We start from the raw sequence: 72,089 nt of genomic DNA, 5'->3' as shown, positions 1-72,089 counted from the left end.
AGGATCCTCAGATCCCAGTCACTAAATTTACTGGGTTTCATTTGCCAATGTGAATAACGCTGTTTCTTGAAGAAACAGTGTTATTCACATTGGCAAATGAAACCCAGTCTCAGAACAGAGGTCATGGCCTGAAGCTGAGAGGGGACACGGCCAGGACGAACGTCAGAAAGTTCTGCTTCACACAGCGAGTGGTGAACGCCTGGAACTCTCTCCCGAAAGAGCTGGTGGAGGAAACCACCATTTTAGGATTTAAGGGAAAATTGGACGCACATCTTCTTGCAGAAGACATTGAGGGATACGAGTGACCAGTGTATTCGCCAGGGTGTGCCTGGCTGAGCCTCCGCATGTGCGGATCGCCGGACTAGATGGACCCCAGGTCTGATCCGGTGCAGGCATTTCTTATGTTCTTATGTACTCTCTATTTCGTCCCTTCGCATTCTGAGCATAACCCGTCCAACAAATTTTGCAGTTACTGCACTGACTGTTTGGACCGCCTTATCCAGAGACCTTCGTAACGAAAATTCTCTGGACAAATTTAAAAGAAAACTGAAAACATTCTTCTTTAAAGATGCTTTCAATCCTTAAATCTTTCTTGCTCTGTTCACAGATTCCGCCAAGTTCTGATTTGCCAGATGAGTTATCCGTTCCCTCTTGTATTTGCTTCTTCGTTGAACTGCCTTACTATGCTAATGGATTTCTACCCCTTTATCATTTTGTTTATGTGGGTCCTGTTAGTCTTTTGTCTATTCCCCATAATTTTTAATATCATGTTAGTTGACATGTTTTATATTGTAAACCGAGTCAAAAATAGGTGAGGTGAGGATAATTGTACAAACAAAATTTTCAGGGCTGAGAAGTCAAAGCAAATATATATAACACAGAATGCTATTGAAGCATTGGAAAATTCGGCATCTTGCCACGAAGCTATTTCTTAAATTTATGAATTATCTTCCTGTCTACATCACCCTGCTTTTCTTTAGCATTGGAATTTTTTCCATTTCTTCCCTCTGGGTTCCTTGAAAAAGACCACGAAACATGGCCCATGTCGGGACCTCCTAACAAATTTAAGTTAAGTAGGATTTCTTTATCCTTCCTGCCATTGAAACAGATATTTCAGAAGAACACCTTATTTTCAACACTTAATAGCCATACACAGTGATGGGACAGTAGGTTCGGCTATAGGAGCTTTGGCTCTTGGTCGGACTACACATATTCTGAGTGTATGCCTAAGTGTCCTTCACAGTAATTGAATTTTTTTCTAAAAATATGTTTATATTGTAAACCGCCTAGAAGAATGATAGGCGGTTTATCACATTTTTAATAAACTTGAAACTTTACTAGACCTGTATGGATGATCACCTGTAAAGCGTTGTAAGTTTGTAATGTCCACATTCCCCTCCATATTCATGGGTTCAGAACTCGTGACTTCGGTTATTCACAGTTTTCATCTGGGTGACCCACCCCTGTCTCCTGGACCTCTCCATTATACTTAATTTTTAAAACCTGGTAGTCTAGCAGTGAAGCAGGCAGGGCCGGATTTTCCTATAGGCTAACTAGGCTTCAGCCTAGGGCCTCAAGATCAAGAGGGGTCTACATTCAAATTGTTAGCAAAATTAAAATTACACTATTCTAAAAACAGTGAACACTAAAACACTGAACCGAAAATAAGGAGAAATTCTACGCTTCGGGATCAGAACCGGCTCCGGCCACAACGGGGCACCGACTTGGCTTCTCCCTTTCTTTTTCTCGCCCTGGGAGGAGGATCAGGGAGGGAAAGATGTCAGTCCGGAAACAGCTGGGCAAAGCCCCGCCCCGCGGGGAGAGAGGCAAAACGTGGATCCGTCAGGACAGGGCAGCCCAGACTGGCATTGGGGGGGGGGGGGTTTCAATGGAAGGGGGATGGGAGGCAGGCAGACTGGCATCGGAGGGGGGGTAAGGGGGGTTTAATGGAAGGCAGGCAGGCAGGATGGCATGGGGGGGTGAGGTGAGGAAGGACGCACTGAGGCACTAAGGACATAGGAAGGGGTAATGTTGTGTGTTATGTTTGATTAGTTATTGTTACAAGTACTATATATGGTGCTGAGAATAAATGTCCAAATAAGTGTTCTCGACTTTTTTTTATTTATTATCCGTGTCACATTTTTTATAAAGGTTAGTACCAATAACAACATGTTCCATTTAACATATTGATATATATCACAGTAATGATGTATTTTATTATCTCTCATGTAATTTACAAACTTAAAAATGGGAGGTGAAAGGGCCTCATAAGTGGAATAGCCTAGGCCTAGGGCCTCTTTTCATCTAAATCCGGCCCTGGAAGCAGGGCAGGAGTGATCTTCCTACGCTCCTGTCCTGTGCAGAATTGGGAACAAAAATGACTGCCGTGAGTTCCCATGGTCTTATGGGAACTCACAGCAGCCATTTTTGTTCCCGGCTCTGTGTGGGACAAGAGCGTAGGAAGATTGCTTCTGCCCCGCTTCTCCACTAGACCACCAGGCTTTAAAAAGTAAGTATAGTGGGGAGGTTTGGGAGGTGGGAGAGAGGTGGGGGTAGGTCAGAGTCAGCCCTAAAGTTATTCACAATTTTTCCATATTTGTGGGTCAGCTCGGCCCCTAACCCCTGTGAATATGGAGGGAGAAGTGTACTGATGTTTTGTAAATGTATGTATGTGATTTATGTGGTTAGAAAATAAATAAATAATAAACCATAAGATGTTGTTTATATTATTTGCCCAGCACTGCATAAATATGATACTCGTGTCACCACAGTACAAATGAAAAACCCAATATGTGCACATTAGAACATTCAAATAATATGTAGGATGCTAACACGGTTTGTACAATACAGTACAACGAAACATCTGACCCAGTAAGGCATTTCTTTCTTATGTTCTTATAAGAACATAAGAACAATCAAATTTTGATTTCACTTTCCTGAAGAAATTAAACCAAGACTACTAAATATAAACTGAGCAACGGCACTTCATAACTGATTAAAGATCAAAGGTGTTAAAATGTTTCTCTAATCTGGCCTTTGAAGGGTTAACCACACAAGGACGAGCTCACCTTTTCCAGTGTGTTCTTAGATACTTTCAGTTCATAAAAATGTTTAAGAAAGTAAGATTTCTGGTAAGAGTCTGGGGCAAGATGAGTAGAAATGTCAAATTTATACCTGTCATAAATAGCATTTTCCTATGACATTCATTTATTTACAGCTATATGCTTTCGCATATCTGTTAGCCGAGGAAGATATGGACTTATAGATAGATGGTTGTTAATGAATCCTGATGTTCCTGCCATCCATACATTTATCGAAAAATATATCATGCATCCGTGGTAAAGATGCAGCAATACATCTTTTCTCAGTTGCCAAAAGACATTTTTCTTCCAGCTGGAGGACTGCATGAAAAGTTTCACCCAGAAACTGACTCCAAAGCATTTTCCCTGATAATTGCCATAAACTCGGATAAATGAGTCGCTCGGATAGTGAGCTTGTCCTTCAGCTACATGTTCTGACTGGATTGCATAAATTGAATATGGTTTGTGGTTTCTTTGTACTTCGATATACTGTTATCAATAAACATGTCAGAACGGGTTTACAAACAATATAAAAATTTAAAAGAAAGGAAAGGAACTCGAATATTGATTAGTTAAAAGTACCTAAACATCCCAAGTACAGTAACCATACTATCAATAAATTATCAAACAATAAGTGGCCATTTAACCACACTGTGGTAAAACATGGCCTTAGAGTGCTCTTACATGGTTCATTTCTGTACGCTAAGGCCTTTAAAAAAAATTTTTTTAATGGCCAAATTTCTGCCTTTTTCTATTAATGCAAACAGATGTGAACTAATGTGCACCCAGGTGATTATAACACACACCTTCTCAACCACTCTTGCTAGGACCTTAGCAAGAGTGGTTGAACCAAAAACAGACATGGTGGGGGCAGAATTAAGTTCGTGTTGATGCGGGTTATCTGAGGTAGCATGGTGAAACGCATCAGAACCCATTGAACCCCTGCATTAAAAGCTAAGTCTGTTTTGAAGTTAAGCATTTAAAAAGACAAAGTATTTTAAAAAGATTTTTAAAAAGTGAGAGAGTATCATACTTAAAGATACTACAGGGACGAGTGCAATGATTGAAAACTGAGCCGTATCAGTAGTGGGCTAAAATTTTGCTTCACCCAGGGGTCTCATAAGCTAAAAACAGTTCTCTGAGCACTGAGAAGTGTTAGAAGGTGTGTGTTATAATCACCTGTGTGCAAATTAGTTCATATCTGTTTGCAGTTTAGTTTAGTGCCCTTGGGGCAATTAATTATTCCTGAATATATATTTGGGTTTTTCTATTAATGGCCATGAATTAATTTTCCAACCAAACCCAAAGTCCAATGGGGAAACCCCATGAGAAAACATCCACTGAAAAAAGTAGGGCTGATTCATATTCCGCGAGAGCCGTCACACTCACATTACCCCTCTCCTCCAGTCACTTCATTGGCTCTCCATCCATTTCCGAATACAGTTCAAACTCCTCTTACTGTGCACTCACCCTGTAGTCCTATGTTTCCTCAACTCCCATGAACTCCGTTATGTCCCTCTTATCTCCTTACCCTTCTCCTCTGTTGCCAACTCCAGACTCTGTCCCTCCTTTCATGCTGCACCATATGCCTGGAACAGGCTGCTAGAGTCAATATGCCATACTCCGTCTCTTGCAATATTCAAATCCAAGCTAAAAGCCCACTTTTGGGAAACTGCTTTTAACTCATAACTCCCACCCACTGTCAGATACCTATAGGCATTATGTCATTCCTTCTACCAAAAACTCCCCAACCCTGATATGTCCTGTCTGTCCAAATTAGATTGTAAGCTCTTCTGAGCAGGGACCGTCTAATGAATGTTAAACGTACAGCACTGCATACACCTTTCAGCGCTATAGAAATGATAAATAGTAGTAGAATAGCCAGGTGACACATTTATTGCACAAATCTACAAAAAACAAATATATACAAGAGACCCATTACTTGAAACTTTGGGTCTGTCCAGAGGATGAGTGGTAGATTTATGACTTTTTGATAATGCATAAATGGTCAGAACTATGGGAGCCTCTGCGATTAAGACATCTTTCTTTTTGGTGGTAAGCCAGCCTGCTGAAGACACAGTATAGGATAGACTATCTCAGAAATTTTATTTTTTAAATCAGTATCTCTCAAACTGTGTGCCCTGAAGAGGTTCCAGGTGTGCCACGAGAGATTGCGGAATTTTACTTTATTTTTAAAAATTCCCTTCATAAGTATACACTAGAATAGATGGCACGTATGCAACAGTCTGTCAATGTTATGAGCGTCTGTGTGCATAAGAATACAACTGCCCAGACAAGTATCATTCTTTGACGTGATTGGTCCTTGAATACTAACGGCAAGTTAATTTTAGTTTTCTTTTTTAATGGAGTAGTTATCCTAACTTGAGCAACAAAGCAATCAAGGCTTTTTTTACCGTTTGGATCTTATCTTTGCAAAATTGGATTTTCAGCTCTAAAAGAAATTAAATTGAAAAAAAGAGAATGACTGCAGATGGTGGGTGATGAAATGCGTGTTTGCTTGTCCACTATCGAACCATATTTTGAGTTAACTTGCACTCAAAAACAAGCACATCCGTCATGTTGATTAGCAATTCTATTTTATCTACTTTGGTTTCACCATTGTTACAATTGCCCATACATAGCTTAAAGAACCTGAAATAAATAAACCAAACTAAACTTTGAATTTATAGACTGGGTCATCTTCATATAGGGCTCCTTTTACAAAGGTGCGCTAGTGTTTTTAGCGCATGCACCGGATTAGCATGTGCTATATAGCGCGCACTAGCCAAAAAACTACTGCGGTAGCGGCTAGGGCACGCTATTCCGTACGTTAAGGCCCTAACATGCCTTCTTAAAAGGAGCCCATAATAAAGCTCGACTTGGATGTGCTTTTGCAGGCTGTTCATAGGCTGCCTACCTTTCAAAAATATACCACCTTTTGGGAGCAACAGTATAAGTTGGTCTTCCGTTTGTACATTTCTCCTAAAAAGGCTTATTTATCACAATTGCGTGAGAATGCTGCCTGTCTTCGTTGTCAGGCTCCAGAAGCGGGCTTGGGACACATGTTTTGGACTTGCCCTAATGTTCAAGATTTTTGGACTGCTATTTTTGTTTTATGGAGAGCATTTGGAAAATTACCATTCGTCGCTCCCCTTTGCTCTTATTTGGAGTTGTTCCCCACTATTTCCCTCGTACAAGGGGAGGTTGCAGCTTTCCTTCTATGTGGTCCTGTTTCTGCAGAAACCTAGCCACTTAAAAGTATCCACCCCTGGAATACCCCCAACATAGTCAGCTTTGTTTTTGGTGCTAACTACAATATTAATGAAAATTAAAAATATAAGCCCAGTAGCCCGTTCTCACGGTGACCAATCCAGGTCCCTAGCACCTGGCCAAAACCCTAGGAGTAGTAATATTCCATGCTACCGATCCAGGCTTCCCCCATGTCTTTTTCAATAACAGATTATGGGCTTTTTCTCCAGGAACTTGTTCAAACCTTCCTTAAAACCAGCTACGCTATCCGTTCTTACCACAACCTCTTGCAATGCATTCCAGAGCTTAACTATTCTCTGAGTGAAAAAAAATTCCTCCTATTGGTTTTAAAAGTATTTCACTGTAACTTCATCGAGTGTCTCCAAGTCTTTGTAATTTTTGACAGAGTGAATATTAGTGGCTAGCCCCAACCAAGTGATTTAGCCAGTCAGTGGGTGCGAGGGGAGGTCCACCGATGGATCAAAAACTGGCTGGCAGACAGGAAGCAGAGGGTTGGTGTAAAGGGCCACTACTCGGACTGGCAAGGGGTCACGAGCGGGGTTCCTCAAGGGTCAGTGCTGGGACCGCTCCTGTTTAACATATTCATTGATGACCTGGAGGCGGGAACAAAATGTGAGGTCATCAAATTCGCAGATGACACCAAACTATTCAGCAAGGTTGAAACCACGGTAGATTGCGAGGATCTCCAAAGGGATCTTACGACACTGGAAGAATGGGCGAAAAAGTGGCAAATGAGCTTCAACGTAGGGAAATGCAAGGTCATGCATATAGGGAGAAGGAACCCGATGTTCACTTACAAAATGGGGGGATCAATGCTAAGGGTCAGTAAGCTGGAAAGAGTCCTGGGAGTGATGGTAGACACGACATTGAAGGCGTCGGCACAGTGCGCCACAGCCTCGAGGAAAGCAAACCAAATGTTAGGTATCATTAAGAAGGGTATCTCGACCAGAACGAAGGAAGTCATCCTGCCACTGTACCGGGCTATGGTGCGCCCGCATCTTGAATACTGTGTACAGTACTGGTCACCGTACCTCAAAAAGGACATGGCAATGCTTGAGGGAGTCCAGAGAAGAGCAACTAAACTGATTAAGGGTATGGAAAACCTTACATACACTGACAGACTGAAGAAGCTGGGGCTGTTCTCCCTGGAAAAGCGGAGACTCAGAGGAGATATGATAGAGACCTTCAAGATCCTGAGGGGCATCGAAAAGGTTGACAAGGACAGATTTTTCAATTTGAAAGAAACCACAAGAACAAGGGGACACTCGATGAAATTGAAGGGGGACAGGTTTAGAACAAACGCAAGGAAATTCTTTTTCACACAGAGGGTGGTGGATACATGGAACACCCTTCCAGAGGCCGTGATAGTAAATAGCACAGTACATGGTTTCAAGGAAGACCTGGATAGGTTCCTGGAGGAAAAAGGGATTGAGGGGTACAGATAAGAGCAGTGGAAGGTTTAGAGATAAGTGTAGAGGTAGGTATAAAATTAGTCAGGGACCGCTGCTCAGGCAATATGCCTGATGGGCCGCCGCGTGAGCGGACCGCTGGGTGGGATGGACCTCTGGTCTGCCCCGGCGGAGGCGACTACTTATGTACTTATATACTTAAATCGCTTTGAAAATTGGGCCCCTAGTCTTTATGACGTGCAACTTATGACTGCATCTTTAAGCCTCTCATTCTTTTGTCATGCAGTCTCATATACACCAAGAATGGTTTATAAAATGCAGTTGGTAATACACTGAAAGGATTTGTATAATCCAGAAGTCATAATGGAACAATATTGCAGTGCCTTCAATGAGCCCGGATATTGGCTTAGACAAAACTCAGGCTTTGCCCATTTTTCCTGAGTTGTCTCTAATATGCCTTCCCTAAGCCATCTTCTAATTTTATAATACCCAAAGTGAGTTACAGTGTGGCAGAGAACCATACATTGCTTTGGGAATACATTTTGCTTCCAGGAATGCAGTTGATAAATGTGTGAAATAAAACACATTCATACATATGTGTGATGTCTCTACGGCGCTGTGGACAGAGCGAGCAGAGCTGTTATCCAGTCTGTAGTTTTAGAAGGATGAGCAAAAGCTAAATGAAGGGCCCAAACTTATTTTTTCTTTGACACAAAGGGAGGGATTCAGTAAATGTTAGGCACCGAAAAGATTGGCGCTAAACTAGTAGTCTGTTAAGGGTGATTAATGCTGAGCACCCTTGAGAGAATATTCAGGGCTAGATTTAGAAAATGGCTGCTGCTCAATCCTATTCTATACTGGGCAGTCAAAGATGAGCGCCCGTTAGGGAACAGCATTAGGGGGAAATTCCATAAGGATAGGCTGGAGTGAGCTTCGAAGGCAACTCCAGTTGTTGGAACCTAAGAACAGTACCGGGTGGACTTCTAAGGTCTAAGGCCCAGGAATAACATAGAAAAAAGACAATTTAATCAAGAGATTGTAAAGCACGTAATTATAAGGCGGACTGGATGGACCGTTTGGGTCTTTATCTGCTGTCATTTACTATGGGCTCCTTTTACGAAGGCGAGTTAGGGCCCTAATGCGTAGAATAGTGCATGCTAAAATGCCACGTGCGCTAGCCACTACCGCCTCCTTTTGAACAGGTGGTAGATTTTCGACTAGCGTGCACCATAGCGCGCGCTAATCTGATGCATGCGCTAAAGCCACTAGCGCACCTTCGTAAAAGGAGCCCTATATTACTATGGGGGTCCTTTTATTAAAGTATGCTAACTGATTTAGTATGTGTTGAAGATTAGCACGTGCTAAATGGTAAGATAGAAACATAGAAACATAGAAAATGGTGGCAGAAAAGGGCCAAAGCCCATCGAGTCTGCCCCTGCCAAGTATCCGCCCCCCCTGAATTTACTCCCTCAAAGATCCCACGTGAGCATCCCATTTTCTCTTAAAATTCGTCACGTTTCTGGCCTCAATCACCTGCAGTGGGAGTCTGTTTCACTGATCCACCACTCTTTCGGTGAAGAAGTACTTTCTGGAGTCGCTATGAAACTTCCCTCCCCTGATTTTCAGTGGATGCCTCTAGGAATATAGTGGATGTTTTAGCATTTAGCGCACGCTAATCTTTAGTGGTAAAAAAGTGTTTCCTGACATTATGGAAATTAAAGACCATCAAAAAATACTTCGACCCATTGTCATTTAGATTACTAGTGCAATCATTAGTACTTTCTATCCTGGATTATTGCAATATCATTTATATGGGATATACCCAAAATAACAGTGAGGAAATTTAGAATTGTCCAGAACACAGCGGTCCGCCTGATATTTGGATTGAAAAAAAGCGACCATGTTGGCCCCTACTACAGACTGCTGCACTGGCTGCCAGTCGAGGCACAAATAATATTCAAGTTCTCTTGCATATGCTTCAAGCTTGTCTGGGGACTAACTCCTACTTACTTGCTATCTCACAGTCCCATAAGACAAACCAGAAACTGCAATCTATTTGCATATCCAAGCATTACCGGCTGTAATTACAAAACCTTTCTGGACAGAACTTTTATGTACCAAGCAAACGAACAACAACACTGGCTAGACAACTACATTAATGGAGCTAGACTGACCTACGTCGCTTTTAGACAAGTCATAAAAACTGCCTTATCCGACAAACATATCACCTAAAACATGAACTACTCCAAACACCACTTCCAATTCTTTTTTTCCTAATATGCCCCCTCTGAAATTCTAAACAAACTGTATATTGTAATACGCTGCATTTTTAAGATTCTATATAATTCGCTGTCTATCTACATGTTGTAACTCGCTGATTGTCCAGCTCTCTTTGTTGTGAACCGCCTAGAAGTCGCACGATTATGGCGGTATAAAAGAATAAAGTTATTATTAAATCGGTTAGCACACCTTAATAAAAGGCATAGGTAGGCACCTCTAACAGAATCATGCCTACATTGTAAGCCTGGAAAACTCTGGCCTACATTAGAGATGCCTAGAAAGCAGAAATCAAAAGCAGAAAACCTGTGAGGGAATCTGTGGGACAGTTGGATGATCAAGGAGTAAAAAGTGCGCTCAGACATGATAAGGCCATAATGGAGAAACTGAGGTCCTCTTTTACTAAGGTGCGCTAACCGATTACCGTGCTAAATACTAACGCATGCATGTTAGTCTATGGACGCGTTAGCGTTTAGCGAGGGGGTGAATGAATTCTTTGCTTCGGTCTTTATTTTATTTAAAAACTTATACCCCGCTTAAATCTAAGTGGTTCACAAAATACATTATTAAAGTGAGCAGCTTTCAAGAAAAGGCCTCTATAAATAGTCATTTTTAACACCTTTTTAAATCTCTGAATGCCAGAGAGCATCCTAAGTGAACATAAGAACATAAGAATTGCCGCTGCTGGGTCAGACCAGTGGTCCATCATGCCCAGCAGTCCGCTTACGTGGTGGCCCTCTGGTCAAAGACCAGCCCCCTAACTGAGACTAGTCCTACCACTGTACGTGCTTGTTCAGCAGGAACTTGTCTAACTTTGTCTTGAATCCCTGGAGGGTGTTTTCCCCTATGACAGACTCCGGAAGACCGTTCCAGTTTTCCACCACTCTCTGGGTGAAGAAGAACTTCCTTATGTTTGTACGCAATCTATCCCCTTTCAACTTTAGAGAGTGCTCTCTCATTCGCCCTACCTGTCAGATTATTCAACAGTAGTACCCTTGCCACTGACATTACTGAAGCCCTCAATTTTGCATAATGTACGTTTGTCGGCCCTTCACTAACTACCCGCAGTGTCCCCTCTGACCTCAGAGCTCGACCTGGTTGATATACTTCCACCACCTGAGTCATATACCAGGGGATATGAAAATGTATCACTTTGAAAATCAAGAAAAGAACTTTATAAACCATCAAATATTTCACTGGTAAGCAATGAAGTAATTTCAGTAAAGGTGAAATGTGATCGAATCTGCTCCTTCCACAGATCAACCAAGTTGCTGCATTTTGAACAACATGCAAAGCTTTACATCTGGCAGCTGTCCACAAATACAATGCATTACAGTAATCTAATCATTGAATGATAATAGTTTGCGCAATGATCCTAAAATCATAATGTGGCAACATTACTTTTAATCTACTAAACCCTTGCATCTGGAAGAAAGCAGACCTGATCACAGCCAACACCTGTGCCTGAATACTCAAGGTAGTATCACCCCCAGTACCTTAAGTTGCTTATATATTGGAATTCTCATATTATTGATTTTAAGATTTTTTCAAGTTTATTGTAAATGTGATTGAACGCCACCTAGGCCTAGATTCTGTATAGGATGTCCAGTCTCACAAGCTGCCTAAGCGGCTTTTGAGAATCGCACACGGGCATCCTATAGAGAATCATGCCTAAGCCTGCCTAATGACCCTTCTCTAACCGATGTCCATGTTATAGGTGCCGGCTAGAGAATCGGGTTGCCATTGAGCTTATCATAGCAAGGGATCTTCCTTCCATGATAAGTATAGCGCCAACCCTACCCCACCCCCAATCCCTCCTTCCGGAACCATCCCCCCATACATTGCTGGCAGGAGGGATGTCCAATCCCTCCTGCAGGAACCGCCCCACCCCCAGAACAATCGCAGCAGGAAGGATGCCCAGTCCCTCCTGCTGACACCCATTGTGAACCCCCCAACCATTATGGCAGGAGAGATGCCCAATCTCTCCTGTCAATACCTGCTGCAACTCCCCCAAATGATCGCAGCAGGAGGGATGCCCAGTCCTTCCTTCCCAGCACCCCAAACCCACCCCCAAATGATTGTGGCAGAAGGGATGCCCAGCCCCTCCTGCTTGGCACCCCTGACCCACCACTCCAAACAATTGCGGCAGGTGAGATGCCCAATTTCTCCTGCTGACACCCGCAAAACCCCCCGAACGATTGCCCAATTTCTCCTGCCGACACCTCCACCCCCCTGAAAATTTGGTCCCACCCTCACCCAGATCCTCCACCCCATCAGGACCCCCTAACCTCACCCGGAGCTTCCCAACCACACCAGGCCCCCCCAAGCCCTCCCTAACCTGCTTTAGTTGGCCGGCTGACAGGTCCGCCTTCGCAGGAATGGCAGGCCTGCCATTTCCCGGTGCATCTTGGGATGCACCGGGGAGGAGCCTAAGCACCTGATTGGTCCAGGCGCTTAAGGCCCCTCCGGTAGGAGAGGCTTTAGGCACTTGGGCCAACCGGAATCTAGGATGTACTGAGAGTGGTCTAAGATTCCGTTTGGCCAGATCCCTTTAGTCCACCCCCCATAGGAGGGGCTTAGGGGATCTCGCTTTAAAATCATCAGTTAGATCACCCTAAGTCCTGTTCTTTTTCCTTTGTGCACAAAAGTACTTCACCCCTATACTGTACCACTCTCTTGTTTATTTCCAACTCAAATGCATAACCTTGCATTTTTATAGCCTTAAATCTTAGCTGTCAAATTCTAGAACATTATTCCAGCTTTGCTAGATCCCTCCTCATTGTATCGACACTTTCAGGGATGTCTACCCTATTACAGATTTTGGTATCATTCACAAAGAGGCAAACCTTACCAGACGGCTTTTCTGAAACATTGCTTGCAAAAATTTCAAAAGAACCCAACCAAGAACCAATCCTTGTTTCACAATGGTAAAATCTCTCTCCTCCAAATGAGCTCTATTTACCATTGCCCTTTGTTGCTGTCCACTGACTCTCCTGTCTTTAAATGACGTTCCTTTTTCTAGTCTCCTCAGTCTTTCTTATTGTCTTTGGTAAACTGCATGGATCTGTTGGACAGTTAACTGTAGTATATCAAGTTTAGTTAATAAACATAAATCATATTAATGCACACCTAAAACATGCTTTCTACCTAGAAATGTATTTATTTTTGAATTTAACCCAAGTCTCTGCTTCCCAAACTTGCAAGAAAAAGTTGACTCAGGTTCAGTTTAATGAACCAGGTTTTTATAATTTGCTTAAACATTAGTTTGAATTCTTTGGGGCTATACATTTTCAAGACACGATGTCTGCTGTAATTTGCTGAGATGACCTTAAGGTTTGTATTGGCAGGCGTATTATTGTGTTTATCTTAGGTGGATGAAAAACAGGGCTGCTTTTCAGCTTACAGCACAAAACAGCGAGCTCTCAAGAGCATAGTTTAATTATAATTATGTGCTAAATTGTTACACTCAAAGTCTGAGGTATAATGCAATGAACTTTACAGTCCAATAGCTTTGTTGAATATAGGAGAAAACAATTTAGCCTGTTAGCTGGAAACAAGATTAACTGGCGCAATAGTGTGCAAATTAATGGAAACTCTAATCAAACGCCAATTGGATACGATCCTGAACGAAAATCTACGGGATCCCCGTCAACATGGATTTACTAAGGGGAGATCCTGCCAATCCAACCTGATCAGCTTCTTTGGGGAGCTGGATGTTGGGGAGTCCCTGGACATCGTATACCTGGATTTCAGTAAAGCATTCGATAGCGTACCACACCGCAGGTTGCTGAGCAAGATGATTTCTATAGGATTGGGCGACACATTGACGAAATGGGTTGGGAACTGGCTTGGAGGTAGGCTTCAGAGGGTAGTGGTGAACGGCACCCCCTCCAAAATGACGGAGGTAATCAGTGGAGTGCCGCAGGGCTTGGTCCTGGGCCCGATCCTATTCAACATCTTTATAAGAGACTTGGCAGAAGGGCTGCGAGGTAAAATAACATTATTCGCCGATGACGCCAAACTAAGCAATGTAGTGGGCAAAAGCACAACAGACATAAATTCAATGTCCGACAACATGATGCACGACCTACTCCTACTGGAGCGCTGGTCTAGGTCCTGGCAACTCAGCTTCAATGCCAAAAAATGCAAAATCATGCACCTGGGCAGCCAAAATCCATGCAAGACTTACAAGTTCAAGTTCAAGTTCAATTTTATTTGATAAATCACCTATAAACAGAGTTTTCTAAGCAATGTACAGTTTAAAACATCTAATGAGTGAACAAACAGTCATAAAACAAATTTTAACACATTTTAAAAACAATAATATATATATAACAAATATTATTAAAACTTAAGAGGTTCATGACTAACTAGATACACTAGGAAAGAGAGGGCAAAGTTACAATTTTCTTAATCTAAGAAGGAAGAGTCAAAAAGGGTAAAAAACATTTAAGGATGGGGCAAAAAAGCAACAAATAATTAGATCATTAGTTAATAAAAGCATCATTGAATAAAAAGGATTTTAAGAGTTTTTTAAATGAGATGAGGTCCTTTTCTTTTCTAATATAGAGTGGCAGAGCGTTCCAAGTTTCAGGAGCTAAAACGGAAAACATCTCATTTCTTCTTGTACCCACTATTTTCAAAGAGGGGACCGACAATAGTTCTTGAGATAGTGACCGAAGAGATCGGAGAGAATGATGAGGAATAATCATTCTGGAAATGAATTGTGGTTCATTAAATAACTGAGCTTTAAAGACTAAGAGTGCTATTTTAAAGGTGATTCGGTGATTAATAGGCAACCAATGGGATTTAATCAGTAAAGGAGTTACAAGGTCGTATTTTTTTGCTTTATGGATTAATTTTATTGCGGTGTTTTGAATTATTTGAAGTCTCTTCTTTTCTTTTTGTGGTACATTGAACAGTAAAGAGTTGCAGTAGTCTAGTTTTGAAATTATCATAGAATGAATAAGTATGTTAATAGATTTTGGCTCTAAAAATGAGGAAATGGATCGTATGAGACGGAGTTTGTAGAAGCAGGATTTAACAATTTGGTTAATGTGATTATGAAAATTTAGGTCGGTGTCAAGAATCACGCCTAAAATTTTTAAGGTGAGATTTTTACACCCTTAATGGCGAGATCCTAACAAGAACTGAAGCAGAACGAGACTTAGGGGTGATAGTCAGTAGAGAATGACACGGGGAGCGATCCCCGCAGGGAGCGGCGGCGTGGCTGCGGTTTGGCTGCGGGTTATGGAGACTCCAAAGCCAGATCGCCGCAGACACGGGGACAAAAGTTTTCACTCCCCGCAAAAACGGTGAAAAGATTTGTCCCCGCAGGCCAATGTACCCCCTTCTAGGAACCGCTATTTACCTGTGTTTCACCGTGTTCGTGACCGGGTGTTTGATGTCTCCGCCATGTTGTCTGTCTCCTCCAACTCTCGATCCAACTTGCACGTTGCCGCATTGACTCCGCCCCCCAATATACTGGCTCCTCATTTGTCAGATCAAAGTAGGGGACCAATCGCTACTGCCGCACATGATATTTAATGGCTTGTAGTGCAGCAGTAGCGATTGTGATTTCGGAGCCGAGCAGAGGATTTGGATTTCGCAGCTTCTTGAAAACCTGAAAACTTCGTCGGTTACAAGCTGAGGTAAGGAAAGGAATGTTTGTGTTAAAAAAAAAAACCAGCTCCGTGCTGAGGTCTGGCTGAGCTACTCTTTCCAATAGCATACACATTCTCATGCTGAAATTTTCATTTGCTCTGATGCAGGTGAGATTATTTGCTTTTAGGGTTTCTTTTACTAAGCCACATTAGAGGTTTCTAGTAGGACCAGCTCCGTGCTGAAGTCTGGCTGGGCTACTCTTGCAGCACTGAGCTGGTTCTTTTTTTTTAATCAGAGTGCAAAGCGAATAAGATTATTTTATTTCCAACCCCTTTGCATGTAAGACTGTGTAGTTTTATGTCTGTGCATTGCTAGCCCCAGGGGTGGTGGAAGATTAGTGATTGAAAAATTGTATGAAAAATAAATATTTTAAATTTAGTGATAAAAATGTGTCAGTTTTGAGAATTTATATCAGTCTATTTTTCTATAGTTGTTTCAGAGGTGACATTGCATATTTTTGTCATCTGTCTAGACCTCTTCGAAAAATGAAACAAATATTAATTAATTTTTAAAGTTTTAAAGAATGTTTCCTTTATACGTAAATAAAGAAAAGTATATAAAATCGTACCCGTTTGAGGCTTTTATGTATGCAGCGGTGACGGTGACGGGGCGGTGAATGGGGTTGCAGTGGCGGTGACGGGGCGGTAAATGGGGTGGCAGTGGCGGTGACGGGGCGGTGAAGGGAATGGCGGTGACGGGGCGGTGCAGAGGATGGTGAGACGGGGACGGGGCGGTGACGGGGACCAATTTTTTCACCGTGTCATTCTCTAATAGTCAGTGAGAACATGAAGACTGCCAATCAAGTGGAGCAAGCTTCATCCAAGGCAAGGCAAATCATAAGTTGCATACGCAGGAGTTTCGTCAGCCGTAAGCCTGAAGTCATTATGTCATTGTATAGATCCATGGTGAGGCCAAACCTGGAATACTGTGTGCAATTCTGGAGGCCACATTACCGTAAGGATGTGCTGAGACTGGAGTCGGTCCAGAGAATGGCCACCCGGATGGTCTCGGGACTCAAGGATCTCCCGTATGAGGAACGGCTGGATAAGTTGCAGCTGTACTCACTCGAGGAACACAGAGAGAGGGGTGACATGATCGAGACATTCAAGTATCTCATGGGCCGCATCGAGGTGGAAGAAGATGTCTTCTTTTTCAAGGGTCCCACGGCAACAAGGGGGCATCCGTGGAAAATCAGGGGCGGGAAACTGCACGGGGACACCAGGAAATTCTTTTTCACTGAAAGGGTGGTTGATCGCTGGAATAGTCTTCCACTTCAGGTTATTGAGGCCAGCAGCATGCCTGATTTTAAGGCCAAATGGGAGAGACACGTGGGATCTATTCACAGAGAAAGGTAGGGGAGGGTCATTGGGGTGGGCAGATTAGATGGGCCGTGGCCCTTATCTGCCGTCTATTTCTATGTTTCTATGTTTCTATATCAGGCAGGGAGATATGGTATGTTTCCTAGTGGAAAGTAATGGGGAATCTGTTTCTAATGGGTCCTTTTACTAAGGCGCGCTAGAGCGTCTTAATGCACGCTAAATGCTAATGCATGCAAACGCGTCCATTATATCCTATGGATGCGTTAGCACATCTTAGCATTTAGCGTGTGCTAAGACGCGCTAGCTCGCCTTAGTAAAAGGACCCCTTAATCTAAATATTAATTTAACAGGCTGAATTTTCTACTGACTTGACCCCAGAATTTATAGATTATCTGGAAGTTAATGTTATTTTATTCTTTTTTTAGTTGGGAGATGAATTTTGGGGTTGTGTGTTTTGGAGGGCTTTGAAGGGAACCTTTCCTATCTGTTTTATGGAGTTTCAAGTTCAAGTTCAAGTTTCAAGTTTATTTATTCTTGATGAATCGCCTATTTAAATTGCTAGGCGATGTACAATAAAATAACATGTATTAATAAATGAAACAAGTACAATATTAATGGTGACATAAAAACAAATTTGTTAGTTAAAATTTAACACACTTAACAAACTGGGTGTAAACATAAGTTTAAAATAATTTGTGGGTAAAACATACAAGACATGTGTGGTTAAGAGGGGGAATAGTTACAATTTTGATAGAAGAGAAGAAAAAACATAAAAGGGAAAAACAAAAGGTGGGTTATAATGGCTGTTTTAAAAAAAATAAAAAAAATAAAAAAAATAGAAAACTCGGTAATGGATAAAAGATAATCAATTTTTATTTGTCCTAAGATCCATATGCATCTTTAAAGAGAAAGGTTTTTAACATTTTTTTAAACAGTTAGGTCTTTTAGTTCTCTAATATATTGTGGTAAAAGATTCCAAGTTCCTTTTCAGTATGTGATTCTTCTAGGCCCAGAAAAACATAGGAGAGTCAAATCCACAGAAACAACACTCAGACACGAAGGAGTGGATAAGTCCAAAAAAAGACTGGTGAACTCTAAGTATTCCACGAAATCCTTTATTCCTTTAATACAACATATGTCGACTCAACATGTTTCGGCCCAATTGCCTGCCTCAGGAGTCTCATAGGTCTCTGTATGAATCAAAAAGACTTCCAATGATCAGTTAAGCATCACATGATTCATGCTGCAGAAAAACGCCACCACTTGTGAACTACATACAGCAAAAAAGTTTTGGACTTATTCACTCCTTCATGTCTGATTCTTCTAGGTCCAACTTCCATTTCTGTCTTTGCTCTTCCCCATATCCAGCATCCCTCTGATCTTTCCCTTCCACCTTCCCCCCATGTCCAGCATATCCCATAATCTCCCATTCCTCCTCCCCATGTCCAGCATCTGCTCAAATCTTTCCTTCCACCTTTCCCATATCATGCATCTCCCTCTTCTCCCCTTCTATCTCCTCAATGTCCAGCATTTCACCATCCTCTCCTTCCACCTCCTCATACCCAGTGTCTCCCTCAATTTTCCTTTCTACCTCTATGTCCAGGATCTCCCTTTCTACTTCCCCATTCATCATCTCCCCTCAAATTCCTTACTACTTCACCACTGTTACTAGAACCCTCAGACCTGAAGCAGAAACAGAAAGAGAAAAATGGAAGCGCAGAGCCTCCGAACCCATGGTCATGCTCTGCTTTTTTTGGTCATCCAATTTGGCATTTTATGTCAGAGGGGACAGGACAAGTAGACACCGAACATTCACATGGGCTCTAAGGTCTAACACTGCTAAGCTCTTCATGCTGCTCTCTATCATGTAGAAGCAGAAAGAAAGTCCTGTAAAACATTTGAGGTGTGGCGATGGTTTAAAGAGCTTGAGGATCCATATAATACAGTACAGGTACCTTTGGAAGGCAAAGAAGGAAATTAGTAGAGGAAAATTAATGGGTCATCTTACCAATAGTGGCATACTTCATCATTTGCAGAAACAATGCCCTTTTGAGATAGACTAGCCTATCCTTTTGAGATAGCAGGTTGAGAACTCCACCCAGCAGTGAAAGTACAAGTGTCAAGCAAGCTACAGAAAAGAAAAATAGATTTTACCCACTGAGGCAGGTCCAAAACTTAGCTAAGCAGACAAAGATGGAGGACAGGGAGAGGTGTTTGACATCACTGTTTTGGGACAAATGGCAAGCAACATCAAAACTAATGATGTGATACATTGGGAAATGATTGTTCTAGAAGACTAATCCACGCTGCTGGTTAAGAACATGGGATTTGAAAGGTTACCAAATCTCTTGGTCCCAAATTACTAAGAGTTAGATTCTCAATGTGGTACTTTAAGTTAGGCGGAAATAGTTGCGGCGGCCTAACATAATTGGTTTAATTGGGTTTAAGTGGAGTGATAATTGGTTGTGCCGTTGAAACTCAATTAAATACTCATTAAATAAAAAAGTCCCTGCAACCATTTTGAGAGGAGCCGGCTTCACTACCATTGGATTGTAAGAAGCAAGGAGACATTTGAAGATGGCATATATCCCCTAAAGTAGCCCTTTCCAGGCGAAACAGAAAGCCTTTTCTGTCGGGATTAGGAGTTGAAAGCCTCTTTTGAAATTTCACACCTTCAGATGAGTGTATTCCTTCCTTAATTGTGATTTTGTGCTCCATGCCTCCAAAAACTACTTACATAAGTGAAACTGAGCTGTAGCCCTCGCTATTAATTTAGTTAAGTTTGGGATTCTGGTCTTCAGTGTTTGACACAAATAATACATGGAATTTTGTGTTCACAGCTGTCATTATACTTTAAAAAAAAGTTTTTGAAAAAAATACGACTCTGTATGAATGGAAATGAGTGATTTATCTACTGATTTATATGTATGCGGAGTTTTTTTATAAACCCGTGATGAGGGCTGGGTACTTGTGTAGTCCCAACCTCCCACAATTGAGGTTTATTTTTCTCCGTTTTATTATGATTTTTCATACAGTTTATGTTATGTCAGCACCTTTTGTATATATGGCCTGAATGTTTCCCTGCTATTAACTACATTCTACAATACGTATTTAACATATATTTATTAACTAGGCAATGCTGGCAATGATTCACGATGGACCCTAGGCACCAGAAATGTAAGCCTGTGAAACCCTGGCCTACATTTCCGGAGTCTAGGGTCCTTGCTAGGTACCAGTATACCTGATTCTATAAGCAGCACCTGTCGGTGATTGACACTTAGAAGATGCCGTGTATAGAATCAGCTCCTAAGTGCCTTCAAGAACAACTTGTAGTAGGCAGGTGATCCCCCAGCCTGTAACATCTGTGCCATGCCTGCTTGTAGGAAGAGCAGGCCAAGGCAGAGGGGATTAGTGTGCAATTCACCAACATCTGGAGTAGTCAGAATACTAAAAATGTCTCTCTCCCTGACAATGCTTGGTGGTTCCTGGTTGAGGCACCTGGTGGAGGTGTTGGAGAATCAAAGTATATCTGAATTCAAGGAAGCTTGGGACAAGTGCGTTGGATCTTTAAGGGAGAGGATGGGATAGTAGATGGCATGGTTAGGCAGACTAGATAGTCACTGAAACACACTTTCACACGAAAAAAACAAACAAATGGTGTCATGTGTAAAATGTAAACAGTGCTGCTTTGGTTACAGGGAGAAAGTTCAGATTGAACTCGAGGAAAAAGCCTCAGACAGGAGCCCTCCCACCGCCACAATGGTGGATAAGGGTGGTAGGGTGGTAACCTCACTGGCAAAAACCTCTGTTGTACTCCCAATTGTAAATAACTATAAGCAGGGCTGTTTATGCTTGATAGAAGAAAAAACTTTCTACTTATCTCAATTGACCGGTACACCGACGATGGCCAGCGTTTCACTAACTTGCTGCCTCAGGGTGTATTAAAAGTCCGATCAAAAACTAGAACCAGAAAAGAAAATTACATCAATAACTGGACTTAAAGCATAACTTCAAAATCATTTTCAGAAGCCACAATGACATACCTTTAAGTAGGACGCCGCAACGTCTCATTCGATCAAAAAAGATCAAAAAGATGGCTGCACCATGACTGTACCGGGTTATAACCTCCCGGGGAATGACGTCAAAACCCCGGAAGTGGCTGTGTAGTAGAACAGCTGACAAAACAGCTGACTCAAAAGAGACGCGGTTCAACAAACTTTATGTGTTAAATATTCATACTTGAAACCGCTCTCAAAAAATAAATAAAAATAATAATAAAGGGAGACTGACAACAGAAAAAATGAACTTTCAGAAAATTTCAGAAAATATCGAAATATATAAGAATCAGAAGAAAATGTTCCATTCTAATTTTTGATTGAGTCCATCAGGTTCTTCACTATTTAATTTATAGATCCAAGCTTGCTCAGCCCGTAAAAGTCGTTCTTGTCTATCGGAGCAATCATCCATGATGTGATCAATCACACAGCATTGTAAATCTATAAAATTGTGATTATGTTCCAAACAATGTGTAACCATGGGAGCTTGAAGTCGATTGTTCCGAATGCAACTTTTGTGCTCAGTGACCCGTGTTCTAAAAGGACGAGTTGTCTGTCCTACATAAAGTTTCGGACAAGGGCAAATGAAAACATAAACCACAAACATTGAATTGCATGAAGTGTTGTGTTTGAGCTCAAATGATTGTCCTGAGCTTGGATGCACAAATATGTCCTTAAGTTCACGCGTGATTAAGCAAGTGGAACATTTGCCACATTTGAAATGGCCCACGGGTTTATCTCTGGCTGTGACCAAAGCAGCACTGTTTACATTTTACACATGACACCATTTGTTTGTTTTTTTCGTGTGAAAGTGTGTTTCAGTATATATTGATTTTTCACAAATTCGAGTACTTGTGCTATATATTTAGGCAGACTAGATAGGCCATATGGTTTTTATCTGCCTTTATTTATCTATCCCCCTGTTTTACTAAGGTGCGCTAACTGATTAGTGCGCGCTAATTGAATTAGTGCGCGCTAAAAGCTAACGCATCCATAGACTAACTTGCACGCGTTAGCGTTTAGTGTGCACTAAATTGATTAGTGCGCGCTAATCGGTTAGCGCACCTTAATAAAACAGGGCCTATGTTTCTAAGAGACTGAACAGTAATGCTTTATTGTAGTTTGTATTTGTTTTTCTTGAGACTAAGGACTTTTTCTAGTTGGCTACTTATACTCATTATTGCATCAAGATTATATTCCTTTCTTCAGCATTAAGCATTTTCTTGTATGCATTGTTGTTAACGATTATTATTAAATGGACAGATTTATTAGGATGAAACTCCACCAATAAACTATATCACTCTGAAAGAGAGGAATATAATTTATAAAGAAATATTAATATGGGAAAGAAGCTCGCTTGATTAAAACTTAGCTCTCTATAATAATAATAATGTATAAAAAGACCGAGATTCAAAGCATTTGCCATCAAACTAGAATTGTATTTCTTACAGAGCAGAATTCATTACAAAATCAAGTAGGTAGAGCCAGTAGCAAGGAAAAATTGTACCAAACAAGACAAAAATTTTGGTAAAGCAGAATTATTACTTTACTCACAAATGCTGGTAGAAAAGTCCGTCACCGCATGGCCTAGTTGGAGAGCTAAGCTCATGGTCTATAGGAGAGATGTTGCAGCTTGAGAACCCAGTCTTAGCTGAGGATAATGGCTGGAAAAGGCAATAGGAAAACCACCCCACTAATGGTCTCCCAAGCGATGGCCCCTTGGGTAGAGAGGATTACCTTTACATTCCTGAATAGTTTGGTATTTTCTTCTTTCTGGTATTATTATCTTGCATCTCTAGAGGTTTATTTCTAACTTTAATTCATGTGCTGTTTGGGATATGACTTCTTTATGCTGAATGTATTTCCCCTTGTAGAAGTGCTGTGATTTGTGTTGGCCTAGTTTGCAGCGTGCAGCCTTTCCGAGTTTTCATGTCATTTTCTTCTTTTTTTTATTTGCCATTGAAGATTGTGTCTCATTAGCTTTTACTTTCAATTAGCTGTGTGCAGGCAAGGAGGTTTCATTTTCTTCTGGTATAGTATTCATTACCATTTTGTTTCAAGTTTTTTGTTCCTTTTTGTTTTGTTTCATTGTATGTTGTACTACTTCACTTCATCAAACACTAGATAAAATAGGGACTGTCAGGAAATCTTGTATGCACAAATTGATTAGTGTGTGCTAAATTAGCAGGCACTGACCTTTTTGAAGGCATCGAAATGAAACAAGAAAATCAGTGTCCCTGCTTCAAGTTCAAAGCTAACCTGGTAACCACACTCTACTGCACTCCAGATGAAAAATCTTTATACGTCTGAAATTTTATAGTCACACAAAGAATGCAGTCTTGTTCTATACCTCTCTTTTTAATGTTTTCTACAGACTGGATCTTTATAACTTATAAAGACTTGAAATATTTACTCAATATTACAGACAAGTTTTCAAGTGTACAGTATAATGATATTATTAAACAAAGCTATAGAAATTTGTGGAAAAAAAAATCTGGACAATATACATGCAAATTAAAAGCCTCTTGATTCAAGAAAAAATCTTCTTCATAGCATCTGTTGAAAACACCTCTACCTGGTTAGAGGCTTCAGGCCATCTTGGAATCTGCGATCAGGCATTAGTGTCTTTTACTGTTTCAGATCACAACCTTTTGATACTAGAATTGAGAAGAACAATCGGATTCAATAAATAAACTGACAGGACTACAGATCCAAATTATGCATAGCTAGGGGCCATAAGATAATGAATCTTACCCCCTCTTTTACTAAGGTACACTAATCGAATTAGCGCAAGCTAAACGCTAATGCGTCCATGCACATGTTGGTAAAAGAGGGACCTAGTGTATTTATCATCATAGTTTACCAACCAAAGACTTTCTAACACTGGGATAGGCATGTGGGATCTCTCAGAGTGAGAAAGAGATAATAATAATAATAATAACTTTATTTTTCTATACCGCCATAGTCAGGCGACTTCTAGGCGGTTAACATGGTAAGAAGTCTGGACATTCAGTGAATTACAAGAGGTCTTAATGCAATACAATAATTCTGCATACAATACAATACAATGAGTCAGAATACAGTACAATACAATACAATACAATGAGTCTAAATACAATACAATACAATGAGTCTAAGTACAATACCATACAATGAGTCTAAATATTTTACAATAATCTAAATGGGAAACTTACGTTCTACTTGGAGTTCTATGGGTTATGAATACCTGAATACTTTAGTATTAACATAATAATTGGAGTTCTATGGGTAGCGAATACTTAATACGTGGAAGGGAGCTTCTTGAGAGAAAGAAAGGTGATTACAGGGGGGAAGTTCTAGAGAGGGAGGGGACTGTTTTAGTCAATGAATTTGGCGAAAAGGGCGGTTTTGATCGATTTTCGGAATGCACTGTATGTCATATAGTGGTTACTGTGGATGGGCAGACTAGATAGGCCATTTGGCTTTTATCTGCCGTCATGTTTCTGTTTCTATGAACTGAAATGGAATAAGACTGGAGACTGATACTGTGTAACTCAGGTCTTAGAACTCATTTTAAGAAGCATAACATTCTTTATATGCTTCAATATGGAATACAATAATTATCTCCATTGTCCCCTGGGGCCTATATACACAAGAATTAACATGCATATTCAACAGCTGTCACAGAAGAGGCATGGAATAGGTAAGGAATGGGCAGGGATTTCACCTTAAACATTTAACTTGGAGGTTATAATTGTTCATTAACTGCTAATATGCATATATTGAAAGAGGTATAGCTGTTTCAAAGATCAGTCGTGCCATTAAAATACAGATGCTGTAATTTCTGTTCAGTAACTGCATGCCTGCCTTCTCAAGATGCTGGGCTCGAGAGTTAACACAGAAATTCTGCAATTATCATGTATTAATTTTAGCTATTGCCATGGGTTAACTGCAAAACCTTAGCAAAGGATAGTAATTAGGAGCTTTAATATAAAAATACAGGCAATAAACAATGCATTAGTCTCCAACAAACCTGTCTGCATTTCTTACCCCCCCACCAAAAAAAAAACAAACAAACCCAAGTCATTATCATACAATGTAATTATATGCTTTATCGCAGCATGAATTCCAGAGTTTAATTACACATAAACTACCTCTTAGTTTAAATCTACTACTTAGTAGCTTCATTGCATGCCCCCTAGTTCCAGTATTTTTAGAAAAGGTAGACAAGCGATTCATATCTACCCATTCCACTCTGCTCAGTATTTTGCATAGCACATTAGGGAATGAATTTCTATTTCTATTTCTCTGGTATTATACTGAAAACAAGTTCTTGGGGTTTCCAGTTCAGTTTTTGCCTGCACATTTCTGTTTCAAAAATGTAGTCATTTGTTCTGTATTTGGTGAGGCTCTGTTTATATTTTGCGTTTATGACCAAGGTGAGATATTTTATGAGCATATAGTTTTGCTGTAGAGATTTACAGCAGTCTGGTATGTTCTAGGAACTGGTGCAATATTTGCAATACTGCATTTTCACAAACTCTGTGATCATCTGCAGGGTATACAACAATTGTGGGAGCAATTCGTCAAGTGTCACCCCACCCCTTAGTTCCAAAAAGGTATCCAAACTGACCAGATGACCACTGGAGGGGTTAAATTATGAAACCCCCCCCCCCACACACACACACACACATGCTCCCCCCCCAGTGGTTACTGACTCCTTTCCATTCCCTAAATCTGAATGAAACAGCAAATACTGTACCTGTCTAGGAAATCCTAGTAGAGTTTCACACAGGTGTCTTAAGCAGCCTGATGGTTGGGTTAGTGAGCCATAGAGAGGAGGACCCAGGCCCATAAGCCACTCTAACCAATAAATTTATGGTGGAAAATATGAGCCCACCAAAATCCTACTATACTGTCATATAGGTCCAACTGCAGCCATAAGAGCTATTGGGGTGGGTATAGTAGGTTTTGGGGGAGTTTCGGACAGTTCACTATATATTAGAAGGAGGTTATGTTGAGAAGTACTCTGGCACCCTTTATGTGAAGTTCACAACATTACCCTCTAAGGTGCCCCACTGCTTTATTGGCATGTCTATGTGGCCAGTCCATTACAATTCTGGCCCCTCCCATGTCTAAATAGTCTAGATTAGGATGTTTTGAACTTGGATGTTTTTGTGGTCAAAAATGGCGAATAAAGTTGGCCATCCTAAAGTTGGAGGTCTTGGTGGCCAAGATGTCTAACTAGGTGATTTTCAAAGAAAAATTTTGGACATCTTGCAGTGTTGCTGGTTTTGGAAATGAACATTTGTCCATCTCTGACTTTGGACGTCTTGTGGGAAACATCCAAAGTCGGAATTAGACGTCATCTCGAAAATGCTGACATGACATCATGTCGGTGCTTCTTTCTACTATAATCCTTCTGTCTCTTACTATTCTGATTTGATTATGGAGCTCCTTCCCATGCTCCTGATTTTCACCTTGTGTGAAATGAAAGACAGTATAATTACAAATCAACGTAAACATCAACATTTCAAATGTTAGGCGAGATCAGTACCTGGTTCAGGCTTTAAACATCTCTTGTCACACAAGGAGCAGCACTTCAGATCTTCAGAGCAATCTTTATCGCTGTCACATCTGGTGTGCTCTTCACATTTCTCAGTTGTTGTGGGACACCTGCCAGGCTTCTCTGGAAAAGAAAGTTCAGATTATAGTATTCAGCTCAGAATCATATAAAACTATCCTCCTTTACTAATATTCAATTATTTATTTTATTTATTTAAAAAAAAAATCTATAACTCGCTGCATCCAAAGTTCTGCGCAGGTTACATAATAGGTACAGTGAAGGGTTCATTTAAGAAGGTTAGTTATAGAAGGCAACCATAATTGTTCAACCTCTCTGCTCTGCACATAAAGGGCTCCTTTTACGAAGGCGCGTTCGGGCCTTAACGCGCGGGAAAGTGCATGCTAAGATGCCGTGTGCACTAGCCGCTACCGCCTCCTCTTGAGCAGGCGGTAGTTTTTTGGCTAGCGCGCGCTAATCCGGTGCGTGCGATTAAAAACGCAAGCGCACCTTCATAAAAGGAGCCCATAATATACCTTTAAGTGAAACCTTTTTCAACAAAATCAAGTGAAAAGCACCTCTAGAGTACACTTGATCACTATATGTTCCTTCTTTTTCTTATGAATGTGAATTCATTGAGGAGTGAGGTGGAGGGTATGAACATTATAAACATTCTCTTCCTCTCTGGCATGTTCTGAAATTCAGTAATATGGTACTATGGTGCAGAGTAATGCACATGGAGGGGCAAAATCGAAAGTGCGCCTAAGTCTGAGGTTGCGATAAAAACGCAAGCGCACCTTCATAAAAGGAGCCCATAATATACCTTTAAGTGAAACCTTTTTCAACAAAATCAAGTGAAAAGCACCTCTAGAGTACACTTGATCACTATATGTTCCTTCTTTTTCTTATGAATGTGAATTCATTGAGGAGTGAGGTGGAGGGTATGAACATTATAAACATTCTCTTCCTCTCTGGCATGTTCTGAAATTCAGTAATATGGTACTATGGTGCAGAGTAATGCACATGGAGGGGCAAAATCGAAAGTGCGCCTAAGTCTGAGGTTGCGATAAAAACGCAAGCGCACCTTCATAAAAGGAGCCCATAATATACCTTTAAGTGAAACCTTTTTCAACAAAATCAAGTGAAAAGCACCTCTAGAGTACACTTGATCACTATATGTTCCTTCTTTTTCTTATGAAAGTCTGAGGTTGGATGTTTTGTGCAAGACGTCCACAAGTCCAGCAGGAAAAATGTCCATCTATCTTTTATTTTTGAAAATGAGCTAGGTATTAGCTTTGGTCCTTAGGATGTCTACCTTTTCTGCCCATTTTCAAAAATAAAACAAGTCCATGTGAAAAATGTACAACAGCAAGTTTTGTAGATGTACCCACCAACTGCCTTGTCTGATCGCGGCAGAGGAATTCCCCCATCAGCTAAGCCGGTTTCAGGGATTCCTGGTGGCTCAACTGATGGGCTTTCCCCCTGCCAGGATAAGCTGAGCTCTCCCCCTGACATCCCCCTGTCATCCCGGACCTCACCCAACATCCTCTGACATCCCCCCCCCCAACATTCCAGGGCCCCCTCACTAGCCCACCCACCAGTGGGATGCAATGGGAGGGGCCGAAGGCCCTGATTGGCAGGCTTAGGCTGGTTTTAGAATGTTTTTAAAGTTTTGATTAAGAGTCCCATAGTACATGCCTGCAGCAGAAAACTGAAATAGAATAAAAAAAATTAAGGGGGGGGGAAGGAGTTATCAAGGTATGATAAAAGGTGATCTTTTTGCTTCATCTTGATTTACCACTGGTAAAAGAGTAATACTGCTTATGAACTACTTTGCAAGCAGTGTTATTCCAGCAGCCCAGGAGCATCAGGCTGCAAAGCTATGGCCCGATGCTTTTTGACCAGCACAGCATCCCACCCTTGGGTTACCACCCACTTGCTCATTACCCCTAGATCAAGAACAGGCCCTGCCCATCCCATCCCATCCCCCAAAAGGTACAAGCCTCCCCCTCCCCACAGGGCCCAGTTGCATCCTTAGCATTTGCATGTTTTACATCTTATTACTCTGTAATCCATGACAATATAAACACTATAGTAAGTTGGATCAAGCTACATTAGAGCACTTTAAGTCACATTAAGGGACAAATCATTGATATCCCTAATGTCTGCGGCGTAGTGAGGGTGAGTGCTGCTTGGGGTAGTGGCACCCTTCTCCCGCCCTGTTCTCCGCCCCCGCTCCTTCCTGACCCCACCTGCCACACATGCACCCCCCTCCCTTCCCCCCGTAAATTTTCCCCGTGCAAGCAGTGTGACGAATGGGCTGCTTGCGTCATGTCAGCTGCTCCCTCTGATGTCACTCCCTAGGTGCGGGACCCTGAGATGATGTCAGAGAGAGCTGACACTGACGCGGACAGCAAGTTCATGCCAAGAAAATTAAAGAGAGAATGGAAGAGAAGGAGTGCACATGCATGACCGGGGGGGGGGGGGAACAGGAAGGAGTAGGGAGTGGAGAGGAGGACTGATGTCAGCGCCTCCACCAAGACGGTGCCCGGGGTTGACTGCCCCCCCTCCCGGACCCCTTTACGTCGCCACTGCCTAACGCAGCTTGATACCTTTTCTTTAAATTGCAAAAAGGGTGATAGAAAGCAGGCTCTGTGTCACCTATACCATAAAGAAAGGATTCAGCAAAGGAAGATCTTGCTTGACAAACTTACTGCACTTCTTCAACATAGCTGCCTTTCACCTTCCTATGCTCTGACATCTTTTTTCTATCCCCTCCTTCCCTTCCCTCCTACCACGGTATGGCATTTCTCTCTCCTTCTTCCCTTTTCTGGCATCTATCTCTCCTTTCTTTCTTTCCCCTTCCCATGATCTAGTATAATTCTCTTCTCCTTCCCACAGTCTAGCATATCTCTCTGCCTTTCTTCCCTTCCCTCCTACCCATGGTTTGGCATCTCACTCTCCTTCCCTCTCCCTCTTCCTTCCCCTTTCAGTGGTCAGACATCTCTCCCTTTCCCCTTTTCCCATGGTCTATCTCTCTCTCCTCAGTCAGGTATCTCTCCCCTCCTTCCCTTCCTCCTTCCCCTTACTATGGTTTGGCATCTTCCTTAACTTCCCCCTTCCCCTTGTCCATCTCCTTGCTTCCCATGGTCTGCTATCTCTCTCTTCTCCTCACAGTCTGGCACATCTCTTTCCCCTCCTTCTCTTTCACCCCTAATCTGCATCTCTCTTTCTCTCTCTCTCTCTCACCTTTCCTTCCCCCTCCTGTGAGCTGGCATTGCTGTCCTCCCCTTCCCTTTCCTTCATTTTTCCCACAGAGGTCTGGCGTCTTCTTACCCTTTCCTCCATATCTCCACAGCCCAGCATCTCTGAAGTACCCTCTCTCTGGCACTTCTTAATCCTTTTTTTTCTTGCACTCTTCAGGCCGCAGGCGGCATGAGTGAAGTAAACACGTTGCCTTCAGTGGCCCGTAATCTTTCCCTTTGCTATAATTTCCTACCACTGGGACAGGAAGCTGTAGCAAATGGAAAGCTTCCGGGGCTGCCAAATGAGGCATGTTTACTTCACTCACACTGCCTGTGACCCGAAGAGTGCAGACCTAGAAAAAAAAAAAAGGGTAACAAAGTGCCAGATCCTAACAGGGGGGGGGGGAGGAGTAAATTCTGGACAGGCTCTGCGGGCCACCCCAGAGGTCTCGGAGGGTTGCCAATGACTCGCAGGCCTTGCAATGAAGACCACTGAGTTTATAGAATATGGCCCTCTATGCCCAAACTTGCATGTCTAACACGGGGCGGTCATACGGAATCTGGCTGTACAGATTTTGCATTACGCATGTGTTAGAAAACTGTGTGTTAAACAATTACTGCACTGATCCTACTATTAGTGGCTCAGTTTCTCTCTATATCCTCTCATATTTTGGGTGATCTTTTTAAAATAGAATTGTATATAGTAAAAATAAATAAATAATATCAATTCAAGGAGAAGAGGAGACATGAGAAAATAGAATTTTGCTGAGAGGATGGTTGCTTGATATATTCAACTCAACAAAATGTACCTAATCTTCTAAAACTATTACTATTACTACTATCACTTTTATAGCGCTAAGAGGTATGTACTAATCACCTTTATAGCGCTAGATGTATAGATAAACCGTTAGAGATAGCCCCTGCTCATAAGAACATAAGAATGGCCTTACTAGGTCAGACCAATGGTCCATCAAGCCCAGTAACCCATTCTCATGGTGGCCAATTCAGGTCACTAGTACCTGGCCAAAACCCAAGGAATAGGAATATTCCATGCTACCGATCCAGGGCAAGCAGTGGCTTCCCCCATGTCTTTCTCAATAACAGACTATGGACTTTTCCTCCAGGAAATTGTCCAAACCTTCTTTAAAACCAGCTACGCTATCCGGTCATACCCTCAGCAGAGGGTACAACCTATTCAAGACAAACAAGAACAGAATTATCTGATTAGTGGTCTGTACAGCACTGTTAACTGGATAGTAGTACTGATCGTGGCTGATTCTGGATATTCAGTGCTAACTTGCGACTGGTATCCAGGTACTAGAGATGAATATCTGGGCTTTCTTTAATCACTGGTGATTGGAGTTTAAAAAATGCCAACTGTTGTGAGATGAATGTAAGAGGTAATATTTGCAACGACTTCTGAAAAACATTCATTGTGGATTCCCTAAAAATAAAATATATTTTGTCACCACCACTATAGCCCAGGGCTGGGCTCTATAGCAATCCCAGTGGTTAACATAAACAGAACACCAGCGTGCGACCCGGCATGGAGTCACCCTGCAGGACTGGATTCTCAGCAGTAATCAAAATTAAAGCCAAAAAAAATAAAGTTCCAACAATTGTAGTGGATTATAGAAATAGTTCTTTTTACTCAATCCTTCATGCAGGTAAGTAATTCATTAAACTTTCACAACATTGGTCAGGATTTTACACAGCATTAAAGGAATACTGTCAAAAATGGCAAGAACATAAAACAGTCCAAAATAAAGTCCAAAACTTTTTTACTCCTGATAAAGTCCCAATTGCTCTTGAGACCACAGCTCTCCACAGAGCTAGCACTGCCTGCTCCAAAGCAGGTAATTCAGTAAATCAAGAATGCAGTTCAGGATAATAGTTTCCCCAATTCTCAGTCCTTAAGAAAAATGAGGAAAGCCTCTGGCAACATTTATGACTGCCAGGAAAGGAGAGTGTACAGGTTTTGTCAAAATACTGCCACAGAAATGGCTTTCAAAATCCCACCCAGAGTGAAAACAAAACCTCTCCCCACACACTCCTAGCTTTCTCAAAAAAACAACATCCAAGAAAAACAAAACCCAGCAAACAAACAGTTCAAAAAAAATCCAAACTCACAGTTTGTAGCTTGAGGCCGTCCACCTGCATAGGCTCAGGATAATTAGCTTCACAACCTGCACAAGCTTCTTGACATTCCATAGGCTCTCCATTCAAGAGTTGCAAGTCTTCATCTTGTCCAGCCTCTGTCAGCTCCATAGGCATCGGGTTGTTGCTCCTGTTTGGCCCAGGTGGATTTTTAGGGAGGCAAGGCCTGAACTTCCTCCCTAACCGGCCTGCTGGCTTGAATGCCACTGCTGGCTTACATACCCTAGGGGCGTGGCCTGATCTGACGGAGTCAGCAGAAGTCCAGGGGCCTCTTGAGCTCCCCCGGTGGTGATTCGAAGCAAGCTTCCTCCTCAGATGAATCCAGCTCCCTCTGGTGGTCAATGGCATTATCTCCTGAAACATAATCTTGGGAGATCTGGGAATTTCCCTTCCGTGTTTTTGTTCTTACTTTTTTCCCTGGCTTAACTGGGACCTTGGCAGGCCCCGTGTCTGATTGGTCACAATTTGTATCTAAGAACATAAGCATCGTCTCTGGCGAGTCAGACCATAGGTCCATCATGCCCAGCAGTCCGCTCCCATGGCGGCCCCTCAGGTCAAAGACCTGTTAGTGATCTTTTTCTTAAAACATTTGACCTTGTATAGTATCCCTCTAACCATACCCCTCAATCCCCCTTTCCTTCAGGAACTCGTCCAATCCCATTTTGAAACCCAAAATCGTCCTCTGCTCAACCACCTCCTCTGGAAGCGCGTTCCAGGTGTCCACCGCCCTCTGAGTGAAGAAGAACTTCCTAGCATTTGTTCTGAATCTGTCTCCCTTCAATTTCTTTGAATGCCCTCTTGTTATTGTTGCCCCCACCAGTCTGAAGAATCTGTCCCTCTCTACCTTCTCTATACCCTTCATGATCTTGTAAGTTTCTATCATGTCCCCTCTAAGTCTCCGCTTTTCCAGGGAAAAGAGCCCCAGCTTCTCCAGTCTCTCAACATACGAAAGGTTTTCCATGCCCTGTATCATTTTTGTTGCTCTTCTCTGAACCCTCTCGAGTATCGCCATATCCTTCTTAAGGTACGGCGACCAGTATTGGATGCAGTACTCCAGAGCAGGGAATTCTTGCTTTAAGGGTTGTCAATGCCTTAGCCTTAATCTAATGCTCAAAATAAGCAAACAAATTATGTGTAAAATTTAGACATTGCATTAATTGTCATTACCTTTAACTGCTGGCAAACAATCAAATGTTGCACCACGAGGGCAGCACTTAGTGGGTTTTTTACAGTCATTATCGGATTTACATTTAGGATTCTTGATGGCCAATGCTGGTGGTAAGTCATTGGAAGGGCAAAATCCTGGTCTCTCTGTAATACAAAAACCACATATTATACACGTGTTCATGTTAGAGAGAGGTGAACAAAATTGGACTAAACCAGAACCCCTGATTTAGAGGGTAGAGCGAGACAAACAGTTGAACAGAGACAAGCTGAAATCTAAACGAAAAAAACCAAGAGGTCCACAAACTATTTGTGGGTTAATACCTATTTCCTTGAAATTTAGCTAAGTGATGCAAGTGAGCTATTAGCTCATTTAAATTCTTGGTTAAACCTCGTGTGAATTTCTCATGCATTGCCACAGCCAGGAACCTTGCATGCTCCTGGCTGTGACAAGAATAAGAGTTTTTAAAAGTGTCCCTATGCATGGCAGTATGACAAAATAAAAGGCCTACCAGTCTGAATTGGAGGTCCCCCTGGACCCTCTCTATTAGGGGAACCTCAACTGCCTGAAGATCCATTTGGCCAGAGGTTCCCTTCCCATCTTTTCAAAGCCCCACCCCTTTACAATATAACCCTGGCCCAGTCTGCCTCTTTTCCTTCCTCCCCCCCACTAAATGTTTTCAAACCTAAACAACTTTGGTTAATCTGATTAGTCTTTTCTGTTGATCATTTTGCAGTTGTAAATGATGGCAGATAAAGGCCAGCATTGCCCAGAAAAGCAGCTATGGTTCTCTACCTGTGATTCCATGAAATGTATGGAAATTCTTCTTTACGGAGAGGGTGGTGGATGCCTGGAATGCGCTCCTGAGAAAGGTGATGGAGAGGAAAAAAGTGACAGAATTCAGAAAAGCGTGGGATGAGCATAGAATCAGAATCAGAAAATAATAGTAAATATTGAATAACTAAAGCCAGTACTGGGCAGACTTGCACGGTCTATGTCTGTATATGACCGTTTGGGGGAGGATGGGCTGGGGAGGGCTTCAATGGCTGGGAGGGTGTAGATGGGACTGGAGTGAGCTTTGATGGAGACTTCAGTAGTTGGAACCTAAGAACAGTACCGGGCAGAGCTTTGGATTCTTGCTCAGAAATAGCTAAGAAGAAGAAGAACCCCCCCCCCCCCAAAACAAACTTAGATTGAATCAGGTTGGGCAGACTAGATGGACCATTCGGGTATTTATCTGCTGTCATCTACTATGTTACTATGTATGTTAGGTAGCCTTCACTCAACTAGAATCTCCCTAGTCATTCAGTCTGGATATTTCTAACGTGATTTAAATGTGCAGGTTGATACTTCTACTTGAATACGCTCAGTTTGTAAAACAGGTACTTAAATCTGAGCCCACAGAAATATATAGGTTTCAAAAGTAAATTTGCATCAGATTGAAAACAAATTGAAGAAAGTTCCCCCCTTCCCCCAAACAGTGGACGTGTGAAATCTGTTGCTAGAGGATGTAGTCAAGATGACCAATATAGCAGGATTCACAGGAGGTTTGGACAAGTTCTTGAAGAAAAGTTCCTAAAAAATTATTAAGAAAGAAACAATGCACTTATTACATATATAAAAAAGTGTATCTGATGTTGCGCTTCCATTAGATAAAACATGGTTGTTAAGACTTTTCTTTAAAAATAGACAAAAAGTTTTTCTTGGTTGTAAAATACAGATGTTCCCTGATCTTACAAGGGAGACACAGAAGCGCCGCTGTGAATTTCTTCTTTTGAAACCTGGGGTTACATCTTTGGGGGCTACCTTTTATTTGAGACACCCGTGTAAATGTATTGTATGTTACTGTTCTGTTAAGTATGTGTTCTTTGAACCATCTCAATTGACAACCTTTGTGGCAATGTCTCGTCCGGATAGAGGACTATCTTGAACCCTATATGATAAATATGAGATCTCACTTTCAGTGCTATAGCGTCTAGCATCTTGCTATAATATATTTTATTTTTCCTTGTTTTTGCTATTTTTTCGCTGCTTCTAAAACTTGGATCTAGAGAGAGGACTTGAGCACAAATAGTTAAATAATGTTTTCTTTATTGGATGTATAATTAATTATATGTTACTATTATTATTGCTTTCTATACAAGTGTTATGCTTGAATTTTAAATTGAAAATCAATAAAGATTTAATTATAAAAAAAAGTTTATCTGAATAATAAACCATCTACTTGAAGAGTGTGCTATTCAGCTAATAAACTCTTTAGATATGTAATAGTTATACTGTTTCTTCTCTAGACTATATTTGCTTCTATCCTTTGCCACAAAAGTAATTAGCCAGGTAGACTTGAGAGAACCATTGCTAAACCCTAGAAATGAGCTATGAGAAAAGATCTACTTTTTTGGATCTTCAAAGTTCTCATGTCATAAACTGGCCACTGTCGAAATAAGATCCTGGGCTAAATGGATCTTAGTCTGACCCACCATGAGGTACTTCCCTATACCTGCATTAGGGAAGTACCTCATATCCCTGAAAGCAGCTCACTCTAGTTACTGCCATAGGCGCCAACATTTTAGAACAAATGACCCCTCTGTGGAGACAAGGAAGGAGCTTGCTCATTACGGGAGGTCATTAGGCAACCACTGCACCCACAAAGCTACCGAAATAGGCATGAGATAAATCTAAAATCCTGTCCCTTAAGAGTGGGACTGAAAAGTTTCATTTGTTTTCCAATCAGAGGGATGGGGAGAGAAGGCACCAGGGATGGAGAACTTCAATATTTTATTGAAAAAGAACTGGAATTTCTTTTGAATTATAAGGTATGATAGTAGAGGAGAAAGTAGGGTGGCTTCAATTTGTTTTAATTCTACTATATGCCACATTGAACCAATTACTTGTTTTTGTTGGTCTGCATAAGAAAGATTAAATTACTGAATTTAGTGACTGTATTTGTCACTGAATTACTTGGGATGCAAACTTTTCTAGTAATTATGGGGGGGGGGGGGGGGGGGGTTTGCTGAAAAGTTCTCAGCTCAATCAACCAACTTCCTAAATTCTGAGGGTTATTTTCCACTGCAGCTGAAAAGAGTGTTACCTTATTTTGTTAAGTGCCAATTTTGCAGAAATGGAATTCTGTGTTTTGACATTGTTTCAGACCATTGACTGAACCATATCCACATCATTCTCTTCTTGGTTGGGCTGAGAAATTTTAAGCACCCCTCGTAATGTGAAGAGTTTCAGTGTCTGGTAACCAGAGCTGAGATTGTGATGTCATAATGCCTCATTCCACCAATAAGAGCCAACCTCATCAAGTGATGTCACAATGGCTTGATTGTCCTATACTTGTCTCACTTTTATTACTCCCACCCATCAATTTAAATGAAACTTACTCCCTTTGATTTCCTCTTACATCCATGTATGAGGGGATGCTGAAAAGTTCTTAGTCCAACCAACCAATTTCCTAAATTCTGAGCGTTATTTTGTTACTGTACCTGGAAAGAGTGTTACCTTATTTTGTTAAGAGCCAATTTGCAGAAACAAAATTCTATGTTTTGACATCGTTTCAGATCACTGATTGAACCATATCCACGTCATTCACTTCTTGGCTGGGCTTTGAACTTTCAGCACCCCCTCATACATGGATGTAAGAGGAAATCAAAGGGAGTAAGTTTCATTTAAATTGATGGGTGGGAGTGGTTTAATTCCATTTCACTTAATATTGTGGGAATCTATATATTCATTTTAGTGTTATTTATTTCATTTAAAAAATTTATATACCATCTATAACTAGGAGGTTTACAAAATACAAACATAAACCTTAGGAATAAACATCACAAAGCAAAATCTTAAAAATAATAACTTTTATAATAAACCCACTGTGCCACTGAGAATCTTGGACAATTATGTTATGAATAATATGCATTCTATGCTTGATGTATTTTTTTTTTAATATAGTGCTTGTGTACTAGGCATATCATGTTGCTACATTGGTAGGACATTAAAGGCTCCTTTTACAAAGGTGCGCTAGGGCCTTAACGCGCACAATAGCGCGTGTTAAATTCCCGAGCGCGCTAGCCACTACCGCCTCCTTTTTAAGAGGTGGTAGATTTTTGTCTATAGCACACGGTAATTTTGTGCGTGCGCTAAAAACCCTAGCGCACCCTCGTAAAAGGAACCCCAAATGATTAACGTATATACTAAAAACAGGAGTTCCAAGTTAGTATGTGTTTCTAGTGTACTTTTAATATATTGGCCAAAGTGAGAAACAATGAACAAATAAAATAAATAGGAAGGTGACATCAAAAGAATCATGAGCTGCTCATAAACATGAAGAGGACATTTCTGAGAAGGTAATACACTTCTCCCTCCGTATTCGCGGTTTCAGCAATCGCGGTTTCAATTATTCCCGCTTTTTAGTTTGCTGGCTCCTCCCCCCCAAATTGCATCAGCTTGCAAAGAGAAATCGCTGATTCCAAGCATTTACAAAGAAAATCGATGACTCCCAGCACTTTCTTCACCGTGTTTTCCCTCTACTTCAGGAATAGGCGAGGTCTCCCACCATGTAATTTGCGGTTTCACCATATTCACGATGGTTTTTAATAGAAAACATATGAAAAAGTTATTCGCGGTTTTTCTGTATTTGTGGGTCTGTTAATCCCCTATCACAGCGAATACAGAGGGAGAAGTGGATATAGAGAAACTGAAAAGAGACAATCTTTTCTGAAAGGAGGCAGCCATTTCTGACTTTTTGACTTGCTGATACACAAGACTACAATACAGCGCTTTAGGAAGGAAGACCGCAAAACTTTATCAAGCCTTTAAACACATTTTCATGTAATAGTTGCATCAGTATTGCAAGGTATGAAAGCAAAAGCTTGTCTATTAGAAAAGATCCTGGTTGATACTGTTCAATTGCTCAGACACTCTGTGGTAAGATTTTGACTGATGTAATGTAATGTAATGTAATTTATTTCTTATATACCGCTACATCCGTTAGGTTCTAAGCGGTTTACAGAAAATATACATTAAGATTAGAAATAAGAAAGGTACTTGAAAAATTCCCTTACTGTCCCGAAGGCTCACAATCTAACTAAAGTACCTGGAGGGTAATAGAGAAGTGAAAAGTAGAGTTAGAGGAAAAATAAAAATAAAATAAACATTTTAACAAGACAGCATTGATCTAAATACTTTGGAAGGTAGAAGAGAGGAGAGAAAGGAATAGAAGCATGATGAAGTGATGAAGTGGAGCAAGTAAGTTTAGGAGGAGCGATTGACGTTTCCAGAAAGGGCTTCTTCAGGGAAGAGACTTGGCCGACAGTCCCAGGATGCCTATGTCTCCTCCCCTGAGATGTTCTCCCATCCATGCATTCCCTCCCAGACACACTGGGTACCACCTCAATGGCTATTAGATAAATTATAACCAGCGAGTGTTAAACCACTTTAAAAAAAAATATCTTTTAGCACATAAAACGATTGTCCATATTATAGATCATAGTAACATAGTAAATGAGGGCAGATAAAGACCATAATGGTCCATCCAGTCTGCCCAACTGTTCACTCTCTATAAATTAATGATTTAATTTAAATTGTTCTTTTTCTTAGATAATTCTGGGTCAGAAACCCAGAGTTCTGCCCGGTACTGTGCTTAGATTCCATCTACTGGAGTCTCCGTCAAAGCTCACTCCAGCCCATCTAAACCATCTTAGCTGTCAAAGTCCTCCCCAACCCAGGCTCAACTGAATGGCCATATACGGGACGCAGACCGTGCAATGGCCCAGTACTGGCCATTGTTCTTCAATACAGTGGCGTGGTAATGGAACGAGATATATGGGGTGGTGGCACCCCTCCCCTGCCCTCTTCACCCTCCTGCTCCTTTCCCACCCACCACTACCGCATGCACCCCTTCCGTACTTCGTACCTCTTTTAACTTCCCCGGCATGAGCAGCATCACTAACTCGCTGTCAGTGTTGGCTTTCCCTCTGACATCACTTCCTGGGCTCAAAAGTCACATCAGGACTCAAAAGTGACATGACATGACATAAGTGAGATAAGACGTCTGCAGATAATAAGTGAGATAAGACGTCTGTAAATAATTCAAAATACATCTGTTAAAATTATTTTCAATGCCCAAAAATTCTGATCAGAGCACACTGGCTTCCGATTGAACACCGCATCACCTACAAAATCATGTTGATGACGTTTAAAACTAGACAAAGAGGGCTTCCTGAATTCATTAATAGACTTCTTATACCCTACTCCATTAACCTTGCTCTCCGATCATCCAATCAAAACTTACTTGCAATCCCATCATTAAGTCATGTCAACTTCATGAGAAATAATATCTTTTCAGTTACTGCCCCATCGCTCTAGAACTCAGCACCAAATTATTTACGTGAGATTACTACTTTAGATAACTTTAAGTCTGGTTTAAAAACTATACTTTTTAAAGATGCATTTGCAATATAACCGTCCTTCTAAGGATGTTTAAACCCTTTATTATCTAGTATCCATGGCTAGTTTAGCCATTTGGGTTTTTACTTTCTGTTTCCCTTTTTTGTTCTTTCCTATTATTGATTTTAGTTCTTCTCCTTCCTCACGTGCCAGTTTGTTTCGTATTGGTTAGTCACGTCAGTCATGATAGTTCGTCTCTTGATGTTTCTCTGATGTTAATTTGTTCCCTGCATTTTGTGTTTTTATCTTTTTACTATGTAAAGCCGCCTTCATTACAGATAAGGCAGGTTAACAAATTTTAATACATTTGAAACTATTAAATTTATAGATATAGCTGCGTTTGCTTCCGCTTTACCAGACTTAGGGGGGTAGTTACTATGGTGCTTTAAAGCAATAATACATGTTATTTGACTCTTAATGCATATTGAACAGCAATAACATACTTTTCATTATCATAACACTAGTTTAGGTTACCAGGGGAAACATAATGGAAGCAGGTGAACACTACAAGCGGTGTTATTTCAGGAAAAGTAATGCTTAAAGCTGGCATTATTTTTGCTGTCTGAAAACAATGGGCCACTAATTTGTGCCTTGATGCTCATGGGTATAGAAAAAATATATACTGTAGTTCATAAAGGATAAAAGTTTAACAAAGTGAATTGCGTAAAAGCAACTCAAAAATAAACTATGCCAACTAAATTACTAATTTAGTGAGAAGACCTCAGTGTAGATTGAAAAGCCAGATAAACGCGTGGAGGGGCATAATCAAAAAAAGCTTCTAAGTCCCCTTTTGGCCTAAGTCCTTAAAACGTTCAACCCAGAAGCAGGGAAAGTGTCCATAACCAAAACAAACGTCCTTGTTTTGATTATGGCCTTCCTTTGCCTAAACGCCCAAACACCACTACGTCTAAAAGTACACCCACACGACGTGTACACTTTTTAGCCATAATGAAACAAAAAAACGCCTAAGCCCCAAACGTCCAACAGAATGGCTTTTTGGCGAAGGAGGAGCCAGGCCTTCGCCTAAAATCTGGATTCTGTAACCGGTGTCTGTCAAAAACAACACCGGTTACAGAATCCCCCCCCCCCCCACAACGATCCAGGCCCTCCTGCCCAAGCCCTCCTGCCATGTCAAACCGCCAAACCCCCCCCCCCCCCCCCGACGACATCGGGGCAAGGGGAGGAGAGATAGGGCATCTTTTCTGCTGCGGGTCGCGGCAGTTCGGGTAGAGGAATGATGGCATCGCGGTAGGGGAGATGAGGCATCTCTCCTGCCGCAATGGTTGCGGTAGGTCGGTTGCCGGGCTGTTGAACTGATCGCGCCAGCGGCCATCAGCTCAGCGGCCCCTTTTTCGGCACTTAGACCTGGTTTGACTACGTCTAAGTCAAAAAGGTCTAAGTGCCGACTAGGCAACCTGTAACTGTTTTGGTTATACCTGTTGTACGCCTAGGTGTAGGTCAGCCCACCTCCCGCCCACTGCCCGCCCTTTCCCCTCCTCTAAACACACCTCTTTTCTCTCTGTGCGTTTAGTGGCAGGGGAAAGGCCTAAGCTGTTTTTAGATACGTCTAAAAACCAGCTTTGGTTATGGGTACTTGGACGATCAGGCTTTTTGATCGTCCAAATAGCCATTTAGGACACTTTTTAGACGTTTTATTTTTTTGATTATTACCCCCAAGGTGTTTAATACTTCAACCTGCGATTGAACAAAAGTTCCATACACTACACCATCATAGCGTCTTCCGTTGTACTCATAATGTGAACAGTGTAAACGCACATAAATGATAAGAAGTGCAAAATGCGCAATCCACTTTGAAAAACACACACACGCTACACAGTCCTACCAAAATCATGGAAGGAACTTAGCTCCATGAGAAGCACAGGAATCAAAGCCGTGAAGCTTCCAAAGAGGGCCAGCTGGTTGTTTCAGTTCATGTTATAGTCCGTCTACAAAAGGCAATGTTGGTTCAACTGAGCGTCAGTTTCGGAAACAATCCTTCATCATGAACTTCCTCATGCTGAAATAGAGCCAGACAACTGAATAAGTTGTTTTTTGGCATTGTTCAGTCATCTGGCTCTATTTCAGCATGAGGTATCTGATGAAGGATGATTGCTTAAGTATAATTGTAAGTTGAAAGTGCTTATGTCGATGTATTATATGTTATATTTCCATGTATATAATTAATAATAATAATAATAATAATAATTTATTTTTCTTGTATACCGCCCGACCAGTAATTCTGGGCGGTTCACAACAGGAGAATACTGAGACATGTCAGCACATGGTAGTTTCATAGAACACACTATCTACGTACAATCTAAAATTATATAATAAAAGTAATACAATTGTTAAAAACATTCAAGTGCAATGTTAAAAATTATTAAAAAATTAAAACTTACTATGACAATAAGAATAGAACGAAAATACCTCATTTAAATATATCAAAATTAACATTCTTATTTGTCAAATAAATAGGTCTTTAATGATTTCCTAAATGTGAAGTAAGAATTAGATTGAACAATCCTCGGACTTAGCCAGGAGTTCATCTTCCCAGCTTGATACTCCAAAGTCCTGTCTAAAAAGGTCTTAAAACGACAGGCCTTTGGAGTAGGGAAGATGAACGTTCCAGAATTTCTAGTTCCTTTTGTTGAGTAAGAAAGTTTCAGATAGGGGGACACATATGAGGGAGATAATCCATAAAGCACCTTATAACAAATGCATCCAAATGCACTATTAAAGTATGAAAATCAATATAGATTTTTTTAAATTTTTTTTTTAAAGGAAGGCAAAGGATTACTGATTTTTTTCAACAATCATTTGCTTACATTTATGTGTATCATGTCTGGTTGTTTTATTTTATGCTTGCTTCACATGTAACTGCTTAGGATTGTAAGGATGAGTGAAATATTAATTTAATAACTATAAATATAATATAAATGTAATAAATGAAATGCCTGAAGATGAAGTTGTTCTGTTTTGGGGTGCATTTCACAGCATGAAGTGGAAGGGGAATAAGTGGTATGGGTAATCAAAGTCACATTGAGAAGTGTCTAAATATGATCAAAGATGGGACCCAAAGACCCATGTATATGCAAGCATCTATAGAAAGCAATGTGTGCTATAGATTTAATGAGGATTATGCATATTCTAATGATTCACAGTATGGGCTGATCTAAAAATCTATGTAAAGGTTTACTCTGCAGGAGAATATGTAAGGCTTCTGAGTTATAGTTTTAAAGACATTATTATTTTAGTTGCTAAAGGCAGAAAATAGCTATGTGCTAGAAATCACACAGAGTCTATAATTTGGGTGCATTGATTAAGCTACAGAATGTGGTGTTTTGCAAAAAAATTAAAAAAAAGGAACATGAATAAATCTCCGAGATACAGATGACCCAAGTTATTCAGATCTCTTCTCCATCATGAGACAAAGGGCTCCTTTTACTAAACTGTGATAGCGTTTTTAGCGCATGCAGAATATTAGCGCACGCTAACCCCGCGCTACGCAGCTAGAACTAACGCCAGCTCAATGGTGGCGTCAGTGTCTAGCGCGTGCGGCAATGTAGCATGCGCTAAAACCGCTATCGCAGCTTAGTGAAAGGAGTCCAAAATGCCTCGGACAACTGACAGAAGCCATGTGTAGATTAGTTAGCTAAAAGTGAAATTGGTTAATTAAATATTGAATTACTTTAATTTTCATGAAAGTAAGGAATTCATACTTGTTTGTGAAAAAATAAATATGCACTTAATTTATGATATTATTAATAATCATAGAAAGCTAACAATAATAACCATACCTAAACACACTGAGCATTGACAAAAATCACCATATGTCAACTACGAGGAGGTGCTGAAAAAATTCTCAACCCAACCGCGAATGACGGATATGGTTCAATCAATGATCTGAAACAATATCAAAATATAGAATTTTGTTTCTGCAAATTGGCACTTAACAAAATAAGATAACACTCTTTCAGCTACAGTGGCAAAATAATGCTCAGAATTTAGGAAGCTGGTTGGTTGGGCTGAGAATTTTTCTGCACCCCCCCTCCTATAGAAGGGTGTGCTGCTTGGGGACGGCCCCATCTTGCATCAATACTTCTGAATACCTTAGGTTCTTGGGAAGGATTCAAAATTTAGGGGTCCTTTTACTAAGGTGTGCTAGCTGTTTTAGCATGCGCGCTAAACGCTAATGCGTCCATTATAGTCTATGGACACGTTCCGCCTTAGTAAAAGGACCCCTTAGTGCCAAATCCACTCAAGAGAATCAGTATTAAATTATTAGGAAATGGGATACGTGTATTTAGCAAGGGCCCATAGACCACGACATTTGGGGCTCCTTTTATTATGGTGCGCTAGCGTTTTCAGCGCACGCTAAACGAAAAATACTAATGCAAGCTCTATGGAGGCGTTAGCATTCAGCGCGTGCAGTACTGTAGCACGTGTTAAGCGCATGCTAAAACCACTAGCGCACCTTAGTAAAAGGAGCCCTTAATATATGACTGAGTTATTAATTTGAATTCTCTTTCTTTATATATATATATGTATGTTTACAGTGCTGCGGCCACTGCTGGAGCCAAGAGGTTTGTCGACCGCGGGAAGGGAAGGGAAGGGAAGGGGGTGGTGGCGGCGGCAAAGGACTAGGGGAGCTGGCCAGACCGGGAGAAGAGAAAATCGGGTGCTTGAAGGACAAGGCTAGAGAATGACATGGTAAAAAAAATTGTCTCTGTGTCTGCTTGGGTGGGAGACAGAAGGGGGGCCACGGAGAGACAGGGAGGAACTGGAGCTGGAGAGGGAAAGAGGCCTGCTTTGGGGAAGGGGTGTACTTGGAGGCAGACAGCTTTGCTTGGGGGGGGAGACAGAAGGGGGGCCACAGAGAGACAGGGAGGAACTGGAGCGGGAGAGGGAAAGGGGCCTGCTTTGGGGGAGGGGTGTGCTTGGACGCAGACAGCTTTGCTTGGGGGGGAGACAGAAGGGGGGCCACGGAGACACAGTCAGGGAGGAACTGGAGGGGCAGAGGGAAAGCGGGTCTGATTTGGGAGAGGGGTGTGCTGGGAGGTAGATAGCTTTGCTTGGGGGGGAGACAGAAGGGGGGCCATGGAGACACAGTCAGGGAGGAATTGGAGAGGTAGAGGGAAAGGGGGCTGCTTCGGGGGGAGGGATGTGCTGGGAGGCACATCGTTTTGCTTATGGGGGAAGACAGAAGTGGGGCTACGGAGAGACAGTTAGGGAGGAACTGGAGGGGGAGAGGGAAAGGGGGCTGCTTTCTAGCACCCGTTAATGTAATGGGCTTAAAGACTAGTATATATATATATATATATATATATATATACATATATACATGTATTTGTATTCTATTTGTTGCATATATTTTCAAGGACTAAATAAAAAAGAATGCCAATGGTTGATGGGAAAGATGAGATCATGCACTAAAAGAACTCAGTCATATTTGGCTAAAACATAAAATAGACTAGGTCCTGTAAGGAGCGGTTGAGAACCCAACAGACTCAGCGGGCATAGCATATAAGAACTAATTTAGGGCGATGGCAAATGCCAATTGAAAAAAGTTAGATTTTTTTTTTTTTTAAACTTTCTTTATTGATATTTTGAACTTGACAATGTATACATTTGAAAAATAAAAAAAAAACTGTATGAAAATACATTATTAACATCAGAATTATTACAATAAAGATTTTAAATCCCTTCTTAACCTTTAACAGTAATGATGTATATTATACTATCAATATTATAAAATATAATTTTAAATTTTGAAAAAGTCAATTCAGCAGGCAAAATAGATGGGAGATTATCCCAGAGAAAAAGAGAAAGGAAAAAGTAGCAGCATGGTGGATTCATAGTGAACTTGGCAAGGAGAAGGAAGAACTAATCTGTGAGAATTCAGTGACCAGGATGGAGTATAAGGAATAGTGATAGAAAGTGATAGAACATCCGTGCAAAGTGCTTTAAAAGTCCCCTCTTCTATGAAACTGCGCTAGCGGTTTTTAGCGCAGAGTGCCACGCTGAATGGCTCGCGCTGCTCCCAACGCTCATTGAGTCCCTAAGTAAGCGAGAAAAGATTCCTGAAATTTCACAGTAAACAGTATTACAATAGTCAATCCATGAGATAACGAATTCATGAATGAGTGTATGAAGTGAGGCAAAATCAAGAAATGAACTAAGGGAATAGATCTGCGGAATCAAAAATAGCTCTGAGCAACCTGGAGGTCAAAAGAGAATTATGTTCCCATTCTTTCTTTATAACATAACTTTATTCTTCTATACCGCCACAATCAGTCGATTTCTAGGCGGTTTACACTGAAGAGAGCTGGACAACCAGCGAATTACAAAATACAATTAGTAAAAGTACAACATATTTCTCAAGAATAGTCAGAATAGAATAATTAAATTTAATATGACTTTTGTTTAGGAAATAGATCTGTCAAACAATGCAGTCTTAATTTCTTTCCAAAATGCGCCATAGGTCAACCTGGCTCCACTGCTGAAACATCAAAGTTCTATCCAAAAAGGACCTGTATTTACAACCAGTGATCCTTGGATAGGCAAATAAATTACAATTTCTGGTTATCCTTGATTATGCTCCCAAGAACACAAATTACTCACTATCCCTTGTCCATCACATGCACGCTTTAATTGAACAGTACTCATGATTCAGTTTCTATGTTCTGGGCCATTTATTGTGGAACTCTCTCCATCAGTTCCTCCATTTTGAAATGTAAAGCAAAGCTTAAGGTGTTTTACTGTACTTTAACAAAAACAGCAAAGCAGGAACACTCCACAGTAAAACCAATCCAAAAGATGAAAACAAAAAGAGACTGTGGATGAAGATGTTCTGAAAAGATGATTTATTTGTCAAACTTCTCAATAAAACCATTAAAAAATATATGATAGTCCAAATGTGTTGATCCTAACAGACTCAACACGGTCCGTGTTTCGGCGGACACACCTTCCGCAGAGGTCCTAAAAATATATGATATATATTTTATATATTATGGTTTGATGTTATTATATTTGAAAGTGTTGCTGTAAAATTGCAAAGTGAAGTTGGGGCCATCTAAACGGAGCAGATAGGTGGCTCAAGATAGTGCAAGAGTGATATGGTGCAATAAGGATAACCAGAGTGAAAACAGGAAACCTCTGATTTGATTGTATTTATGAACCTAGGTGTAGGTGGAAAAAAAAAAGTGTAAGTGTCGTGATAAGTAGGAATACGGGGGTGGGGGGGTGGGGGGGTGGGGGGGTGTTCTAATGTAAATACTGATTACAAGAACCCGAAAATGCCATAGTGCACGTAGAACCCACTGGGAATAAAGGCCAGGTGAAAATCCTTGATGTGACTGACGTGACATGTGGTTCAAAAGAGCCGCACACACATACCAGTTGGATGTTATGATCTCAGATGATAAATGTAGACTAAAAACTAAAATATGTAGCTTTAAACTGCAAAACAGGAAAGAGCATACATACAAAATCCAATAAGAGCAAACTTTAAAAAAACAAAACAAAAACATAACAGGGGAGGTGGGGTGGGGGGGCTGTTTCTTCATGTTGTAAAACATTCTGATGTATGCATGAAGGATGGTGAAACAAATATGGAAACTAATGGCAGGGACTTCTCCGAAATCACCAAGGAAAGCAGAAAATTATATCCAAGAAAGATGAGAGTTTTCTTTGAGGATCTCTTTGCTAATTTTACCCAATACATGTCTGATGGCACTGTCTATTATCATTGTTAGAGTTAGATCAATCAAAACATGGATCTTGGATGAAGAGAGTTGTCCTCAGTCTGTTGTAAGATAACCATAATCCAGTTTTCACTGATTTCTACACTCAGCTAAAGGGACTCCCCCCACCCCTATTTTGTGTCTATATCCAGCTCATGGGTTTTCTATTGTGTTAGGCGCTATTTTCTTTCTGTACTCACCCTGAGCAGACACAGAGTCCAGGTCCATCCAAACAACAAGGATTGCAAAAGTGAGGATGATGACACTTCTCTTCATGGTGCTATCAAATGTGTGGTTCCCAGTCACTAGCTCTAGCCAAGGCTGGGATATAAAGACTCAAACCAGGAAGGGCAGGGTTTGCTAAACAAATGATTTTCTAGGGAACTCCCAGATTCCAACACTAATATTGATTCATTTCACAATGACTCAGTTACCTCTCCCAGATGAGAACATGGGCAAGTAAACAAGGAGCACAACATATCTCTAGTGCCACTAGGCAGAAGGCTCAAGTTTTAGGTGTTTGATTGGCAATGGTGAAACATTTTAAGAGTTGGTTATTTTTGTCTCCTTATATTTTAGAAGATAAACCAGAGGCAGACACAGGCTTTCCTGAGCCCCAGAACTGTTCGTATAACTAGTTCGCCAATGCTCCCAGCTCGGTCCAATCCTCCTGATCCTCTCAGCATTACCCTCCTATCTGATCCCCTAACTCCCTTGGATCCAAACCCTTTCTCATTCATTCTCCAAACTGAAAGCCAAACCACAATCATAAAATCCCTCCCTCCCCAACCCCCTAGAACTCCTCAGTAGCCCCTTCATCCCAGGACTTACTGAGGGAGATTTCTAGTGTCTTATGAGACAGAACTGGAGTAGGCTCCAGGACACAAGAGATTGCCCCTGGGTAAATCCAGGAGATAAAGGGAATTCTGGGGAGGGGGTAAAAAGGGGTGGATTTTTGCAATTGTGGGAGGTCTTCTGGTATGGAGAGGGGTCCAGGAATTTTGGATCCCAGGAGAATTAAGGATCAGAAGGGTTGATGCTAAGGGGATCAGGGAAAGGTTTGGAAAGAGGACATGATTGGTTACAGGGGGTGGTTGATGAGCATTGTGGAGTTATCAGGCAGGATGTTGGGGGCCTGGAAATGAGGGGACATTGGCTTGGCAACCCAGAAGTTATGTAGTACCAGCTAGTATTCACTGCTGGCACCTGTATAGATAAAAAGGCATAGGTAGGGCTGCTTTTAATGCAGTTCTGTTGGCCTGCTTAGCTAGGAAGGTACTGGCATTGAATATTGCCATCACCTGTGTAACTGCTCCTTCCTGATTCTGCCCCTCTCATGCCTGGTTCCACGATGGCCGGTTAATGCTGATATTCTGTGGTACTTTAAGGGTCTCTGACTATCGGTGGCCAGCCTGCAAAGCTTGATTTAGATCAGTGGTTCCCAAACCTGTCCTGGGGGACCTCCAGCCAGTCAGGTTTTCAAGATATTCCTAATGAATATGCATGAAAGAGATTTGCATATAATGGAAGTGACAGGTATGCAAATCTCTCTCATGCATATTCATTAGGGATATCTTGAAAATCTGATTGGCTGGGGGTCCCCCAGGACAGGTTTGGGAATCACTGATTTAGATGGACCAGAGCCTCTCCTATTCATTTAAATTGCTTTGAATAATGGGCCCTATAAGTTTATTTTTCCTTTCCCTCTCCTTGTTTCTCTCATCTTAGCACATTCCTTCTCTCTGACCTTCTTCCCTCCTGTTTCTTTTTTTTCACTCATTCATCCTCTGTCGAGAAGTCATCTGAAGCATTCTTTATGCACCCTAACTAGTCTAGCCAAGTTAATAACTTGTCATCTCTGATATGAATATAAACTTCTAAAATCAAGAGGTTGGGTATCGGAGTAAGAGCACCAGCTAAGAGCATAATACAAAGTGTGAGACCAATGCCATAACCTTGCATATGTCAACAAAGTCACTAACAAACACTTGCCATAGAAACTCTAGCCATTCCCATCAGGAAACTAATCTAATCTAATCTAATCCTTAGGTTTGTATACCGCATCATCTCCACGTTCGTAGAGCTCGATGCGGTTTACAGTAGGAGAAATAGGAAGGAACTACAACAGAGGGTTAGAGGTAGAAGTGTGAAGAAAATTTAGAGGACTTGGGATGCCAAGATATAAGAGTTTCCTTGATTCCTAAGTTGGAGGGAGACTTACATTTTTTGAGAAAAGCCAGGTTTTCAGATGTTTGTGGAAAACTTGGAGAGAGCTCAAGTTCCGAAGAGGGGAGGTAAGGTTGTTCCAGAGCTCAGTGATTTTGAAGTGAAGGGAGGTCCCTAGCTTTCCTGTGTGGGAAATGCCTTTTAGCGAGGGGAAGGATAGTTTTAATTTGTGGGAGGATCTGGTGGTATTAGGGTTTGAGGAATTCCAAGAAAGAGGGATAAAGGGAGGGAGGATACCATATAGGATTTTGAAAGTTAAACAGGCGCATTTATAGTGGACCCTGGCGATTATCGGAAGCCAGTGGAGCTTGGCCAGGAGCGGGGAGACATGGTCAAATTTACTTTTAGCGAAGATGAGCTTGGCCGCGGCATTCTGAATCCGTTAGAGTCTGTGGAGGTTTTTCTTAGTTAGGCTTAAATAGATAGAGTTGCAATAGTCCAATCTTGTTATTACTTGGACAAATTGTTTTAGAAAGCCAGAAAGTACAAGCAAACTCCATAATGTTTCTCTAGCCTCAGTCCAAAAAGGCTTGGAAAAATCAACAAACTACAAAGAGGGCTTGATATCATTTGATGGCCTTTGTTTTCCATCACTCAGCTAAAAATAATCACTTCATTAGTTGTCTTTTTTCACAAAGGAACTACTTTGGCTTTCTAGAGGAACACTCTCTGATATATTTTTAGTATGTTTCAATTAATTTTATTCAAGATGTATCCAGCAATTGATAACTGAGCAATACCACAGTACTACAGAAAGCCCTTTTGCCTTTTTAGTTGTTCATGGCAACGATGAATGGCTCTGAAGTCCTGAGAAAGCACTTGGTTATTCAAGCATTAATTATTTATACTCTAATCAGAAGACACAACGATGAATGTCTCTGAAGCCTTGAGAAAGCACTTGGTTATTCAAGTATGTATTATTTATACTCTAATCAGAAGACAAACATCAAAGCAGATGTGACCTATGAAGCATGCATCTGAAGAAGTGAACTCTTGTCCTCAAAGGTTTACGTTGTTAATTTACAAGATTCCAACAGCTTATTATAAACCATGGAAGTACTGCGTGTTATTGTATACAAATTCCAATTTTTTAAAACATAAATTGATATACCTAGGTGACTACAATACATGTATGAAGAAGTGTGTAATATATTTTACTTGCAGTAAATTGACAAACATTTGAAATTTGGGCACAGTTAGCAGGATGGATTCTTTGAATATGGTTTTATTTATTCTAAAAGTACAAAACAGAAAACAGTCTCTATGTCAAAACCAATCGCAGCAGCAAAGTAGGGATAAATAGATGATTCTACTCATGATTTCAAGTTTGCAAATCAATGTTTACTCATATGCACACATGGAGGAGCATAATTGAAAGGGACGTCTAAGTCTGTTTTCGTCTAAGTTGCAAGTCGTCCAAAGTAAAAAAACAGCCCTGGAGAAGCAGAGACTTAGAGGAGACATGATAGAGACTTACAAGATCACGAAGGGCATAGAGAAGGTAGAGAGGGACAGATTCTTCAGCCTATTGGGAACCACAAGAACAAGGGGGCACTCAGAGAAATTGAAAGGGGACAGGTTTAGAATCAATGCTAGGAAATTCTTTTTCATTCAGAGGGTGGTGGACACCTGGAATGCGCTTCCGGAGGTTGTGATAGGACAGAGTACATTATGGGGTTTCAAAGAAGGCTTGGATAAATTCCTGAAGGATACGGGGATTGAGGGATACAGATAGAGGTAGAGATAGGATTATGAAAAGGTACAGATAGAAGGATAAAGGGGACTGAAGGGTTTTAGGCAAATGATCAACTTACAGGTCATGGACCTGATGGGCCGCCGCGGGAGCGGACTGCTGGGCGCGATGGACCTCTGGTTTGACTCAGCGGAGGAAACTTCTTATGTTCTTATGTCCAAAATTTTTTTTGTTTTGAAAATCGTCTAACTATACGTCCTGCCGATCTGATCATCCAAGTCGCTAAATCGTCCATCTTTATACCACATTTTCGTCCAACCTTTCGTCCAAGTCAAAAACGCCTAGAATAAGCCCTGTTGGACGTGGGAGTGGTCTGCAAAGTGATGGACTGAACAGCCAGACATGGAACCTAAATAGTGGGGTACCTTACAGGACACTGCTGTGAATTTCACAAAAAGGGTGCCATGTCTTCTCCTCACTACAGCTCCCTTATAGGTCATGGTGAGCCCCCCAAACCACCTCCAGAATCCCCTAGAACCACTTATCTATCACCCTAATAGCCCTTATGGCTGCAGGAGCCACTTATATGCCAGTAAAAAAAGGGTTTTGGGGGTGTATAGGGGAGTGCACATGTTTCAGTAACAATGCAATGATTACAGGGGCTTATGGGCATGGGGCCTCCTCTCCATGGGTCCCTAACCCAAGACGACTTAAGCCACCTATGTGCTGGACTACTAGGCTTTCCTATGCCAGGCTGCCAGGTGATGATGGTCTGGAGGCTGAATTTTAAAAGTGTGATTATGATTTTTATGGGGGTTGGGGGGGTCGGTGATCACGGGGGTAGTGTGTGTGGGGTCTGTATTATGTGTTTGCAGTGCTTATCTGGTGACTATAGGTGGGTTTTTGTGACTTAGACCATGTTTTAAGTGGTCTAAGTCACAACGTCCAAGTTCCGTCTAGACTGTTGTAAAACTTTCGGTTATATATGCTGTACGACTAAGTCTAAGCCTGCCCATGTCCCGCCATCAAAACTCTTCCTGAAACGCCCCGTTTAGCTATGGTCGTTTAGCGGCACTATGAAGGCCTAGGTCATTTAGAAATACGTCCAAAACCCGGTTTGATTATTGACACTTGGACGTCTTTCGATTATGATCCCCATAGTAGAGAATGACACGGTGACAAAATTCATCACCGTTCCCGTCCCCGCGGATAACCGCGGGAAACCATCTTCATGTCATTCTTTAAGGAGAGAGGGAAGAATCAGAGTATAAGAGGGCACAACCACTGACCCGCAAGCTTTGCTTTGAAGAATGCTGGTGTAGAAGGACCGAGGTTGAAACAGACACTACAGAATGACAGTCTCTGGTATCCAGAGCAGATATTGTGATGTCATAATGCCTCATTTCACCAGTGCCTAAGAGCCAATCACATCAGTGATGTCACAATGGCTTCATTATCCTTGGCTCACATAAGCACAGCCACTGACCCGCAAGCTTTGCTTTGAAGAATGCTGGTGTAGAAGGACTGAGGTTGAAATAGACACTAGAAAATGACATGGGATTATTTCCCGCGGTTATCCGCGGGGACGGGAACGGTGATGAATTTTGTCACCGTGTCATTCTCTACCCCATAGCAAACAGACAAACCCTATATAGCCAGCATTTCAGCACCAAAGTACCTTCCTCCGATGTATCATATAAATAGTTGATAATACATTAAAATTTAAATACTGCACTGCTGTAGCTCTAGATATGGAGAATCTTTCTATCCGTTATTAATGCCAGACTGTCAGAAAATGTCATCTGTCATAAGAACATGTCATCTGTCATAAGAACATAAGAATTGCCGCTGCTGGGTCAGACCAGTGGTCTATCGTGTCCAGCAGTCCGCTCCTGCGGCGGCCCTTAGGTCAAAGACCAGTGCTCTAACTGAGTCTAGCCTTACCTGCATACGTTCTGGTTCAGCAGGAACTTGTCTAACTTTGTCTTGCATCCCTGGAGGGTGTTTTCCCCAATATCAGCCTCCGGAAAAGCGTTCTAGATTTCTATCACTCTCTGGATGAAGAAGAACTTCCTTACGTTTGTAGGGAATCTATCCCCTTTTAACTTTAGAGCAGGGGTGTCAAAGTCCCTCCTGAAGGGCCGCAATCCAATCGGGTTTTCAGGATTTCCCCAATGAATATGCATGAGATCTATTTGCATGCATTGTTTTCATTGTATGCTAATAGATCTCATGCATATTCATTGGGGAAATCCTGAAAACCTGACTGGATTGTGGCCCTCAAGGAGGGACTTTGACACCCCTGCTCTAGAGAGTGCATTCTCGTTCTCTCTACCTTGGAGAGGGTGAACAAGCTGTCTTTACTACTAAGTCTGTTCCCTTCATTATCTTGGAACGTTTCAATCATGTCCCCTCTCAGTTGCCTCTTTTCATGGGAGAAGAGGCCCAGTTTCTCTAATCTCTCACTGTACGGCAACTCCTTCAGCCCCTTAACCATTTTAGTCACTCTTCTCTGGACCCTTTCGAGTAGTACCATGTCCTTCTTCATGTAAGGCGACAAGTGCTGGACGCAGTATTCCAAGTGAGGGCATACTATGGCCCGGTACAGCTGCATGATAACCTTCTCCGATCTTTTCATGATCCCCTTCTTAATCATTCCTAGCATTCTGTTCACCCTTTTCACCGCCGCCACGCATTGCACAGACGGCTTCATTGACTTGTCTACCAGTACTCCCAAGTCTCTTTCCTGGGGGGACTCTCTAAATACTGCACCAGACATCCTGTATTCATTTATAAGATTTTTGTTACCGACATGCATCACCTTACACTTATCCTCATTAAACCTCATTTGCTATGTTGCGGCTCATTTCTCGAGTGTGTTTATGTCACGTTGCAGGTCTTTGCAATCCTTCTGTGTCTTCACTATTCTGAATAACTTTGTATCGTCTGCAAATTTAATCACTTCGCTTGTCGTACCAATTTCCAGGTCGTTTATAAATATGTTGAAGAACACGGGCCCAAGCACTAAACCCTACGGCACTCCACTCGTGACGCTTTTCCAGTCCGAGTATTGTCCATTTACACCCACTCTCTGTTTCCTATCCACCAACCAGTTTTTAATTCATGTGAGTATTTCATCCACGATTCCATGGCTTGCAATTTTTCAAAGTAGTCGTTCATGTGGGACTTTGTCGAACGTCTGAAAATCCAGATATACAATGTTGACCGGGGGGTTAAAGGATCAACTGAATACGTGAATTCGTTTCCTGATGAAGCCCGTTTATTAGGGTGAAGCGAGACCCGTCGAGCAATAGAATATTCAGCACTTTATCCTTGTGCGAGGAATACTGCATTCGTCACTTTATGTCTGTGCAATATAGCACTCGAGCACTTTAACTTCACACAGTGCCTCATCAATTGCAGATAAGTTATTTTTTCTCTGCATTAAGTAATTAGATTTATCCAAACACTGTCATGATGCTATCATTAATTTAAAAATAATAAAAAGTTTTTAAAAATATTTTATTAACTAGTGTTTAAGCTCATTACATTAACAGGTGCTAGAGGAGATGTCTGTCTGGGTTTTTTTTCTTTGTCTCTCTCTCTTCTTGGACGCTGTCTGTCATTCTTTCTGTCTGTGTCTCTCTCTGGCCCCCTTTCTGTCTGTCTTTCTTTCTGTCTCTGGGCAGTTAAGCGCAGTGCCTGCGCAGAAGGATGCAGTTCGGGCGACTTCGTTGTGTGAAACGAAGTTCGTTGTAGGAAGCAAGACATGAAGTTCGTTGTGCGCAGCGTTCGCTGTGCGAGGCGTTCGTTATGCGAGGCACCACTGTACTATATTACCTATTTTGTCTCAATTATCATTTGACATAGTTCTTTTTCGATTCCTTGCTTTGTCTGGAGAATTGAATAAATTACATTCCAAATTATTTGATATACTAATTGCTGTCACTATACAAATTATTCTTTCAGGATAGAACTTTGGATAGTAGTGCTAATTAGATGAAACTATTACCATTCGGTGTTAATTAAATACAGTGTGCATTGAACCACCCAGTCTTACTTTCACATTTAGGATCAACTGGGATTACACTACTGAAATAATATGGGATAATAAATGTTGACAATACCACACCTTACCTCGCAGCAGATCCTTCACTAGATTATATAGTAGAAGAATATCATTATTATTTGTGCAGAAGTATCAGGTATATATAGCATTTTACAAATGTACAGAATAGACAGTTCCATCTTCTAGAAGTTTACAATCTAATAAGGCCAGATAAATTAAAAAATATAGAGGAAATATGTTGGGGTGGAGCTTTTGAGTTAAAATGATAGGGTGAGACTTCTTAACAGTCAAAACTAAGATAATGGGTAGAGTCCAAATGAGGAGAGATGAATCAGGAGGAAAATATTTGACCTACAAACAGACAATCTACATGAGTGGAGAGGCGGACAGAAAAAACAAACATAATGGTAGGAATTATTAGGAAAGGGATGGTAAATAAGACTAAGAATAATATAACGCCTCCATATCACTCCATGGTGTAACCTCACATTAAGTATTGCGTTCAATTCTGGTCACTGTATCTCCAAAAAAAAAAAAAAATATATAGATAGATAGATAGATAGCTATAGATATAGATAGTTAGATAGATAGTGGAATAAAAAAGGTTCAAATAAGAGTGATCAAAGATGATAAAGGGGATGGAACTCCTCTCTTATGAGGAAATATTAAAGGGGATAGGGCTCTTCAGCTTAGAAAAAGAGACAGCTAAGAGGAGATATTGTTGAAGTGTACAAAATTCTGAGTGGTATAGAATGGGTACAAGTTAATTGATTTTTTACTCCCTTAAAAATTACAAAGTATAGGGGCCTCTCAATGAAGGAGGATAGGAAGAAATATTTTTTTCATTCAAAGATTAGTTAAGTTCTGGAACTCATTACCAAAGGGTGTGGTAACAGCGGTTAACGTATATGCGTTTAAGCTTTGGACAAGTTCCTATAGGTAAAGTCCATAGTCTGCTATAGAAACATACATGGGGGAATCCACTGTTTTCCCTGGGATCGGTGGCATGGAATAATGCTCACTATAACCCCCTTATAATTTATGATGGCCCTCCCAATACTCCCCCAAGGAGAAATTAGGTCTTACATGCTAATTTTCTTTCTTTAGTATCCCTCAAGACTGGCACAGATGGATGGGTTTATGCTCCTCTGCCAACAGGTGGAGACTGAGAACACACTGAATTCTTACAGTACAAGTGGGCTGTGCAGTCCCTAATAAAATCAGTCTAACGAATAGCCAAGCAGGAACCCCAAACAAAAAGCATTTTTAAAAAAATCATTTAATAGTGCAAAACATAACTGTCGGAGAAGGATCAGAACAGGCAACCAAAACTGCCCCCAAAGTCCGCCAGCTACACCAGATGAACCTTTTTGTCGGTGCAGAGCGCAGCAGCCTCAAAAAAGGCAAACAGAATGCTAGGTATAATCAAGAAGGGTATTACAACCAGAATGGCAGAAGTTATCCTGCCACTATATCGGGCAATGGTGCGCCCGCATCTGGAATACTGCATCTAATTCTGGTCGCCGTACCTTAAGAAGGATGTGGCGATACTCGAGAGGGTTCAGAGGAGAGTGACGCGACTGATAAAGGGTATGGGAAACCTAACATATGCCGAAAGATTGGAGAAACTGGGCCTCTTTTCCTTGGAGAAGCGGAGGCTTAGAGGGGACATGATAGAGACTTACAAGATTATGAAAGGCATGGAGAAAGTGGAGAGGGACAGATTTTTCAAAATTTTGAAAAATACAAGAACGAGGGGGCATTCGGAAAAGTTAAGAGGGGACAGATTCAGAACCAATACTAGGAAGTTCTTCTTCACCCAGAAGGTGATGAACACCTGGAATGCGCTTCCAGAGGGTGTGATACGACAGAGTACGCTACAGGGTTTCAAGAAGGGTTTGGATGAATTCCTGAAGGAAAAGGGGATTGAGGGGTACTGAGAGAATTACTATGCGGGTCCTTGACCTGATGGGCTGCCTCGCGAGCAGACTGCTGGGTGGGATGGACCTCTGGTCTGACCCAGCAGAGGCACTGCTTATGTCCTTATGCTACTATTTGGGTTTCTGCCAGGTACTTGTGACCTGGAATGGTCACTGTGGAAACAGGATACTGGGATAGATTGACCGTTGGTCTCTATGGCTATTCTTATGACCTGCAAGTGAAAGTGTGGTTGGCCTCAAGAAGGGGAAAAGGGATGGGGGTTTGGTATACTGCCTTTCTGTGGTTACAATCAAAACAGTTTGCATATTACATAGAGGTACTGTACTTATTTTGTACCTGGGGCAATGAAGGGTTAAGTGATTTGCTTCAGAGTCACAAGAAGTTGCAGTGGGAATTGAACCCCATTTCCATGGTTCTCAGGTCACTGCACTCCTCCCCAAGTAAATATCACTAGCCATCTTTGAAATTAAAAATTAGTTCTAAAGCAATTATAGCACCACAACGGACAAAATCTGTTGTGCTTGTTTGAAGATAGATAGATAACGTTGCAAATTCAATATTTACAGTTCAACCATTGGTAATCTTGGACAAGATCTTCCATAGCCAACTCAGAATTAAAGGAATTGCAAGTTCAAAGATTGGATGATTATATAGGGAGCTCAAATTTTCAAAGTGATTGCATGTATGGCCAATACACTACTAATGCACCAGTATATTGAGCAGAGCTGAGAAAAAGGGTAAATTTATACACATATTGGATTACATCCTATAAATAGCGTCGTATTTTCTCAGTTCACGCTTTATGGTCCCTGGAGAAGGGGTATTGTTGCCTCGAAACCTAGTTCGGTTGGACCCTTCATTGGACATTTCAGCAGTTAAGGAAAGGACAACTGTGCCTGAAATCGACATAAGAACATAAGAATAGCCTTACTGGGTCGACCAATGGTCCATCAAGCTCACGGTGGCCAATCCAGGTCACTAATACCTGGCCAAAATCCAAGGAGTTGCAATATTCCATGCTATCGATCCCGGGTAAGCAGTGGTTTCCCTCATGTCTTTCTCAATAACAGACTATGGACTTTTCCTCCAGGAATTTGTCCAAACCTTTCTTAAAACCAGCTACGCTATCCGCTCCTGATTCGATTTTTTCAAGCTAAGTGTACTTTTGCGTGGCTCTAACATTCTTGTTGTGACTTCCATCCCGTTTAGGCCACAGAACAGGGGGCTTATTCTTTTGAACCTAAATCAGTTTGAAATCACTGTGTTATTTTAAATATTGTCTGTGTACACTGTGCTTACTTACTGGTTGTTTTAGCACTTATATTACACACAGCAGGAGTACCCGATGATGGTGTGCAACTCAATCTTGTGACTTTATGCCTGGTTTATCAGCCGAGTAATACAGCGGTTCTCTTGGGTTCTATGAGCTCACAACCTCACACTGAGGGTTCCCCGTCACTCAAATTAATTTAATCAATTCTCCTACATTTTAGCTTCATACACAGTGCTTGGGTTCTGGGTCTAAGCCACATCCTGTGATTCCCCGTTTCTTTATATTGCTAGTTTATGTATGCACACAACTATGTACTAGAAATACATTGCATCTACACGTATGTGATATATGTGTAGGCATGTCCAAGGGCAGTGAATGGGTAGAGTTGATACTTCAGACACTTATTTAATAAAATATACAGATAGGTACCAATTTCTATTAGCATTTACATGTCTTTGTCTAATAGATGTTGGAACTGTCATCTAGAAGTAGGAACTTTAGATCATTTATTGTTTCATTGCCCAGGTATTATGAATTTTTGGAAATCAATTTGGGACCAAATTAATAATTTATTAGATAACCCAGTGGCATTATCCTATGATACTCTGATATTTGGTATGGAAATGAGAGCAAAAAGTCAGATTTCTGCGAATAACAATAAATTACTACTTATAATGACTGGTGTTGCCATTCAGCAAATTACATATAATTGGAAGGATTGGAGGAGATTAAATTACAACTTCTGGTGGAATTCTTTATGCTATATCTATAAAATGGAAAGGTTTATTGCATTACAATGGGGATATTTTAAGAAGTTTCAGGATGTGTGGAAACCATTGACAAAGTATTGTAAAGATTAATTTGAATTTGTTTCTCTTATATTTATCAACTTAAGGTATAGGGAGGGGGGAGTTTATTATTACATGTTTTATATGATAATGGAATATATGGGAGGGAGGGATGGGAAAGAGGAAGGGATAAGAATTTATGAAATATATCAATGATTGTTTGTAAGTGATGTATTTATTGTTAATATGAATGAATATATTTAACACTTAATGTATTTTTGAAAATGAATAAAGAATTAATAGATAGCATTTACATGCACAAAGTCTGCCTTGGATCATACCTAATACGGCGGGAAAAATTACAGGGAAGTAATTCTGTAAAGGTTGTCAATAAGCAGGAGGTTACCCATTCTCAGAATCTAGGGCATGCAAAGAGAACCCTGCCAGGGGGGGAAGTCAGCCTTTCCTGAAGAGTTGGGAATCCTCTTTTAATTAAAGCTCACTGGCTCCCTATCAATCATCGAGTTACATATAAAAAAACTAGTGTTGACTTTTAAAACTAGAAAAACAGCTCAGCCTGAATTTACCAATAGACTTTTGATTCCATACACTTCATCATGCACTCTTCGATCCTCCGATCAAAATTTACTAGTCATTCCATCACTGAGCCATATAAATACTATCTTCTCTGTGGTTGCTCCCACCCTTTGCAAATCAGCCCCAAACTCGTTAAGAGAGACAACACCACCCGAGAATTTCAAGTCTTCTCTTAAGACGTTACTTTTTAAGGATGCTTTTCGTTTTTAAAATATTTTTATTGAATTTTAAACATAATAAATGTACATGAATAAATTAAAACAAGGAAATTTTATAATTAAATTGTTACTAACATACAAATCAATAGATGCATTGAGGACTAAGGGCTCCTTTTACTAAGGTGCGTTAGGGCCTTAACGCGCGGAATAGCGCGCGCTAAATTGCTTCTCACGCTAGACCTTAACGCCAGCATTGAGCTGCGTTATTCTAGAAGCGTACCGTGCGGTTTAGCACGCGGTAATTTTAAGCGTGCGCTAAAAACGCTAGCGCACCTTAGTAAAAGGAGCCCTAAAGCATCTAACCACGTATGAAGCCATTTATTTAAAGACAGATACACACACTCCCATTTCGACCAGAAACTAAAATTAAAAATTATAAAGGGCCACTAAAATTACAAAAATATATTATACTCAATAATACTAGTTGGATAGTATCTATGGTTAGGGTGAGGAAGTTATATTTGCTATTGGTGACCAAATTTTATTAATTTAAAGTTTTTATTAGTAAAGGAATTGGCTTTACATTCGTATTTATGAATCGTCATAATTGTTGCCCACCAGAATGAAGTGTTCAGTGATTGAGCTGATTTCCAATGCGAAAGAATAATTTGTATAGTGACAGCAATTAGTATATCAAATAATTTGGAATGTAATTTATTCAATTCTCCAGACAAAGCAAGGAATCGAAAAAGAACTATGTCAAATGATAATTGAGACAAAATAGGTAATATAGTACAGTGGTGCCTCGCATAACGAACGCCTCGCACAGCGAACGCTGCACACAACGAACTTCATGTCTTGCTTCCTACAACGAACTTCGTTTCACACAACGAAGTCGCCCGAGCTGCATCCTTCCGCGCAGGCACTGCGCTTAACTGCCCTCTCTCCGCCTGGCTCCCTGTGCAGTGGCGGACCGTCGGCTCGCAGGGGCCCGGCGCCTACTGCTGATGCGTTGGGGGGGGCGGAGCTACTCTCGCCGCCTCCCCGATGCTAGAAAAAAAAAAAAAAATGAACAGTTAAGTCCCAGTTTTTGCCGCTGAGACTCTGCCCTCTCTCACTGTAAAATTATTGTTTATACAGTATATCATGGCTTCTAAAAAAAGCAGGAAGGTGATTTCTGTTGAAATGAAACGGGAAATAATTAGAAGGAGTGAATGTGGGGTAAATTTATCTTTTTTTATGTCATCTTAGCATATTATATGCTACAGAACGAATTATTTTTTTTAACATGTATTGTTATGGGAAAACGCGTTTCACATAACGAACTTTTCGCATAACAAACTTGCTCCTGGAACGAATTAAGTTCGTTGTGTGAGGCACCACTGTATCTATGATTTTCCAGACTGATTTCCAGAATGGTTGAACAATTGGGCAATCATAAATCATATGCTTCAGCTCACCTAGACCAGTGGTTGGCAGACTCTTTAGCCACTTGAGTGCGGTTCTGCCAGTAGCCAAAATTTTCCTTTTCAGAACGGCCCCGGCAGGGCAGCTGTTCTCACAAGCTGCCGGCGGCTGCCCCGAAGTTTTTCCTCTGCTGCAACTTCTCGTTTCTGACAGGGCAGATCGCCGCAGAGGGAAAGCTTCAGGGCAGCCGCCTGCAGTTTGAGAAAGGCTGCCATCAGGGACAGATTGCAGCAATCATCGCCCCACCCCCCTAGTGTTATTGGCCTGCCCCCCCACACCCCAGCATCATCACTCCGGGCCCTCCCTGTCGACCCTCCCACTGCGAGAAGACCAACGAACCTCCCTCTAGCACTCATTGGCAGCCGAAGCACTCTAAACAGGCTGCTTCACAGTTTATGGCTTTCTGCAAATGATTCCCTCTGCCATGTCACTGATGATGTCAGGCAAGAGAGATCAGGGCAGGCAGGAGAGCTCGGGGCCTGGGAGGGGGTGTTGGGCAGATCTCTCTTGCCTGCTCCCGGACTCTCCTGCTCTCTGCCGCCGTTCTCCGCAGTGCAGGCCCGCTTTAAAACCACGGGCTTGCACTGCAGGGAACGGCGGCAGAGCAGGAGAGTCCAGGAGCAGGCAAGAGAGATCTGGGCTGGGCTGAGCCCTGACAGCAGTGACAGGAGGCTGCTTCTCCTGTCACTACTGTCAGGGTGTGCGCATGAGCGGGGTTCGCTCTGGCCGTGGGTAGGGGGTGTGCTAACGATCGTCCCCATTTGCATGCAGGCCTTTACTGAATCAGTTGGCCGGTATGCAATAGGCAACGGATCGTGCACGGTTTGGAGGTTTAGTGAATCCTGCTCTTTGTTACCTTTAAGCACTGATTTAATTTAGGCTGGATAAGGCTGTTTTCAATGGCATTCCCTAAGATCAGACATGAATGATATGATCTCCCATAGGTCTTTGCTGACATTGGTTAGGCCAACCGAAAATGCTGAGGCTGACAATGGTGGTATATCAAATTTTTAATAAAATTGAAACTACCTAGGAACTACTCCCATAGGAGGAAAGATGAAGGGAGGGATCATAAAAAGGTAGGTTGTACCAACACTAAATAATGGCTCCCAGAGAGGTAGTAGCTCTACCTCCTTAGTCTAATTCTGAGAGCACACGCCAATGGGCCTGGACTCAGAATCCTGATGAAAAGCCAGTTCCTGAAATTAAATAGGAGATTTGGAAGCAGAACCTGCACCTCAAGGCATGGAGATGTGAAGGGGAGTGAAAAGGGGATAACTTTGGAAAAACTGAAGGAATTAAAGAAACTTGCATGTTGGTTCAACTGGTGCTATGATAGCTGTACGACAGGGTATAGTTATAATTTACCAGTATGAAACAATTTGATGGGGGAGGGGCTGTAAAAGACTCTTGGAGATTTTAGCTCTTGAACCTTAAGCGCTGGAGAAATTTGGAGAAAGGTTTGTGAAATGGACATTACAAAAAGGAAAAAAAATACCACTAGGTTAAAGGGGGCAATTAAGAGCTCTTCAAAGGGACCTGAGAACAGCATTAGCAATGGAAAAAACTCATAAGGGAGTTGCTGGAGTAATAGGAGTCACTGTGGGCTAAGGCTGAGAGTAGAGAAGCAGTGCTGTGTACCCTGAGAACTTCTTTGCATAGGTAATTGAGGACTGGCTAAACTTATACTGTACACTGGGATTATGTGACACTTAGGGGCCCTTTTACTAAAGCTTAACATCTGCTAACGGACATTGGCATGCACTAAGTACCGTGTGAACCATAGGTATACAATGGAATGTGCAGAATTTATCATGCACTAATTCCTGTACTGTACATTAAGTTAGAGGGCCTCCTAAACCCTAAAATTACTATATTGCCAACTCAATAGTTATAAATGACTGAGTTGTTGCCAAGTTTTGAACTTATTTATTCATTCACTGGCTCCCAGTATACTCCAGAGTCCTCTATAAATGTGCCTGCTTAGCCTTCAAGATTCTACATGGCATCCTTCCCCCCGTTATCCCACTCCTTTGGAATTCCTCTAACCCACTCTCCTCTAGATCCTCCCAAAAACTGAAACTATCTTTCCCCTCTACAAAAGGTATATCCCGCGCAGGAAAACTTGGAACATATCTCCCCTTTAGAGCCACAGAACTCTGGAACAACCTCTCGTCCCCGCTCAGAAATGTTAGCTCCTTCCAATCCTTCCGTCAACACCTGAAAACTTGGCTCTTTTCAAAAATCTAATCACCCCCCCCCCCCCGTTCTCTAGTACCCTGTTCCCTCCCTATCTTCTCAGTCCCTCTCCTATATCCATCTTTGTAGTTCCTTTTCCTCTCAACCTCTGTAAACCGTGCCGAGCTCTGCACTTGCGGAGATGATGCGGTATACAAACCTAAGGTTTAGTTTAGTTTAGTTAGATTCATCCCAAGTGACAAAGGAGGAGAAATGATGTAAGGACTCTAGCAAGTAGAGAGCTGCATCCTCTGCTTTACCTGAGAGTGGAATTCGGTCCTGGCTGATGGTGCATATATTTCCTTTAGAAAACAGGTTCAACATTTGCATCTCTGTGCTTTTGACAGCCTAGGCACACTATCTTAAAATTACCTAAATTATGCACAAATAGCTTCTTTGCAGTCTGCAAGTATTCTGCATATTTAACCATTTGAAAAAAATGAGACATACTATAAAGAAGACAGCGAGGAGATGGGATTTTGAATTTAGTCGATGCTTGTTTTCAGCTGTAGCTCAATAAGATACATATTTAATTTTAAGAACTTAAGAAGTGCCATGCTAGGTTAGATCAATGGTCCCACAAGCCCAGCATCATTTCTCCAACAGTGATCAATTCTGGTCACCTTGGAATAAGTAATCCACAGATCTACAGGAACATAAGAATTGCCATACTGGGGCAGACCTGGTCCCAAGGGTTCATAGACAACGTCGCGAAAGACAAAGGCGCACCCAGACAATTGAGCGCAGCGCGGAGGCACGCACCGCACTAAATGATAGTTTTTAGGGGATCCGACGGGGGTTTTTGTTGGGGAGCCCCTCCAGTTTACTTAATAGACATCGCACCGGCGTTATGGGGGGTTTGGGGGGTTGTAACCCTCCACATTTTACAGTAAACTTAACTTTTTCCCTAAAAAACAGGGAAAAAGTGAAGTTTTCAGTAAAATGTGGGGGGTTACAACCCCCAACGCCCCCACAACGCGGCGCGATGTCTATTAAGTAAAGTGGGGGGGGGGGGTTCCCCCCATGCCCCCCCCACCGGAGCCCTAAAAAACAGTAATTTAGTGCTGCGCGCGCCTCCGCGCTGCGCTCAATTGTCTGGGCGCACCTTAGTCCCGTTGCGCTTTTGACCTGACACCGGTCCCAAGTACCTAGCTAGATCCCAAATAGTAAAACAGAGTTTATGCTGCTTTTCCTAGGCATACCGTAAGCAGTGGATTTTCCCAAGCTATCTAAAAAAATGGCCTTTGGACTTTTAGACATCGCACCGGCGTTATGGGGGGTTTTGGGGGTTGTAACCCTCCACATTTTACAGTAAACTTAACTTTTTCCCTAAAAAACAGGGAAAAAGTGAAGTTTTCAGTAAAATGTGGGGGGTTACAACCCCCCACACCCCCAATGCCCCCACAACGCGGCGCGATGTCTATTAAGTAAAGTGGGGGGGTTCCCCCCATGCCCCCCCCCGTCGGAGCCCTAAAAAACAGTAATTTAGTGCTGCGCGCGCCTCCGCGCTGCGCTCAATTGTCTGGGCGCACCTTTGTCCCGGCGCGCTTTTGACCTGACACCGGTCCCAAGTACCTAGCTAGATCCCAAATAGTAAAACAGAGTTTATGCTGCTTTTCCTAGGCATACCGTAAGCAGTGGATTTTCCCAAGCTATCTAAAAAAATGGCCTTTGGACTTTTGTTTTAGGAAATTATCCAAACCTTTATTAAATCCCACTAAGCTAACTGATTTAACCACATTCACTGATAATGAATTCCAGTTTAATTACACATTGTATGAAGAAATATTTTCTCTGGTTTGTTATAAATCTACTACTTAGTAACTTCATCACATGCCCCCTAGGTTCTAGTATTTTTGAAAGGAGTAAACAAGCGATTCACATCTACCCTTTCAACTTCGCTCAGTGTTTTGTAGACCTCTATCATATCACCCCTGAGCCCTCTCTAGCCGCTTTAGCCTTTCCTCATAGGGAAGTCATCCCATCCCTTTTATCATTTTTGTTGCCCTTCTCTGTACCTTTTCTAATTCTGCTATATCTTTTTTAAGATATGGCGACCAGAACTGCACACAGTATTCGAAGTGTGGCCGTAACAGAGAGCGCTACAAGGGCATTATAAAATGTTCGTCTTTGTTTTCCATTCCTTTCCTGGTAATTCTTAGATCCAATGACACCTAGATCCTTTTCCTGGGCAGTGACTCCTAACACAGAACCCAGCATCATGTAGCTACGGTTTGGGTTCCTCTTTCGTACATGCATCACTTTGTACTTGCTCACATTAAACATCAGCTACCATTTTGATGCCTAGTCTCCCAGGCTCACAAGGTCCTCTTGCAATTTTTCACAATCGTCTTAATGATTTAACAACTTTGAACAACTTTGTGTCATCAGCAAATTTAATTACCATAAGAACATAAGCAATGCTTCTGCTGTGTCAGACCTGAGGTCCATTGTGCCCAGCAGTCCGCTCACGCGGCGGCCCAACAGGTCCAGGACCTGTGCAGTAATCCTCTATTAATACCCTTCTATCCCCTTTTTCCAGCAGGAAATTGTCCAGTCCTTTCTTAAACCCCAATACCGTACTCTGCCCTATTACGTCCTCTGGAAGAACTTCCTATTCCCATCTTTAAATCATTGATAAATATGTTAAAAAGCAGCAGTTCCAGGACAGACCCAAGGGGAACCCCACTATTTACCTTTCTCCATTTAGAACAGTGGTTCCCAAACCTGTCCTGGGGGACCCCCAGCCAGTCAGGTTTTCAAGATATCCCTAATGAATATGCATGAGAGAGATTTGCATACCTGTCACTTCCATTATATGCAAATCTCTCACATGCATATTCATTAGGGATATCTGGAAAACCTGACTGGCTGGGGGGTCCCCCAGGACAGGTTTGGGAACCACTGATTTAGAATATTGACCATATAAACCTGCTTTCTGTAGATCAGGGGTGTCCAATGTCGGTCCTCGAGGGCCGCAGTCCAGTCGGGTTTTCAGGATTTCCCCAATGAATATGCATTGAAAGCAGTGCATGCACATAGATCTCATGCATATTCATTGGGGAAATCCTGAAAACCGACTGGACTGCGGCCCTAGAGGACCGACATTGGACACCCCTGCTAGATCCTGTCTCATTCCCCAAGTCTGTAAGATTAATAGTAGTTAAGCAGCCTCCCTCCAGGAATTAGCTCAAACCTTTTCTAAACTTATGTACACTATTCTGCCCAGAAAAGCCAGAGAACAATAACTCAAATTTTTGTCAAAATTAAGCATACTCACCAGATTGGGTGTCATTGTAGACAATGCGATCAAACCTTCCGCCCAATGTGCGGCAGTCAAGAAAGCAAACAAGATGCTAGGAATTATTTAAAAAGGGATGGTTAACAAGACTGAAATGTTATAATGCCTCTGTATTACTCAATGGTGCGACCTCACCTGAAGTATTACATTCAGTTCCGGTCTCCTTATCTCAAGAAAGATATAGCGGCACTAGAAAAGGTTCAAAGAAGAGCGACCAAATGGTAAAGGGGCTGGAACTCCTCTCGTATAAAGAAAGGCTAAAAAGGTTAGGGCTCTTCAGCTGAGTAGAACGGGTACAAGTTGATTGGTTTTTCTCTCCATCAAAAATTACACAGACTAGGGGACACTCGATGAAGTTACAGGGAAATACTTTTAAAACCAATAGGAGGAAATATTTATTTCACTCGGAGAATAGTTAAGCTCCGGAACGCGTTGCCAGAGGTTGTGGTATGAGCGGATAACGTAGCTGGTTTTAAGAAAGATCTGGAAAATTTCCTGGAGGAAAAGCTCGTAGTCTGTTATTGAGAAAGACATGGGGGAAGTCACTGCTTGTCCTGGATCGGTAGCATGGAATGTTGCTACTGTTTGGATTTTTGCCAGGTACTAGTGACCTGGATTGGCCACCATGAGAACGGGCTACTGGGCTTGACGGACCAATGGTCTGACCTAGTATGGCTATTCTTATGTCCTGTTGTTACTTTGTATTTCTTAATATGGAAATCATTTAACAGCTTTCTACAAGATTGGTGCGTCAGAAATCACCTTGGACATTTCTGGATCTGTATGTTCATTCTACTAAATATATTCTATCTGGCTCTTATATTTATAACCTCTCTCAAAGTCAAATAGTATAGTAGAGTAATCAGAGAGGCTTTAGTATCTCATGACTCACTGACCTCAGCAATGCCTGGGGATATGTTCGTTAATCTTTAGAGAACATATAGACCCAAATTGGCACCCATAATCGTCATAGGTCAATTATAATATTAAGTAAATAGTTTATATATATTTAAAGTATTAGAAAGTACTCATCTGTTAGTTTTGCTTTCATCTACGCGGGTGGGGGTGGGCACTCCGACATAGACTATGTTTCGCCCATACGGGCTTTATCAAGGAATCCCCCTGCAATAATAACATTTCATTCTACTAAATAGACACTCCTGTCTTCTTCTTTTTCTCCTATCTTCTTCTCTTCCTTTCTTCATTTCCTCTTTCTTTTCTTCTTCTCTCTTCATCTTCTATATTCCATAGCAGTTTCAGTACCTTGGATTCTTTATAATGATTTTAGTTGTTTTTTTTTCTATGCTGATTGTGGTTCTCAAGATCTGTTTATACTGATTGTATTGCCTTGGCATGTGATCATTGTTCATTTTTCTTTGTCTCTTGTACTTAAACTGCTTTTTGTAATTTTTCAATACTTAATAAAAAACATTGAACTAAAAAAAAAAAAAAAAAGGTCCAAAACATAGTCTCTCTTGATAAATGGGAGATATTGGTCTAGTGGTAGAGCTGCTGCCTCTGTACCCAGAGGTTGTGGGATTGAATCCCAGTGCTGCTCCTTGAAGCCCTGGCAGTGAGCAAGTCACTTAATCCTCCATTGCTCACTTCTTTGAATGCGTAACCACAAAAAGATGGTCAATCCCATTCCCTTCCCTCTTGGTCAAGGCCTAGAAAATGACACGGGGACAGAATTTGTTCTGTCCATGTGGTTAACCGTGGGAAACCATCCCCATGTCATTCTTTAAGGAGAGAGGGAAGAATCGGAGTATGAATGGCCACAACCACTGACCCTCAAGCCTTGCACTGAAGAATGTGGCGTAGAAAGATTGAGGTTGAGATAAATACTAAGGAATGACACGGGATGGTTTCCCACGTTGATCCGCGGGGACAGGGACAAATTCTGTCCCCATGTCATTTTCTAGCAAACATTACATCATGGGGATTTATTCAAAGAAATCAGTTATTTTGAACTTTCCTCATACTTTCATTCTCACAGTAAGTTCGTGTAATCCTTTTTCTTCTTCTCTACCCACTATTTTAAGTTCTTGTAAACCGTGTCGAGCTCCATTCTCATGTAGATGATGCGGTATATAAACTTAAGGTTTAGGTTGGATTAGATTAGTTATTGTGTTTGACTTGTTAGGGCTGTGTTCACCTCGATCGTATCTTCCAGTAACAAAGTTCACAGCATAATTGTGCATTCTTTTTAATTTGCCCTATCCACAAGAAGTTTAATTCAGAATTGCTGCTATAAATTAGAGAATGACACAGGGACAATTTCGTCCCCATCCCTGCAGGAACTCAATTTCCCCATCTCGTCCCCACAAGTTTTGTCGCTGTCCCCGTCCCATTCCTGTAAGCTCAGCCTTAACCACACAAATCTCAAACATTTATGATTTTAAAGTGTTTGAGGCTTGCGCAGATGAAGACAGAGCTTAGGCATTGGTGGAATGAGGCATTATGACATCACAATCTGAGCTCTAGAATGTTGCTACTTATGATTTTAAAGTGTTTGGGGCTTGCGCAGATGAGGACGGAGCTTAGGCATTGGTGGAATGAGGCATTATGACATCACAATCTGAACTCTAGAATGTTGCCACTTATGATTTTAAAAGTGTTTGAGGCTTGTGCAGATGAGGACGGAGCTTAGGCATTGGTGGAATGAGGCATTATGACATCACAATCTGAGCTCTAGAATGTTGCTACTTATGATTTTAAAAGTGTTTGAGGCTTGTGCAGATGAGGATGGAGCTTAGGCATTGGTGGAATGAGGCATTATGACATCACAATCTGAGCTCTAGAATGTTGCTACTTATGATTTTAAAAGTGTTTGAGGCTTGTGCAGATGAGGACAGAGCTTAGGCATTGGTGGAATGAGGCATTATGACATCACAATCTGAGCTCTAGAATGTTGCCACTTATGATTTTAAAAGTGTTTGAGGCTTGTGCAGATGAGGACGCAGCTTAGGCATTGGTGGAATGAGGCATTATGATATCACAATCTGAGCTCTAAAATGTTGCCACTTATGATTTTAAAAGTGTTTGAGGCTTGTGCAGGTGAGACAGAGCTTAGGCATTGGTGGAATGAGGCATTATGACATCACAATCTAGAATGTTGCTACTTATGATTTTAAAAGTGTTTGAGGCTTGTGCAGATGAGGACAGAGCTTTCAAGAATGGGGGCAGGGAAATGAGTTCTCGCAGGGACAGGGAAAAATGGGTCCCTGTGTCATTCTCTACTTAAATCACAGCATAACTCAGACAAGATAATCAGATGTGGTGCTTTTTCATTCCTCTGTATTTGAAATGTTTGTTTATTAAAATTTGATATGCTGCTAACTTTCCCCCCCCCCCCCTTTTACTAAGCTGCGGTAGAGGTTTCTATCATGGCCTGGAGTGCTAAATGCTCCAACGCTCATAGAATTCCTATGAGTATCTGTGTAGCATTGGAGCATTTAGAGATCTGGGCCACGGTTGAAACCTTTTATCATGGCTTAGTAAAAGAGGACCTTTCTTGGACCATAGCATTTTACAACATTAAAATACAACCAAAAACTGTATATGTGAAAGGACCTCTGTAAACGATGACAAGAAAGACCTAATACAATCACATAGAAAGATATCAAAAGATAACTATGACCCTTATTACAAGAAAAACTCATTATCCAAATGTTTAACAAATGAATTGCAAGGGTAAATATTAATGTGATTTCTGCTTTGCTGATATGCAGAGCATGCTTCCAGCACATAATTAATTCTGTCTGACTTAGCACAGATGGTCCTGTGGTGATCATCTCAATACAAATTGTTTTTTTTGTGTGTTTAATTTGTTATATTATAAACTCGGAGACTGTGTCTAAATACAATGTAGAGCAAGGAGGCAGTTCTTTGATTTATGAAGGTTTTTAAATCTACTTTTGAGTGCTGAATACAGCATTAAAGAACAAAGAGAATCCCATTTTTCAAGTTTCATTTTTTTTGATGTAATTTAAGAAAAAAAAATATGAACAGATGTATTGGAACCTCTGAATCTGAGGTGCATGGTGCTCGGAAACTTCATGATTTCAAACCGCACTCCATTTCTGTGAGACTTTGCCCATGGAAGCTGGTAACCATTAAATAAGATGATACTATATCAATTCACAATAACTAATCACCTTTAAATAATAAATTTCATAATAGCAGCAGGATTAGAAATTTATTTGCACATTAATAGAACTGGAGCAGTTATACAACGGGCCAAGGCATTTCCACCGTTCAGATAAATACGTTTCGTTTAAGCATTTAAGTCTACCTAATGCATACGGTGGAGAGAGATGGTGATCAGCTGTGAAGGTCTCATTAGCAACCAGCTCCGTGTTTACCACTAAAAGTTGGTCGTGGATCTAAGCTTTTCACATGTATACACGTATTTATTATAAAATTTATTATTTAAAGGTGATTAGTTATTGCGAAGACCATAAAACCATCACAGAAAAATGTTTCTTTTTTTTGCCTTCCAAAAATGTGTGTTCTAGGTATCTAAGGACTAGATTCACTACCCTTCGTGGGCGATTGGAGGCAGGCCAACGAATTCACTAAAGGCCAGCATGCAAATGGGGGAGATCAGAGGAATGTCCCCCACTGACCACACAGATTGCTAGTGAGCGATCCTGAAGCATGCACAGACCATCTTCTTTCCCGTGTAGATGGTCTGCGCATGCATTTGCTGTCCATGTCGCATTTAAATGAAGTTTTGCGCCTTCCATAAGTAAAGCAGTCTCCTGGAAATTTGACCAGCATCGGGAGTCCTGAATCTGAGAGAGCAGGTTTCTCTGCTAGGTATTGCCCCCAGATTAATAAAGGACGACAAATAAATTGGATTTGAGCACCCAAACTCTGCAATTAACATCTAAAAGTTACCTGAGACTGCCGTGTTACATTTGCAAAGCGCAAACTAGCAAATGGTGCCACTACAGCACAGTAACGA

General features: G+C 41.4%; 1 protein-coding gene across 1 annotated transcript; it reads right to left on the bottom strand.

Annotated features, from left to right (window-relative positions):
• Positions 1-23,430: 23,430 nt before the first annotated feature.
• Positions 23,431-47,679, bottom strand: LOC117353675 (WAP four-disulfide core domain protein 5-like). Its single transcript, XM_033929882.1, has 4 exons — positions 47,570-47,679; positions 33,186-33,329; positions 26,611-26,742; positions 23,431-23,731 (listed from the first exon to the last, which is right to left on the bottom strand). The coding sequence occupies exons 1-4, from the start codon at positions 47,643-47,645 to the stop codon at positions 23,703-23,705; spliced, it is 381 nt and encodes a 126-aa protein (XP_033785773.1). The 5' UTR covers positions 47,646-47,679; the 3' UTR covers positions 23,431-23,702.
• Between the last annotated feature and the right edge of the window lie 24,410 nt (positions 47,680-72,089).

Source organism: Geotrypetes seraphini, chromosome 1, assembly GCF_902459505.1.
Source record: "Geotrypetes seraphini chromosome 1, aGeoSer1.1, whole genome shotgun sequence".
Taxonomy (NCBI): domain Eukaryota; kingdom Metazoa; phylum Chordata; class Amphibia; order Gymnophiona; family Dermophiidae; genus Geotrypetes; species Geotrypetes seraphini.
The sequence above is the reverse complement of the archived record's forward strand: the minus strand, read 5'-3'. Positions and strand labels throughout refer to the sequence as shown.

Excerpts from the sequence above, each read along its gene's own strand:
- LOC117353675 (XM_033929882.1), bottom strand. The coding sequence starts at position 47,645 with ATGAAGAGAAGTGTCATCATCCTCACTTTTGCAATCCTTGTTGTTTGG. Across the intron at positions 33,330-47,569 it reads GGACTCTGTGTCTGCTCAGG|AGAGACCAGGATTTTGCCCT; the intron begins GTGAGTACAGAA and ends TTTGTATTACAG. Across the intron at positions 23,732-26,610 it reads ATGTTTAAAGCCTGAACCAG|TATCAAAAGGTTGTGATCTG; the intron begins GTACTGATCTCG and ends TCTCAATTCTAG.